The sequence below is a fragment of the Rhincodon typus genome, chromosome 18, assembly GCF_021869965.1.
Source record: "Rhincodon typus isolate 14 chromosome 18, sRhiTyp1.1, whole genome shotgun sequence".
NCBI classification, from domain to species: domain Eukaryota; kingdom Metazoa; phylum Chordata; class Chondrichthyes; order Orectolobiformes; family Rhincodontidae; genus Rhincodon; species Rhincodon typus.
Window position 1 is genome coordinate 13,368,005 of NC_063349.1, and position 72,089 is coordinate 13,440,093.

Genomic DNA, 72,089 nt, shown 5'->3' on the forward strand with positions numbered 1-72,089 from the left:
TAAGTGATCCCAACCGTGAGTGTGAGATACCAGAACGCAGTGGCTCAGTGGTTAGCACTGCTGCCTTACAGTCCCAGAGACCCAGGTTTGAGTCTAGACTTGGGTGACTGTCCGTGTGGAGTTTGCACATTGTCCCCATGTCTGCATGGGTTTCTTCTGGGGGCTCTGGTTTTCTCCCACAATCCAGAGGTGCGTAGGTTAAGTGGATCGGCCATGGGAAATGCAGGGTTAGAGTGTTGGGTGGGATGCTGTTTGGAGGGTTGGTGTAGATTTGATGAACCAAATGGCCTGTTTCTACTGTGTGGAGATTCTGTGATTCAACACAATCTGGTTTCTTTGTTTTGTCAGATGAGCAGCATAGTTGTATTGTGAAGAGCCTTTAAAATAGCCAATTTAACTAAACTAAACATCTAAAAGGCAGGTTTCCTTATGGTGGATGAAAGTTCAAAAATTAAGAAAATATGAAATGAGTAAGTGATCAGTGAACTGCGAGATTCAGTGTAACTCAAATCTATTATAGGGATTAATTTAAAATAGAATAGTTTAACAGCAAATGTTCATATATTTTTTGCTTTCTAACTTTTCCTCAGAGTGGATTACTTGTTACAGAACTTTGCCCAATTGAATCCAATTGATCGTGTCAATCTATTCCATCATTTATGTCTGGGCAGCAACATTGTGATTTACCCCCAGCCTGTTTACAGGATATCACAAGGTGCTGGGTCTTTCACTTTGTTAAATTATGTAATATAAACTCAGCATTGTAGATCTAGCACTGGATGTCATCAATGCTTTATTCTACCAGCATATTATGTCATGGATTCTTGTCAGAAAATAAATTTAGTTGAGCCAGTTCTTTTTGTCTCAGTTTTCTGGGAATATTGCCTCTGAGTTTCAAGCTTCTGGGTTCAAGACCCCTTCCAGAGTTTGAGTACAAAAATTAAATCTGACACACTGTGAGATGCTGCACTGTTAGAGGTGCATTCCATCACATTAGAGTTAAGGCCATCTGCCTGCTTGGGTGGATGTGCCACTGTGTATAAAGGGGAGAGGGATATGTGTTTGGTGGTACCATCCTGCTGGAGGTGGCCAAAATGGTGGTGGCTGATCCTTTGAATGTGGAGGTGGTGGGGTGGAATTTGAGAATAACGAGAACCCTCACGATCCTGAAAGGGAGGAAAGGCGTGAGCACAGAATGTGGGAAAATTTGTCCAACCTGGCTGAGGGTCCTGTCAGCCATAGTGTGCGGGATTCCTTGGCTGAGGATAAAGGAAGACACGTCAGAAGCATCCTGATTGTGGAAGGTGGCATCATTGGCACAGATATAATGGAGACGGAGAAAGTAGGAGAATTAATGGAGTCCTTACAGGAAGCATGGTGTGAGGAAGTGTGGTCACGGTAGATGTGAATATCAATGGGTATATTATTGGATATTAGAAGACAACTTATTCATGGAAAAAGAAATGAAGAAGTCCAGAAAAGAAGAGTCAGAAGTGGACCAAGTGAAGGTGAGGGATGAATGGAAATTCAAAGCAAAGTCTTTAATTATATATTTGTTTTAGAATGTAGTTAACTCTTGTGGTGGAAGAGAGGCTTTCCAGCTGTAACTCTGTCTGCCATTTGCACTGAGAAAGATGCTAATGATGCATTTTGAGAAACTCTGTATATGTCAGAATGTGCAATTACAAGAAGCTGCAGGTCAAAATTTCAACTTTGAGCACTGGCTTTTAGGAAAAGCTGGGGTCTGCATAAAACAATAATGAAGCCACTTGAAGATGCAAAATACAGCCTTTCGGATATATGTAATCATGATATTGTGGAATATCTAATTTTCATGTTAAAGTGTACTTGAAACTTTAGCTGATCTCTCCTGACTGAAGAAAGAAAACATCAACTTAAAAATATATGTTTTGCACAATTGTTTGGCTCAATATTTCCTTGTTGAACTATATTTAGATGAATGGATTACAAGAAATAAATTCCAATTCTAATTAAAGTATTTACAGAAACCCCATCAGAATTTTTTTTGTTTGGCTAGAATACTTTTGAATAGGAGTTAATCTATTGTTAGAACTAATTATTTTAAAGATATGATACTGAGGCATAATGAGAATTTCAATAAAACCATTCATCAGATGAATTGTGTTTACACAATAAGCACTGTAATATGTTTTGTGTCAAGAGTCTTTTTACTTGGTCTAGGCATTGCCCTTCATTATAGAAGCAAAACCATGTTTAAAATCAAAGACAACCTTGGTTTGGAGGCTGAAATTTGCAAACAATTTACTGATATGCAACACCTGAGAAATTAATGAACAGCTTTGTTAACCTTGATTCTCACAGCTTTGAAGAGGTACTTCAAGGGGGCAATTCAGGTCAACAAATAAATGTCATAACTGAGAACAGGTGTCAAACCAACTATGCACAGTAGCAAAGGGCTATGCTTGTATTTTACTCAGTATTTATTGTGCCTCAGTAGTCTATAATTGTTAGACTTGGGAGAAATGTTTTGTAATTCTGTGGTTGTATTTTACAGAAGGTGTGTTTGGATGTTGCCAACTATGTTAAAGAAGTCCTGAATCCTTATATTGTTAATGTGACATCTGCAGCAAGGCTTTGCAGTAGAATACTGTGCCAGAAGAAAGGACGGTGTGTGCGAAAGAACTGGGCCTCCCCTGATTATCTGCACTTGAACCCTGCGAGTTTCCGAATCAGCCGAAGTGACAATGGATACACAGTCATGGGACGAGCTTCCTTTGAAGATATTCTCTTTTTGGCAGAGGCGTTCACTTGTCAGTGTTATGCAGGGCAGAAATGTGAGCCTGCCAGTGGCATTGTGAACCATATCACTGAATTGGATGCCTGTGTTAATCCTTACAATTGTATCAATTTAAATCCTTATATAAAATCGTCCACCAAATCAAACATTATTGATCCAACTTCAATCCATCCAACTTCTGCTATTTTTTCCCAAAATTCTGCTTGTTCTAAGTATGTTTCTGTATATTCCCCTTTAGCTACCATAATTTTTAGCGTACTTTACAAAATTCATCAAATGTGATTTTGTTTTCAACTATGTGCTCAATTCTGTCCAACTTTAATTACTAAGCACCTAGAACTTGGATTCTCACCGGGAATGCTGGGCTGTGACCTGTTGAAATAGTTCATTTAATGTATAAATGTCAATGTTCTTGTCCTTGGATATTACAGGATATCCTGTCCTTCAAATGATTGGTCAACTTGATAACTCAGCCTTTTGAGTACATCACTTTGAAGTAAAGTGTTGCATGTTTGTTTCCTCATGAGCCGTGTCAGTCAAGCTCATTGTTTTAGCTGGGTGAGTTCTGTCAGCACACAAAGAGCACACTGAATAGATTCCTACCAAATGGATTATGATTCAAAAACATGATCAATCTCTGTGGACAACTGTTTATGAACTGTGCAATATATCACAGAGATTAAATTGCGCTTTTTGATGGCACATTTATAACATGACTCAACAAATTCTATAATTAGAAATCAACCTCTGAGGACCCTGTAATCCTAAATTCTTCTTGTACCCTCAGAGAGAGCTGCCATTCAGAGGTTGGGGGTTGCTTCAGCACAAGTTAGGAAGGAAATATCAGCTTGAGTATTAAAGAGGGAGAAAATGTACTAGACAGAAAACTCCTCTACTTCTCTCTACTGACAGTATGCCACTCCTTCCCCAAACTCCGTTTGTTACTGTGAAGTCAGTTTCTAATGAAAACAGTAGTCTGTGCTGTAAATATCAACTGGTTGAACCATAATGTACTTGTGCGTTGAAGTCCTACTCCAGAATTTAAACACATTATCTAAGCTGACTTTATTGAAAAATCACTGCCTTTTTTAGCTGTTGAAGATACTGTTTGAAGGACAAATGTTGTCCTGTCTCTTTGTGAAATTTTGAATAGTGCCAAAGGCCTACTTTGTCTCAAAATGATCTGTGTCATAGTCATAGAGATGCACGGCACAGAAATAGACCCTTCAGACCAACTCATCCACGCCGACCAGATATCCTAAACTGATCTGCTACCATTTGCCAGCATTTGGCCCATATCCCTCTCAACAGTTGCTATTTATATACTCATCCAGATGCCTTCTAAATGTTGTAATTGTACCAGCCTCAACCACTTCCTCTGGCAGTTCATTCCATACATGCAGCACCCTTTGAAAAAGATGCCCCTTAGTTCCCTTTTAAATCTTGCCCCTCTCATCTTAAATATACGCCCTCTCATTTTGGACTCCCCAACCAGGGGAAAAGACCTTGGCTATTCACCCTATCCATACCCCTAATAATTCATAAATTTCTACAAGGTCGCTGCCTCAGCCTCTGATGCTCCAGGAAAAATAGCCCCAGCCAATTCAGCCTCTCCTTATAGCTCAAACCCTCTAACCCTGGTAACATCCTTGTAAATCTTTTCTGAATCCTTTCAAGTAACGCACCATCTTTCCTACAGCAGGGAGACCAGAATTGCACACAGTATTCCAAAAGTGGCTGAATCAATGTCCTGTACAGCCTCAACATGACCTCCCAACTCCTATACTCAATGCACTGACCAATAAAAGCAAGCATACCAAATTCCTTCTTCACTATCCTATCTACCTGCGGCTCCACTTTCAAGGAACTATGAACCTGCACTCCAAGGTCTCTTTGTTCAGCAACACAACCCAGGACCTTAGCATTAAATGTGCAAGTCCTGCCCTGATTGGCCTTCCCAAAATGCAGCACCTCACATTTATCTAGATTAAACTCCATCTGCTATTCCATGGCTTATTGGTCCATCTGATCAAGGTCCTGTTGTATTCTGGGGTAAGCTGCTTCGCTGTCCACTACTCCTCCAATTTTGGTGTCATCTGCAAACTTACGAACCATACCTCCTATATTCACATTCAAATCATTTATATAAGTGACAAAACATAGTGGACCCAGCACTGATCCTTACAGCACGCAAGTCGCAGGCCTCCAATCTGAAAAACGATCCTCCACCACCTCCATCTGTCTTCCTCATTCGAGCCAATTTTGTATCTTTTTCTCCTAGATTCCATGCAATGTAGCCTCATTAATCAGTCTACCATGCGGAGCCTTGTAGCATGCCTTCCTGAAGGCCATGTAGTCCACCGCTCTGCCCTCTTCAATCTTCTTCATCACTTCCTCAAAAAACTCAATCCAGTTAGTGAGACACGATTTCCCATGCACAAAGCCATCTTGACTATCCCTAACCAGTCCTTGCCTTTCCAAATACATGTAAATCCTGTCTGTCAGAATCCCCTCCAATAACATGCCCACCACCAATGACAGGCTCACCAGTCTATAGTTCCCTGGCTTTTCCTGACCACCTTTCTTAAATAGTGGCACCACATTAGCCAACCTCCAGACTTCTGGCACCTCACTCATGGCTATTGATAATACAAATATTTCAGCAGGGGGCCCAACAATCACTTCTGTAGTTTCCCACAGAGTTCTAGGGTACACCTGATCCAATCCTGGGGATTTATCCACCTTTATGCATTTTAAGACATCTGGCACCGTCTCCTCTGTAATATGGACATTTTTCAAGATGTTGCTATTTCTTTCCCAAAGTTCTCTAGCTTCCATATCCTTTTCCACAGTAAACACTGATGCAAAATACTCATTTAGTACCTCGCCCATCTCCTGTGGTTCCACACATAGGCAGCCTTCCTGATGTATAAGGAGCCTTATTCTCTCCCTAGTTACTTTTTGTCCTTAATGTATTTGTAGAAACCCTTTGGATTCTCCTTAACCACAAGGTTATTTCATGTCCCCTTTTTGCCCTCCTGATTTCCCTCTTAAGTATCCCCTACTGTATTCTTCTAGGGATTCACTCAATCCCTGCTGTCTATACCTGACAATATGCTTCCTTCCTTTTCTTGAATAGGCTTCAGCATCTTGATCATGATTACTTACAGGAGATCTGGTGTAGGCAGCGGTTTAGTCCCTTGAACTCTTCTGCTTTCTATCAAGACTACTATAGCTGCTTCACAGTTGCTTCACATGTTTCTCTTATATGTCATTATCTTAATCTGCAAATGTTCAGTACATGCAAAATGTGTAAATTGTGCAGCTTATCCATTTGTTATTCCATTGAAGTAATTTAGCAAAGGAATACATCCATGGATGGATAATGCCAGTGTATGCTGGGTAGTGCTAATGGGTGGGGCTACAACAAATTTTCCTAGATTTCTTATCAATTCTACAGACTGCTAACAAAGCATGGCCGCAAGAAACCTAATCTTCAAGACCATGGAGATTGCTGTTGATCTTGAACAGTGGATTGCATTCATTGTTTAGGCAGTCAGCATATTTGTCATCTCCTAGGAAATAGGAGTAGGCCATAAAGCCCATTAGTCCTGCTCCACTCTCCAGTAAGCTCATGGCAGATCTAATTCTGGACATATTCCATTTCCCTCCTGTCCTGCTAATCCTTTATTCCTTTGTAGTTCAAAAATCTGATCAATTTAGTCTTGAATATATTCAATGATCCAGCTTTCACTTCTCTCTAGGGAATAGAATTTCAAAGATTAATGTCTCTCCACCAGAAGAAATTTCTCCTGGGTCTCAAACAGGACTTTAAAAATAAATAAATAAAACTGGCCCCAGTTCTAAATCCCCCCACAAGGAGAACCTTTCTCTTAGCATCCATCCTGTCAATGCCCCTTAGAAAATTCTCCATTTCAATAAGGTCATAGTCCATTCTTCTAAACTTCAATGACTCCTGACCCAACATGCTCAAACCTTTATCATACAGTGACACATTGATTAGCACTGCTGCCTCACAGCACTAGGGACCCAAGTTCGATTCCAGCCTTGGGTCACTGTCTATGTGGAGTTTGATCATTCTCCCCATGTCTGCATGGGTTTCTGCTGGATTCTCCAGTTTTCACCCACAGTCCAAAGATGTGCAGGTTAGGTTGATTGGCCATGATAAATTACCCTGTAGTGTCCATGCTGTGTTGATTAGCCATGGTAAATATGGGGATGGGGTGGGACTGGGTGGGATGTTCTTTGAGGGTCATAAGAACATGTAAGAAATAGGAGTAGGCCATCTGGCTCATCAAGCCTGCTCTGCCATTCAATAAGATCATAGCTGTTCTTTTCATGGACTCCACTCCACTTACCTGCCTGCTCACCATAACCCTTCATTCCTTTACTGTTCAAAAATCTATCTATCTTTGCCTTAAAAACATTCAACAAGGTAGCTTCAACTGCTTCCCTGGCAGGGAAGGGAATTCCACGGGTCAGTACAGACTTGGGCTGAATGGCCTCTTTCTGCACTGTAGGGTTTCTATTCTATGACTGAAGAATCAGCCTATTGCATCTCCTCTGGGCTGCTTCTGGTGCAGTTCTAAAGACAAAGTGCACACTTTAGGTGACATCTCACAAATCCATTGTACAGTTGGACAGGTGTCTCCCTGGTGAGTCTGCTGCTATTTCAGTGGAACTTTGAAATTATGTCTGGTTTCATGTTGCACAATTGCACGTGGATGCATCCTCTTCTTTATTGAGTCAGGTTTCACATTCCTTGTGCATGTGGAGTTATCCCAGTGTTTAGGGCTCTGATTGAAGTTCAGAATCGACTGCTGTGACATGCTGCTACATGGAATCTGAGGGGAGGTCACCGGACCCGAAATGTTAACTCTGATTTTCTCTTCACAGATGCTGCCAGACCTGTTGAGCTGTTTCAGCCACTTCCGTTTGTGTTCATGGAATCTACAGCCTTCAGTTTTAAAGGTGCTAACTAATGGAGACAATCTGAAGTAATATTTTCACACAGTGAGCTAAGGACTTGCTCTGCCACACGTACTGATTGATGGTGTATCGATCAGTCTTGTGTTTGCTGACACTGCAGCTGCAGAAGCACATGCCTTGCACCTGCAAATGCCGTGCCCGTGGAGACACTGATGGTGATGGCTGTTCATGTATAGAATCATAGAATTCCTACATTGAGGAAACAGGCCCTTCGGCCCAATAAGTCCACACTGACCCTCAGACCATCCCACCCAGACCCATCTCCCTATAACCCACCTAATCTACACATTATGGGCAATTTAGCATGGCCAATCCACCTAGCCTACACATCTTTGGATTGTGGGAGGAAACCGGAGCACCCGGAGGAAACGCACGCAGACACGGGGAGAATGTGCAAAACGTCACATAGACAGTCGCCTGGGGCTGAAATTGAACCCGGGTCCCTCGTGCTGTGAGGCAGCAGTGCTAACCACTGAGCCACTGTGGGCCCAAAACTCTGCTTCCCATCCACAAACGCTGCCAGACCTGCTGAGTTTCTCCAGCAATTTCTGTTTTTGTTTCAGATTTCCAGCATCTGCAATTGTTTGGTTTATTTTAGCAATGTCCAGCCAGCTGCCCTCAGCAAGGTGGATATAGGGGAAGCTGTGGCTGATGTGTGCTTCGATTTCCAAAAGGTAATCAATAAGTTGCCACATCAAAGGTTACTTCATAAAATAAGAGTTCATGGTGCAGACAGGAACCATTAGCATAAATAGAAGATTGATTAAGCCATAGGAAGCAGTGAGTAGGAATAAATGGGTGTTTTGCACTGGCAACCTATGACTTTTGAAACGCTACAGGGTTCAATGCTGGGGCTTCAACATTGTATGTTCTCTGTTAATCCCTTTTCTCTCTGTCAACACTAGCATTATTTTCTTTAAACAGACTATTTATTTCCTTTGATAATATATTTGCAACATCTCAGTCATTATACATTTCTATTAATTCAAATAAAAACAAGTGGGGGAAATAGATATTTGTGACTTAAACGGAGGGATCAAATGCATGGTAACTCAATTTGCTGAAGACTTCAGTGGCCGTAGTTATAGTGATCATGCAAAGACTACTGGATAACTACTTTAAGATGTTGCATGGAAAATGGGAAAATGGGACTTGCTAATAATGTCAGGATTCAAGAGGCACCCAAATGTATCATACACAACAAAAAAGGTGGTGAAGGTTTTCCACTCATGTTTATTGCTGCATCAAAATGGACCTAAGAACCAGATTTTTATTCTCAGTGTAAGATGAGAAAATGTTGAAAATATGTCACAGGGCAAACCCATCGGCATCTGTAAAGAAAAAATACTACTGAACATTAAAAAATAAATAACTGCAAATGCTGAAAATCTGAAACAAAAGCAGAAATACAGCAAACAGAACCTGCAGTTATGTAAATATACAAGATAGGCTAATGTGATGACCTGTTAATTTGCTTTCTTATGAAGCTGAGTTCTACCCATTTCTGGTTGTCAGATTTGGATGTTAATGACTTCTCTTTATATCAACACCAGGTTTGTTTTTATTTAAATAAATTGTCTATTCTATTTATATTACATTTGCACCTTCTCAGTTGCTGTAGATTTCTGTTAGTTCAGATAAATCAAATAGTGAAAATAGACTGCAGGTCTGTCAACTTTTATAAAGTTAAAATGATAGCAGTTTGGTGGTATTCATCATCAGAAATTGAAACTGGAAGAGAGCTCCGTTTGTATGACTGACCGAAAGAAGGAGTTGAGGAAAGAACAGATAAAGCCAGATATGGTAAATATTTTTACAAAATGTTGCTGACAGACATAATAATCTGTGACCTAAATTTTTGAAAACTTGGAAAGGAGGTGAATTGGGATAGTTTGAGGCTCCGTTCAAGGAAGAAGCAGAGAACTGTCATCTTTGTTAGGATAAAATCAGGTTTGCGTGCTGCATAGTTGAATAGATTTTGGGCATTGCTGTGATAATATACGTGAAGAAAAATTATTTGATAAAGGTGAAACTTGGGACTCAAATCCTAGTAAGGTTCAACATCACAAGAGAAAGACAACTGAATAAAGTAGAATAGAATTTAAAAATTTTCAAAGTATAAAATGTTGCAGAGACATGATAATTCAGTCATGTATGTTTTTATTTTCTACTGTGAATTTTAAAAAGACATTTAAATGGAGAGGTTATGGAATTGTACTGGGTTTGAGTTCCATTAAGAGGATGTGATGTATAAGGTAAGGGCTCAGAAAGGTTTAATTCTGAAATTGTATTAGCTCCACACAGTTTGAAGATTTCACAAAGCCTTTGAATGGAGGTAGTTGAATTCTACATTAAGCTTCAAAGGGAACATGTGTATTTTGTACAGCTCCTAAGAGTCCTTCATAATTATACTTGATTTGTAATGCAGTTATACTTATTGCCATTATGCAGTAAGCCACCTTGTTAACGAAGACAAGTGCCTGAGACAACACAGTGTGGAGCTGGAGGAACACAGTAGGCTAGGCAGCATCAAGGAAAGCTGACGTTTCAGGTCTAGGCCCGAAACGTCAGCCTTCTTGCTCCTCTGATGCTGCTTGGCCTGCTGTGTTCATCCAGCTCTACACCTTGTTTCAGGTCGGGACTGGTTGTTCACCGATTTGCAACTTCTCAGTCATTATGCATTTCTATTAATTCAAATAAAAACAAATGGTGAAAATAGATATTTGTGTTATCTCTCACTCCAGCATCTACACTTCTTACTATCTCTAAGACAGGTGCCTGTTTTGTTTAGACTCACCTAGACTGACCTATCCACAACTACACAATATAGACAAAAAGGCCCTGCCAAAGACTGTCCAACCCATTGAAATGCATGTCCTTTTAAGAGTAGACAAAAGAGGATTGGTGACAATGGACTATCTCAACCATGCCTAGCAACATATATTGCAACAGTGGCAAATAGCACAGGACAGATGAAGCAAAACAGCAATATACATGTGCGCACAATTCTTGTTTAAATGTCTTGTATGTCTGAATTTTGTGTGAATTGGGCCCAAGCTTCCGAAGAAAAACAAGGCCTCCATTTACAAGCACAATCTTAGATGTACCTTTGAAGTATTAAAATAGATGGGAAAGAATTTTATAGAAATGAACAATCAAATTGTGAAAAAAGAGAAAATAAAGAAATGGATCTGAAGAGAAACATGATAATTGGCATAGAGACAGATAGCAAATACTAAAAAATGGTTTCCAACTATTTTTAGACGCAAAGATCAAAATTTGCAGTGTAGCCTGGAAAAGCAGACAGTATGAAAATTTCATACTGCCCTCATAACTAGATCATTGCAGCATTCAGCCAAGTATAACTCACACAATTAGCTGAACACTCAGCAGGGGGCTGAAGAACATTCTTGGATAATATATGTTCCAGCTACCAACTCTTAAAGGCAACCTGCCACTATTAAAGGGATGGTTGCAGATCTAACATTCAGATGCTCCATCTCAACCTCACGGATCATATAAAATAGGCCAATCAGCCCATCGAATCTGTTGTGCCATTCAATAAGATTACGGCTGATCTGATAATCCTCCACTCCAATTTCCTGCCATTACCCCATAATCTTTGAATCCTTAATTGATTAAAAACCTGTCTATTTCAGCCTTGAATATACCTAATTACCCAGTCTTGACAGCCCTATGGGGTAGGGTTTAACAGATTCACTACCTCTAAGAGAAGAAATTCCACCTCATCTCTGTCCTTCCAATGATTTAAGCCATGTAACCACTTCTTGCAGCCTCCACATATACATCACCCATAGGCAATCCCTTGGCATTGAGGATGATTTCCTCTACTCCAAGGTGGCTGGTAAGTGTAATGCATGAGCTGCAGATTCTGGTGCTTGGAGATAGCTTCCTGTTTTATTTCCTTGGCTTTGCCTTTGAATATTTCCAACAAAGTCTCTTAAAGTGTTTAGCATTACCCAGAATGAACCTTTATTTGACTGATTATAGACTACAGATTCCATGAACCAGCATGGAGGTCTGATCTCCTCAGGGATGCTTTGAGGATATCTTCTGGGAATCTCCTTCTCTGATCAAGCTTTGAGTAGAACAGTTGTTTCAGAAGTCTGGTGTCAGGCATATGGCTGACATGCCTTGTCCAATGGAACCGGTTTTGAGTCTGTAACATCTCAATGCCAGGCAAGTTGGCGTGGGAGAAGCTGCCACTATTTTGCTGCCTTTCTTGTCACCAGATTTGGAGGATTTTGCAAAGGCAATGCTAATAGTACTTTTCCAGATGGGCATGAAGTCTACTGCTGCCTGCTAAACCATGACCCAATTCTCAGGTTTGAGGGCCTGATCATCAAATATTCTTTTGCTTAATTGGCCAAAGCCTACAAAGGCTTATTGGAGGTGATGACAAAATTGTTGTCAATGTTTGGCTTTGAGGGGAGTCTCTCAAGAAATGAAAAAAAAGGTTAATGTTTTCACCATTGATCTTAATCTATGGGGTGAGGTATTGACCCTTGGAATGAGAGCATAAAATGTTGGAGAAACCCAGCAGGTCTGGCAGCATCTGTTGAGAGAGAGAGTTAACATTTTTTGAATCCAATATGACTCTTCAGAATGAGTTAAGTTTCATTCTGAAGAAGTCATACTGGACTCAAAACATTAACCCTGTCTCTCTCTTCACAGATGCTGTCAGACCTGCTGAGATTGTCTATTGCCTTCTATCTTCCAGCATCTGTAGTATTTTAGTTTTATTGTCTTTTGGAAGCTAGTTTCAAGGGAATTTTAGTTTCAGAGTGTTTAGTGAAAGGCTTATTTTTAAACATGCTTTACAGAAGGGGTCCACAATCATCTGATCACAATGCAGCACAATCATCAACATTCTTACCTCTATCTTACAGGACTGGCATCTCTAAACCTTTTGATCTCTCTGGAGGAGATTGTGGACCATGTCCTGGGTTCAGCTATGAAAGTGCCTGTTGTAATCAGTGTCAGAAAGAACATTCTGGATGATGGTATATTCTTGCCTAACACCCCTTCACAATCACACCTCCCTGTCATCCTGTTTTTGGGCAGTAAATACAAGCTGTGAATGGCGTGATCGTGAATGACTCATTTTCTCTTCGTGGATGTTTCAATGGAGTCAAGCTGCCTGCAGCAGTGTCGGCGGTGACACAGGCTCATAGGCCTGATGAATGGACTCCTCAAATGGCAATGGTGCATCAGCTGCAGCGATGGCAGGGAAGTTCTGGAGCCATGTTTGGGACCCCAGCTAACTAAATAAACTCTATTTTAGTACTGGCGTTTTATTCTTTTGTCCCTCAAAATGGCGCCCGATTTGTGGCAACAGAACACTTTTCACTCTATCTCCCTGGATATATGTGATGATAAAGTCTTCATTTATTCATCTTTCCTCCTGTCCTACTTCTGTCTTGAATCTTCCCTTTCTATTCTCAGACCACCAATAGCTACCAGCCATAGCAGCCTCAGGAGGATGGGTGAGAGCAGCATCACACCACTGATGAAGAAGTTGCTGACACTTGAATCACCAGCTTAATAACTGGTACTGATTGTACCTCAGAAACTTACATAGAGCTGGGCTCTGTACGCAATGAGTCACTCGGTATTAGTGGGCAGCTGGGTCAGGGAAAAGAAATTAGTGTTTCAACTCATCAGACAGTGAGGTTAGGTGAGGTTGCACACAATTCTGCTACTGATAACTCAGGTGAGAAATTTCTTGGGGAGTATTCAGCCCAGCTTGGACACATGAAACCCTCATACTACAATGAAAGATTGAATGGGATCCAATGACATGTGCCTGACACACATTGAGCTGTGATGCTTCTTTTGTCGATAGTGAAACGGAAATACTGGCCAGCTGAACTGCAATAGTTGTTAACAACAGAATATGTGAATTCTGTGAACGGCTATGAATGTTCATATTTAATTCGGTCTTTGCTTGAGATTCAGCACTATTTGTAGCTCGGAATGTCAAAAGTCACATCGTTTGCAATGGATATTTAACAGTGTATAATTAAAGTTGTAAAGTATTGGCCGAAATATCATACTAAGCTGAAACATGACTACAGATTCTGTCTATTTCTCAACCACAGATATTAGGATGACTGGTCTACAATGCTTTTTGTTTCCCTCTGTCACAACTCTTACATAGTGGAGTGACATACACAATATTCCAACCTTTAGAAATAGTTCCTGCTTTGAAAGAACCATGAAAGATTATAGTTAGGGTGCCCACAGTGATTGCACCTACGTCTTTTAAAATCCTGGAATTAAAACCATCATCCTAAGTAGTTGTTGCTCTTCTGTACCGTTAATTCATTTCTCAATCACCAAGACCATGTTGATATTAATTTTATTGGGTTCTTGTTTCTGATTAACTGCTAGTTTCCCCAGGATGTGTAGTGTGCTGACCTCTTCCTCTGCAATAAATATTGTTGAAAAGTAATTGTTCGGTATGTTAACTATTTCTTGTTTTTTTGACAAGATCACAGTTTTCAAGAGGCTCACATGAGTTCTGACCAGCACTTCTTTCCTCATTTTTTTTTTTAACACTGACTTGATATCACTTGCAAGATTTTGTTTTCACACTCACCTGTGTTGTCCCCCTTTTCTGTTCTTTATAAATTTCCCATTCTCTGGGATCTTATTCTTTTAATTTTATGTTGTCTTTACCTTTTTCCCATCACTAACCTTTTCAGCAAGTAGAACTCTTGCCCATTAGTTGTATGAGTTTGTTCTCTATGACATTCAATTTTGTTTTGAAGACCTCCCACCAATTTTATTATTTTACCCATGAAAGATATATCTGATTTATTGTGGGAAGTCTCTATCACTTAACTTGGCCTAAAACTAAAATCTTAATGGTTGTTTCACATTTCTTCCTTTCAGATATTGAGTTTGATCACATTATTTGATGAAATGTTCATTCATTGTTGGGTTGTTGACTAAATCTGGCTTGTCAGTCATCATTAAATTGAATATGGGCTGCCCTCTTTATGTTGCTAGAATGTACTGCTTCAGTAAATTACCCAATATTCTTAATTCATTACGTTTCTGACATGCATGTTTATCAGAATCTGGCATTTAAACTCTAAATTAAAATCAGTTTGTGCGGTTCAGAATACTGGCAACAGTGGTGCAATGAAGCTTAATTTCATGCCCATAAACTTCCTTTCAAGCATCTTTGATGTAAGGTTTATTCTCCTAATTAAAACCAGCATGAATATTTATGTTCAATAAAACATTTCTAATTTAGATGATTCATAAACTATCGGTAAGGACTAAAGATAACATCTGCACAGGATAATATAGCAGAAGAAGACTAAATTGATTTTTAATGATATGCTTAACAATGAGCAGTTGAATTACACACATGCAGGGAACAATATAAATTAGGCATCATAAAATGCACACTGTTGCTCGGGTGAATGCCTTGTTCGATGTTTGAGGCCGAATCTCAATTGAAAGTCACCACCTCCACCTTCTCAAGAACAATTAGGAATGAAAAACTATAGCCAGTAATATCCATGTATCATAAAAGAATATAATAACACTTAAAAAGCTTTCAGCTCTACAGCTGACACTGTATTACTATCAACCAGCTTGCTGATTTCAGATTGTTACACAGTGAGTCTGTTCCTCTTCCTGTGACCAAAAAAACAACTATTTTCAAATAGACCTGTTCAGAGATGTTATTACACAACTCTGGAACAGGGGGGACTTGAACCCAGAGGCTCCTGGCTCAAATAAATACTTTTGTTGCAATTGAGTTGTGTCTTGATAAATTTTAAGATTTCTTTTAATAGTTTACAAAAGCCTCTCCCTCGAGGAGAAGAAACATTTCCTGCTCGGAAAAAGCTTATCCAACTGGTAATAATGTTGAAACGCTTTAAAACAGATAGAAACTAGGATCAGGAGTAGGCCATTCAGCCCTTCGAGCCTACTCTGTCGTTCAATATGATCATGGCTGATCCTCTTTCACAGTGACATATTCCCACATTCTCTCCATTCCTCTTAATGCTTTTAATATCTAAAATATTAAATCTCGTTGCCAATCATTTATTTTGAACTGGTTTCATTGAAAAGAATATTGTTTTGGCCCGAAAAATTTGTTAAAGTGTACAATTTAACTCTCTGTAATTATTCTGTTTCTATATTACATATATAAAAAAGCACCTTGTAATTTACTGAATACAGATTTCAACCACATGTCATGCTTGACGTTTCTAATTTTACAAAGTTAATTGGTTTGTGAGAATTTCTGGGGCCTGCAGTTTTCTGGAGAGCAGCACAATTTCCTTGGGGAGCTGGAGAGAACTTTCCCAGAATTTCCTCTGAATAGCCTGGAGGGTTTTTTGTCTCACGGATCCCATTGGTATCTCTGGTTAAGGAGAGGAATGGATTATACCTTAACCAGATGGTGTGGACTTGAACAACCTTCTTATCTTTTCCCTGCCTTTTAATTGTGATACAGGAAGACAATTAAAATGGGTGCAAAAATTGGAAACTACGTGACAACTATGCAATGTAGAGTGTCAATTTCTAGCTAGTTCTTAAATGTTTTATGAAAAACATATAGCAATAATTAAAAACAAAAATGCAAAATGGCAAAAAGAGATATTTTCATTCGAACAACTCCTTGATGCATCTGAGAAAAATGGAAGCATTATTATGTAAGCAAACATAACAAATAATTTAGATTTGTGAACTCTTGCTGTGTGTAGAGAAATCAATAACCAGTAAAACTTATTCTGATTATGGTGGATTAAGGAAAAATGCAGCCAGGGCACCTACTCTTTTTAAAAAGTATACTACTAGATCTTTTGTGTCAATTTGAACCAGTAGACATGGCCTGAATCTAATGTTTTACATTACAAAATTGACCAAATTCACATGCACTTGACCAGCTGTAAAATGCTTTGGGGGTTCCTGTAGTAATGTAAGACCCTGCTTACTTTTTTGTATTAATTCATGGGATGTGGGCATCAATGGTTAAGCCAGCAATTATTCCCATCCCTCGTTACCCAGAGGAAGTTGATAGTGTTGGCAGAAGCTCCCTTCTTAAATTGCCTCAGCCTGTGGTGTAAATTCCCCACATTGTCTTTAGCGAGGGAATTCCAGGATTTTGACTCAACTACAATAAAGGAATGGTAATGTTGTTCCAAACCAGGATGTGGGCAGCTTGAAGAGGTGCTCCCGTGTTTCTGCAGACCTTGTCTTTCTAGTGGGAGTACAGATCGCATGGTTGGAAGTTGTTGTCTAAGGAAGCTCAGTGAGTTACTGCACTGCATTTTGGAATGGTATGTACTGTGCGTCAGTGGGGGAGAAACTGAATGTGTAATGTATTAGATGTACATTAGAAAAGTGAAGAGGGATTATGAATGAAGACTGGGGCCCAATGTTAAAGGCAATTGCAAAGTCTTCTATAAGCATATAAATAGGAAAACGGTTTAGTAAAAGGACGAGTAGGAACCAAAAAGTGGATACAAAAGACATGGAGGATGCTGAAATATAAAATGAATACTTTTCATTGATTTTTACCAAGAAGTTAGATGTTACCCAAGAAACAGGTGATGAACATGCCTCATGGATGGCCACTTTTGAGTTGCTACATATGTTCAAATGCTGCCCTATTTAGAATGATGTTAGTGCCACATAACACAATAAACAGTATCCCTAATGTGAAGATAGGGCTTTGTCTCCACAGCACACAGTGGTCACTTCTACCAATAATGGCATGAACAGAAGCATCTGCAGCAGACAGACTGATGAGGAGATGGTCAAGTATATTTTTCTGTCTTGTTGTTTCCCTCACCACCCATTGCAGACCTGGTCAATACCCTCTGGGCAGCCAGCTAAACCAAAGATGGTTGGCACCAGCTGACTTTTAATGACAGACAATGAAGCCCCACGTACTATATGCCCATACCACCCTTCATAATTCTTCTAAGCGGTATTCAACAAGGAGAAACACTTATTCATCATCTTTCATAGGCTGTCATATCCTCCACTCTAGCATTATCATTGAGCTGGGAAATCAATCCTGGTTTAATGAGTACAGGAAGGAATCTACCTAGTTGTCGGAGTCATAACTAGCACAAAGGAAGATGATTGAGGTTGTTGGCAGTCTATTTGAATCTAAGATGTAGAAACAGTCATGAGTGATCCAGCACATCAGATACATTAGGGACATTTAAGCGACTCTTGGCTAGGCACATGTATGATCGTAAAAGGAAGGGTACGCAGATTGGTTGGATCTTAGAGTAGGATAATAGGTCGGCACAACATTGTGGGCCAAAGGGCCTGTACTGTGCTGTACTGTTCTATGTTCAATGTAACACCTGTCACTGAAAGGGTTTCAAAATCTGTAAGGAGGAAGAGTTGGACAGACAGTTGCTACTTAAATTTGACAAGGCACCAAGCCTGGAAGCATTGCATCCAAGGAAATATTAAAAGAAGTGAGAGTGGAAATTGGAGGGTTCAATGCATAATCTTTCAGTCTTTCCGAGAATCAGGGGAGGTGCCAGAGGACTCAAGAACTGCAAACATTATATCCTTGTCCAAACATGTTGTCAGGATTAGCTCAGCAATTACAGACCAGTCAGTTTAACTTCAGTAGTGAGAAAGTTTTGAAAAATTATTCAGAATATCATTAGCAGTTACATGGGGAAAAGAAAGGTTGATTTGGAAGAGTCAATATGGTTTTCTAATGGGAAAATTTATTTAAGATGCTGGAGTTATTTTAAAGAGGTAACAGAGTTGACAAGGGCAATGCTATTGATGTGGTATACATAGACTTTCAAAAGGCATTCAAAACGGTTCCATCCAAAGCACAAATGAGGGAAGTCATAGCATATGGAATAAAAGGAATAGTAGCAATGCAGATGCAAAATTGACAATGTGATAGGAGACACATTAATGGTGAATGAATTTTTTTTTCAGGCTGGAGAAAGGTTTGTAGTGGAGTTCTGAGCCATTGCATTTCAGTGATTCTGTGAACCATTTATATTTGCGCTTTGTATAACTTCAAAAAGTACTTTCCCCTGATTCCCATTGACTTCAGGGGCCCTCAAAGTCATACTTACCTAAATTCCTATGCAATGTGATGCTTCCTTCTAATTGTCTCCCTCACTGAATGTGTTGCATCCACTAGGTAATCTTGTAGTACTTACAAGACTGACTTTTTTTATCTTTCCCAGAGAAGAAAGCACAAAATGCCAAGAAGAACAACAGATCCAGAGGTAGCTGTCACAAATAGGCAACTCACAGATGCAAACAAAGATGTTGTGAAAATAAGTGGCACATTTGTGTCACTGAATCGAGTGGAGACATTAGGAATTTGCAAATAGCTTGTAACATCATCTGACACACACGTGCTGACTTTATTTCACCAGTGATCAAACTATACAAAGACCAGGTATATAATTTTGCCACAATTAATTCATATTGTTCTTGTCGTCTCCCGCAGCTTTTACATGCAGAGGAAAATTTGTTGGCGATTCATAAGGAAGATTTCTCAGTGTTGTTATGTTGCAGATAATCCCTGAACTCATTCAGTGGTAGTGCAACGTAGAGAGGTTAAATGGTTATTCCCATGTTCCCGGAACCTCATTCATTCAACAACCATGCACTAGCACAAATATTCACACTTGACTGGATCCATTCAGGTAGTTGGGTTTTTCAACTCGGAAACAGGCAGAAACTGATAGCAGTGACAGCTGTGGGAGAGTCTGCACCAGGAGGGACAGGGCTCTCCAAACTGGGATGATTGTAGAGGCACCCTGGCAACTTTGAGAGGTATTGGAAGGGTAGCCACATCCAATATGGAGAGAATGGAAGATCCAGGTCCAAATATTTTGAATTGGTGTCTCAAATAATTTATCCAAAGCCTGCCACGGAACTTCAAAACTGGCTCTTAAGTGAATCAATACAGATTATGACCATGCATAGATTGAATGCCAGTTTGAGGAAGAATAATGGTGGGAGTGGTGCGAACCTGGGGTGTGAATAGGAGCAGTGGAGCTTCTCAGTAAAAGACAGAGAAAAGGTTGAGCTCAGATAGAGCAGGAGTTTAACCCCAGTAGGAATTCTGCCAGGATTTGAAAAGGCTGATGAAGTGATGCCAGCTCAAAGCAAATAGCTGTTTGGTAGGCAATGGGTAGACTATTTCTTTTTCTCTTTAAAGATGCATTAAAGAAAGGTAACAGTTCTAGCTTCTGCATTTTTTTTTTGAAAAAGCAACTTAAATAATCTTCTACTCGACTTAAATTTTGTTCGGTGTATTGTGTGTTAAGCTATGGCAGGGCAACTCAGACCCATGTGTTGCATGGCCTGCAGTATGTAGGAAGTCTTCGACACACCTGGCGTCCTGGAGAAGTACATCTGCAGGAAGTGCCATTGATTCTACCAGCTTGAGTACCAGGCTTTGGAGTTTGAGCATAGGCTGGAGGCAGAGCAATGCATCCTTGAGGCTGTGGTCACCCTGCAACTTAAGGAGGTATTGCCAGGGATGGAATAGCTTTATCTATTTATCTATTTCAGAAATTAGTGAGTGACGGTTCCTCTGGGGATTGCAGCCAGAGTCCTGCGACATATGACGGGGGGAGAAAGAAACAAAGGTAGGTCTCTTAATAGTGAGAGCAGCTCAATATTCCAGGGTAAAGAAATTTCAGGTGAGATGGGAATAGAGGCATGTGAAAGAGAAGGTGGTGTCGCAATATTGATTAAGGAGGCAATTAAAGCAACAGGAGGAATGATATCTTAGAATATTTCTCAAATGAGTCCACATAGAGAGAACTTAAAACCAAAAATGGAGTAACCTTATTGTTGAGAGTGAACTACAGATGTTCTACCATTCAGAGAAGGCTGGAAGGACAGACATGTAGGCAATTCTCAGAAATGGATGATAATAATAGTAGAAGATTTCAGCTGGGATAGACAAATTGTGAAAAGCTCAGAGGCTGTGGAATTCTTAAAATAATCCAGAAAAGCATTTGAAGTTGGCATGTAGAAGGTCCCATGGGAGAAGGAGGGTCTGGTGCCAGACCTAACTTTAGGGAATGAAGCTAAGCGAGTGGTGAAAGTCAGTGGGGAAACATTTCAGTGACAGTAACCATAACTCACTAAAATTTAGGTAGTCCTGGAAAAAGGACTAAAATGGATCATAAGTAAAGGTTCTGAATTGGAGGAAGGCCAGTTTTAATTTGCTAAGATAAGATCTGAACAAAGTGGACTGAGAGCAGTGCTTGTAGGAATACCTACATCAGAGTAGTGCAAGTTATTCAACATAATTTATTGCACATCCCTAGATGGCCTTGAGAAAGTGGTCATGAGCTGCCTTTATGAACCACTGCAACTCATTTGCTGTTGTGTTGCCGTAATCTTACCACACCATGGGGCTGCTCTGTCATTGGAGAGCAATGACTAGTGGTGATTTAACCTGAAGGCCACCATGCCTCAGGCAAGTAAAGTCCTTCATGGTAACCTTAGCCAGCGACAGGAATTGCACCCACACTGTTGGTATCCTACTGCTTTGCAAACCGACTGTCCAGCCAACTGAGCCAAACCAATCCCCACATTTGGTATAGGTACACTGACAATGCCATAAGAGAGGTATTTCCAGGATTTTGATCTGGTGACACTGAAGGAATAGCAATATATTTCCAAGTCAAGATGGTGAATGGCTTGGAGGGGAACTTGCAGTTGGTGCTGCTCTCATGTATCTGTTGCCCTTGTCCTTCTAGATAGTAGTGCTTGTGAGTTTGCTGTGTGCTGTCTAAGGAGTCTTGGTGAATTTCTGCAGTGTATCTTTTAGATGGTACACACTACTACTGAGTGTCACTGGTAGAGTGAGTGAATGTTTATGGATATGATGCCAATCAAGTGGGTTGCAATGTTCTGGATAGTGCAAAGCTTCTTCGGTGTTGTTGGAGCTGTACTCATCCAGGCAAGTGGGGACTTGCCTAACTTGTGCCTTGTAGATAGTGGACAGGCTTTGGGGAGTCAGAATGTGACTTCTCACTACTGTATTCCCAGCCTCTGACCTATTCTTGTAGCTTCTGTGTTTATTTTGCAAGTCTCATTCAATTTCTGGTCACTGGTAACCCCAGGATATTGATGGTGGGGAGATGGTTAGATTTTCTGTTGTTGGGGATAGGAATTGACTAGCATTTGTCTCGCTTTTATGTTATTTGCCACTTGCTGCATTTGGATGCGTACTGCTTTAGTACCTGAGAAGTTGTGAATGGTGTTGAACGTTGTGCAATCATTGGTGAATATCCTCCACTTCTGGCCTTTTGATGGAGAGAAGGTCATTGAGGAAGTAGCTGAAGACGATTGGGCCTAGGACACTACGCTGAGGAACTCCTGCAGAGATGTCCTGGAGCTGAGATGACTGACTTCCTAGAAGATGGCCTCAATAAGCAGCCATCTTTCTATGTGCCAAGTATGACTCCCACTAGCAGAGTTTTCCAAGATGTGGCAGAGGAGGGCTCCCGAGCTGGAACTCGTCCGTTCTGATCGCTTTTCTTTCTACTTTTCTCGCTTTTTTCTTTGTTTTTATTTCTAGGATATTTCGCTTTTCTTTCCTCTGCTTACTTTCTGGACAGAGCTCGGTCGTGGAGGCAGCAGCAGAGGCAGCAGCGGCCAGGGACAGTCAGCCACATGGTGGCTAGTGTGTCCAGGCAGAACTCTGGCGGTTAGCAGCATTGCGGCTTCTTTGATCTTCAGAACGTGGAAGCAGCTGGGGACAGAGTGGTACCAAAGCAGGACTCAAGCTGGAGTGCAGGAGCAGGCAGCCCATGGCAGGGGCGGTGGCAGGAATAGGCTGCAAGGCGGTGAGAGCAGGCAGCCCCAGGGCAGTGGCGGGGTGAGGTTGAGTCCAAGTAGGGAGTGTGAGTCCAGTATGGCCAGGCACTTATAGACAGTGGTGTTAAACTTTTACCTGTGTTCCTTTGTTTTTCCACTTTTTAGTAAGAAGGACTGTGATGTTAACATTTTAACCTTGTTTTCCATATTCTTCTGCTTTGTACCTAAAATTCTGTACCTCGGTACTTTTTAGCCTCAGGTGGCACTGTAAGTGGCAACTCGTAAACTTTTCACAGTACTCAGGTGAGTACGCATGACAATAAAACCAATTCAAGTTTGCCCCCAATTCCCACTGACTCCAGTTTTACTGGAGTTCCTTAATGCCACACCTGGGCAAATCTTGTTGTTAAGAGCTGTCTCTCTCACCTCACCTCTGACTTGAACCAAGACTGAAATGAGGTCAAGACCTAAGTGCCCCTGTCTGAACCCAAACTGGGTGCCAGTGCACAGGTTATTACTGAGCACGTGCTGCCTTGTAGCATTGTTGATGACACCTTCCATCACTTTACTGATGATCAAGGGTAGACTGATAGAGCAGAAATTGGTGCTTATCCTAGACAAGATCTACTCGGGCAATTTTCCACCTTGTTGGGTAGATGCCATTGTTGCATCTATCTGGAAACAGTTGGGTTGCAGCGAAATAAGTTCTGAATGCAATTCATAAGCACTATTGTCATAATGTTATCAGGTCTCCAGAGCCTTCAGTTTCTTGATATCACATGGAGTGAATCAACCAGGCTGAAGGCTGATATCTGTGATGCTGGGGACCTCAGGAAGTGGCCAAAATGGATCATCCACTTGGCACTTTGGAATGAAGATTGTTATGATTCCTTTTGCACTGATGTGCTGAGGTCCCCCATTATTGAGGATTGGGATGCTTGTACAGTCTCCTCCTCCAGTGAATGATTTAGTTGTCTACCACCGTTCAGTTCTAGTTATAGCAGGACTTGGATCTGATCCATTGTTTGTAGAATTGCTCAGCTCTGTCTGTCACTTGCTGCTTCTCCAGTTTAGCATGCAAATAACCCTTTTTTGTAGCTCTACCAGCTTGACTCCTTATTTAAAGTATGCCTGGTACTGCACTTGGCATACCCTTCTGCACTCCTCATTGATCTCCTAGCTTTATGGTAATGGTAGAGTAGGGCATATGCCAGGCCATGAGTTTACAGATTGTGTTGGTATACTATTCGGCTGCTACTATTCTGATGAACCTCATGGATGCCCAGTCTTAAGTTGCTAGATCTGTTTGAAATCTATCCCATTTAGTGTGATGATGGTGCCACACAACACAATGGAGGGTATTTACAGAGTGAAGATGGGACTTTGCCTCCACAAAGATTGTATGGTGGTCACTCTTACCAACACTATCATGATGCATCTGCATCTGGCAGATTGGTAAGAATGAGGTCAAGTGTGTTTTTCCCTCTTGTTGGTTCCCTAACCATCTGCTGAAGGCCCAGTCTAGCAGCTATGTCCTTTAGACTCGATAGTTTGGTTAGTAATGATGCTGCCAAGCCACTCTTGGTGATGGATATTGAAGTGCCCAGAGTACATTTGGCACCCTTGCATCCTTAGTGTTTTCTCTACATTGTGTTCAATATGCAGGAGATGTGATTCAGCTAACGGGGTAGCTGTGTAAGGTAGTCAGTAGGAACTTCCCTTGCCCATCTATGATGCGATATCGTGGCATTTCATGGGGGCTGGATCAGTGTTCCCTCTAATTTTATGACTGGCTATGAGGGCATCCAAAGCTCATGTGCAGCATTGACTCACTCCTGACTGCATACCACTGTGCCTCTACCTCTGCTGGGTCTGTCCTGCCAATGGGAAAGGACATATCCAAGATAGTATTGGTGTTGTTTGGAACATTGTGTGTAAGGTATGATTCCATGAGTATGACTATGTGAGGATGTTGCTTGACTGGTCTGTGAGACAGCTATCCCAACTTTAACTCTCATCCCCAGATGTTAGTAAGGAGGACTTTGCATTCCAGAGAGGGTGATGCAGGTGGATAAAATAGCATTTTGACAGATACATGATTAGGCCGAGTACAGAAGGGCACGGCCTGTATGGAGGCAAATGTTTTTAGTTTAGAGAGGCGTCATGTGTCAGCACAGGCTTGATGGGCCAAAGGGCCTGTTCCTGTGCTGTCCTGTTGTTTGTCCTTCCTTTTCCTTTTTATAAGTCTGTGCCTAGAAAGAACTGAATTGAATTCTTACAGACAGAAGAATAATATTCCAGGTTTTGGTGTAAAATTAACAGTGAGGCAAATAACACTCTTTACAATAATATTAAAATACAGTTCCCTGTTGTTTGTCATTTATATAAATGATTTGGATGAGAATGTAGAAAGCATGGTTAGTCAGTTTGCGAATGACACCGAAATTGTTGGTATAGTGGACAGTGAGGAAGGTTATCATAAAATTACAAAGGGATCTTGATCACTTGGGCCAATGGGCTGAGGAGTGGCAAATGTTGTTTAATTTGGATAAATATGAGGTATTTCACTTTGGTAAGATGAACAAGGGCAAGACTTACACAGCTAATGGTAGGGCCCTGGGCAGTGTTGTAGAACAGAGAGACCCAGGGGTTCAGGTACATGGTTCATTGAATGTTGTGTCACAGATAGACAGGGTGGTAAAGAAGGCATTTGGCACACTTGCTTCCTTTGCTCAGACCATTGAGTATAGAAGATGTCATTTTACAATTATACATGATATAGATGAGAACACTTTTGGACTACTGTGGTACAGTTCTGGAAGGCTATTATTAAATTGGAGAGGGTGCAGAAAAGATTTACAAGAATGTAACCAGGACTGAAGGGTTTGTGTAAAAGGGAGAGGCTGGATAAGCTGGGATTTTCACTGGAGTGTAGGAGCTAGAGGTTTATAAAATCATGAGGGGCATAGATAAAGTGCATAGCAAAGGTCTTTTCCCTAAGGTTGGGGATTTCAAAACTAGCGGACATAATTTTAAGTTGAGAGGAGAAAGATTTTAAAAGGACCTGAGGGGCAACGTTTTTACACAAAAGGTGGTTGGTATATGAAATGAACTGCAAGAGAAAATGGTAGATGCATGTACAGTTACATCATTTAAAAGATGTTTGCTCAGGTACATCAATAGGAAAGGTTTAGAAGGATATAGGCCAAATACAAACAAATGGGACCAGTTTAGTTTGGGAAAACTGGTCAGCATAGACAAGTTGGACTGTGCCATATGACTCAATGGCTCTACTGTGGATGATGGAATTCTAAAATAAAAACAGAAAATGATAAGAATCTCAGCAGATGTGGCAGAATCTGTTGAGAGTGATACTGAATTAATGTTTCAAGTATGGTATGACTTCTTCAGAACTAAATTTGATTTGATTTGAATGGGGCTAGAAAATTGCTGGGTTTTTTTTTTGCTTTTGACACACTGGGTGGAGGAGGAGTGAGTGGAGCAGATTTTGAGGATGCCCAGAGCAAAAGACTAAGGCAGTACTGATGGTGGTAAAGGAGTGATGGAGATATAAAATAGTTGTAAATGATAGATGTGAAAAGGAGAAAGTGGGTCTATTCTGCTGACAGCAACGTCAACAAGAAACATACAAGACACAGCCAGGGGTGGGACTCAATCAAAATGGAGGACAGAGGTCATGCTCTGAGGTTGAACTCAATGTTGTGTCCTGGAGGCTGTAAAGTGCCTAAGAAAGTAAGGTGCAGTTCCTCCAACTTGCATTGCATTTTGTTAGAACATTGCAAAGTGCCCAGGATGGAATAATACTCCTTATTGTTTATATGTATATGGTTCGGTGGGATAGGAAGTGAGGTCCAACTTAAACAATTGCTGCTAGTCTTCTGAAACTCTGCAATAGTTTTGCAGATTGCCACTGTCTGCCTCTCCATCAATCTGTATTGAATGGTGTAAGTTGCTGTATTTACATAATAGATACAAACTAAATTCACACAGAATATTGGAGTTGGTCTGAAATAAGGGAAGAACCATTTTGTAACCATCCTAAAAATTAATCACTACAGATGTGGAGAGTCATTCCTTAAGTCTTCCCTGTCACTCTCTTAATCCAATTCTTCAATTCCTCTTTTAATTACATGTTAAGTATCTGATTGGTATTGAATTTTTATAGTTTAATTTGCACTTCCTTTTCTCTGTTCATTTCTCAAATCATCGATCTGATAAAGAAGATACAGTTGCTTTTTCTGTTAACTCAGGTTCTAAAGCCCAACTTTCCTTTCTGCAATTTTACCAGCTTACATTTCCAGCAACATCCCATGCAGAAAACTGTAGAAACCTACATGTGATGTTAGATGTCCTGACACAAAAACATTAACCCAACCTTAAGCCATAGAATATACTTACCTTTAAAAATCATTCAATCATTTAAAAATCAATCATTATTGAGTCTAGGAAGCACATTTAAGCCAAAAGTTTATAAGAACAAAAATGTAAAGTCATACAAAGCATGCCAAAATAATGACCAAAATGAATGTAAAATTGCATGAGTTGGATGGTTTTATTTTCAAGTTCTTGCTGTATATTAAACAATTAGAATTGAAATATTAGTGAATTCTGCCCCTACACTATTAAGGAATACCCGCACAAAGCTAGATTTGTGAAAAGCCTTCTGTCATAGTCAGTCTTAAAAAACATTATATTTCTTTAAAAACTTTTTAAAGTTTATTACACCCATTTGCTACATGGGTAGGAAAAGAAATAGTCCATGTTAATAAGAATTCATCCCAAATGTTCTCCCAAATACATTCTGGTTAAGCATATTTGCAATCTAAAGAGTACTTTAATTTATATCCTTGTGTCTCAAATACTAATGATATTTCGTGAACTACTTTACACATTATATTTTTGAAAACCTGTAATTTTTTTAGGATTTCTTCTCTCTCTTCCTAAGCATGTTGATTCTTTGTTGGATAGAAGTGATCAGCATGCAACTTTAAGTCCAGACAGTGAATGTGGACAAGTTACTTTACCATTTAAAAAACCAGCATCCAAGCAAGCACATCTCCAGCACAGCTTACAGGATCCATTCAGTGCAGTAAGCCAGGTCAGTAATCCCCTCACCCTCCTAAATCAGGACACTGAGGCCACTTTCAAAATCCCAACCACCGACTTGGCTGAGGTCAGTTAACTCACCAGAGATTGGGAACTGAGCCTTAGGTCTATTGTGACCCAGTTGCTCACATTTTAAACTCACTGAGCCACCACAAGGCCTCAGTCACATTGCTGATATCAAACTGTCCAGAATTACACACTGGAGTAGCAGTGATCAAGGAACATGGTCCCTGTTCACTCGTTCTATCAGAACATGGTGTGGAGAACTAATGAGGGAAGAAAACTTACATTGCAGAAACAAATCTTAAAAACTGATTCTCCCAAATTTCTTTCATCATTAGATAGGACTTTCAGGCAGATCCTGAATTATTCAGGAATCAACTGATTAATTGCTATATTGGTTGCTGAAAAGTGTGCTGGAGCAGAAGTGATAGTTACAATAGTGTCTTTGGGCATAAAAAGCACTCCTACAACCAAATCCCCCAGTTGGATCATAGTACACATTCATTTGTATACACCTGATAAATCATATCTTTATCATGTCATCTACTTGCCACACAAGCTTCTTCTAGTGTTGAAAATAAAGGGTTTGAAAAATCAGCTGGAAGACAACAGGAGTGGCCACTGAAAATGGTAACCGCAGTGCTGAATTTGTTCTAACCATTGTGTTCTGGAAATTTTTATCCACTGAAGGGATCTCAAGAACAGGTACCTCACAAGATATCCCAATCCAGCCTTCGTAACACTGACATGTGAACTTTTCTTCCATGACTTTGATGTCCCTCATATTCATTCTTCCTTTCACAGAAAATCTGGGATGCACTCCTTCAGGATTGGCTTGGATTTTGAAACGGTTTGGATCCAGGTGGAGGTATGTTTTGGAGTTAATGTTCTGCCTCACACACCTGCCGTGGTTCTTGCAAAGATGTTTGCTGCACAATTTTGCGGCAGATGTCACATTAACAATATAATGTCCCAGGAGTCCATCCACATATTGCTTCACTGATAAACAGTGATTCTGTAAAGGAAGGTTAAAGGACATTTCAATCCCAAAAGGACATACATGAATTTAAATGGCTGCCATTCATCAAAAACATCTTGTTTTCACAATTCCATGATTTTTTTGTTTATTCATTCACAGGGTGAGGGTGTCATTTATTGCTAATAAATGCTAGACCAGCATTTATTGCCCATCCCTAATTGCCCAGAGGGCAGTTAAAAGTCAACCACATTGTGGGTCTGCAGTCACATGTAGGCCAGACCAAGTAAGGATGGCAGTCTCCTTCCCTAAAGGACATTAGTGAACCAGATGGGTTTTTCCTGACAATCAACAATGGATTCATGATCATTGGTAGACTATTAATTCCAGATTTTCACTGGATTCTCAATCCACCATCTGCCATGGTGGGATTCAAACCCAGGTCATGAGAACATCATCTGGGTCTTTAGATTAACAGTGCAGCAATAATACCACTAGTCCCTTGCACTCCATGATGAGTGCAGAATATTAAGTTAACCAATAACAGATCAGCAAACTCAAATTTAGAAAGGCTATTTTAGTTGAGTAAAAAATGTCATGCAAATTCTTTGTACAATTATGATGCTCATACTCTGGACCAATCAATGCAGCTGTCTGATGATCCATCAGAATATTTTAGATTTCTCTGATATCAAAACAGAAATTGTTGGAGAAACTCAGCAGGTCTGGCAACATCTGTGGAGTGAAATTTGTTTTATTTTAAATTTCTCTATTGGTTTCCATCTGTGGATCTGAAGAATCCATGCACTTTTACAGAAAAATCTTTTAAGATGGTCTTAGGGAAAAGGAGAACAATAAATTTCTACTTGCAACGAGGGAATAGTCATCATTGTAGTACAAATTTAAGTGGGAATGTGTGTTGTGAGGAAAATGTAACGCAGATTCAGGAAGATTTGGACAGGTTCATGGCAAGAACATGACATAAGGAATATAATGTGAAAAAGATGTGAGGTTATTCACTTTGGTAGGAGAAACAGATGTGCAAAGTATTTCTTAAATGATAATAAGTTGGAAAATGTAGATGTACAAGGGGACCAAGGTGTCCTTGTCAGTAAGTCACTGATGGCTGCAAGGACATCAAGCTATCACAAATGCTAATGGAATGTTAACCTTTATCGTAAGAGGATTTGAGTAGTGAAGTGTTGCTTCTGTGGAGTAGAAGCTTGGTTAGACTGCATCTGGAGTACTGTGTGCAGTTTTGGTCTCCTTACCTCAGGAAAATGATTATTATTGCTATAGAAGTTCACCACACTTGACCCTGCGATGACAGGGCCCGTGGAGTTTTGAAGGATAAGAGGTGATCTCATTGAAACCCACAAAATACTTAAAGGGATAGAGTATCTGCAGGTAAGATATTTCCCTTGCCTGCAGAGACTAGAACCAGGCACTACTATTCAAAAATAAGACTGTGCTACTTAGGTCTGGGATTTTGTTTTTAACTGGAATTCTTTAACATAGGGGGCTGTGGAGGCTCAGTCTTTAAAAATTTTAAAGGTAGAGACTGATAGATTTTTGGTTACCAGTGACATACAGTGACATATGAAGATGGGGTGAATAAAAGACATTAGATTGTTCCATCATCCATGATTGTAATGAATGGCAGGGCAGGCTCAAGAGGTTGAATGGCCCATTCCTGCTCCTATGTTCCTTCCTATTACTGAAGGTGAACTTTTACACACTTATGAAAGTCTTGTATACTATGGGTAGAGACCCCTATTAGGTGATCAATCAATAGAGGACTTGAGCTTAATAGAAACTGTTGAACTGAAATTTGAATGTAAATGACTTGGATTTACAATGTGATAAGTATGTTGAACATCAAGTCGACAGTACATCTCAAATCTCTCAGCTAAATAAAGTAAATATGGAATTGGGCTGAGTAATTGGCAGATGGAGGAGAATATAATTAAAATAGTTATACCTTTGATCTTGCGTAATTGATGCTTCCCCAAAGAATGATCCCAGCAGTCCCCATGGCAGCACTCTCACCAATTGTATGAACCAAGTCAATCTGCAGGGTGAGAAATTATCACGTAACAGTTATACAAGCAGTAAAGGAAAATCATACTCTGTAGCGTCTTTAGATTTTGTATTTAGCTGTGTAATTGTGTAAGGCAATCTGCAGAATAACCTCCATCTGCCAGAAGGGGAAGTAAAACAGACTGGAGCTGGATTTGAGTTTGAGAAGTAATAATGAGTATAAGGAAGAGAGACTGTGCCATACCAATATTCTACGTTAGTTATTAGCTGGTAGATATACAAGAGTATTTGCACAACCATTTAGAAGTAATTAAATATCAGTCTGATGGGTTCCACTTTGTTTGGTCAAGTAACCATTTCTCAAGGGTGAATTTAAGGTCTCCTAAGATGGTTACAATCTAGCTCAATCCAGTCCTCAGCTGTCATCTACTTTCCAGCTCAGCACATTGTACTGAAAGAAAATTCCCAGCAATGGGACACTTAGTTAATTTTCATCACCCTTTGGCTCTGGTGCAATAGGATCAGTTGAGATACATCAAATTCTGCTCTGAGTTCGTTCAGTTGCCTTAGTGCAGAGCTGGATTTGGACTTTCTAGCTTATGGCAAAATGTTCCAGAGGAACTGGAGCACCACAGAATAGTCTCCAGTTTCACGCTTTTAAAATTGAGTCTTGCCTATTATAATGCATGGCAACAAATTATATGTACACAGTTCATGATTTTCTTTCCTTAATAGTTGCAAAACTATGAGCTGTGACCAATTCTTGCCAATCTGCTCAAACAGCAGCCTTCGTGCTAGGAGCAAGACATTGGGAATTACATATTTTTGGCTTTGATGTATAAATTTGTTTTCATTTAATGTTGTGCTGTGAGTTATTTTTGATTTTAGTGCTTGAGGTAGGATATGCAAGTAATCAAAATGCTAATGTTATCCAAGTCTCAAATCGATGTTAGCAAACCTGAAGTATTTTGATTGGAGTAACTGCATAGTTTAAGAATAAATGGTGAGCTTTAAGGTATGATTTGGAGCATAACATCACAATGGTCATGAGAAAGGTACCAGATTGCAACAGAAACACTACAGTATGTATTTTCTGCACTAAAGTAAGGATTATATATGAAATTTGTTGTAAACTTTACAGTAATAATCTATTGAGTACAACTTTAAATGGGGGTGAATGACTCCAGTCATAGAGAAAAATTGGGTTTCTTCTAAGGCATGTATGGTTATGGTAAAAACCTAATACAGGTATTCAAATTAATGAGGAATTTGATGAAGTAAAAAGTGGGAAACTTTCCTCTGATAAATGGGTTAGGAACAAGAAGACATCGATTGAAAATGATTGGAAAAATAATTAAAAGGAAATCAGGAAATTTTTCTTTCACAAGAGAGTTGCTCAGATCTGGAATGCACTGCCTGAAAATAAAGTAGAATTAGATTTCACGGAAAGTTTTAGAAGGTATATATTTGATCTAAGACTAAAAATTGGACAATTCTTTCAAAAGGTCAGCGCAGGTGTATCAGGCCAAAGAACTTCCTTCCGTTCTCTAAGATTCTATGAAAGTTTGGTAATATTTAATGAAACATTAATCCAATATTTATACAAGGCACCAGAATATGTTAAATCTTACTGTATACAAGTATTGTATCCTCATGTTTCCAAATGCATTCTCTATTATTAAAAATAGTACTCCTCAAAATCCATTAATGATCTCCTAATAGCAATTCCTAAACATGACAGTAAATGAACTGAAAATGACATGCCTGGGCTTTTTTGTGCCCAAAAGAATATCTTCTCTGGTGGGCATTACAGACACATGGCTGCAAAGGGATCAGGATTGGGAGCTGAATATCCAAGGACATACATCTTATCGAAAAGATAGGCAGGTGGGTAGAGGGTTGGTGTTGCCGCAAGAAATGAAATTAAACCAATAGTAAGAAATGAAGTAGGGTCAGACGGTGTAGAATCTGTATGGGTAGAGTTGAGGAACCACCGAGGTAAAACAACCATAGTTGGAATTATGTACAGGTCTCCATACAGTAGTTAGGAGCTGGGGCACAAGATACACCAGGAGATAGAAAAGGTATGTAAGAAAGGCAAAGTTACAGTGATCATGGGGGATTCCAATATGCAGGTGGACTAGGAAAATCAAGTTGGTAGTGGATTGCAAGAAAAGGAATTTGTGGAAAGTCTACAAGATGGCTTTTGGAGCAGCTTGTGGTGGAGCCCACAAGGGAACAGGCAATACTGGATTTAGTGAGATAACAAGGTGTAGAGCTGGATAACAAGGTGTGCTGTGTTCATTCAGCTCTACCCCTTGTTATCTCAGATTCTCCAGCATTGGCAGTTCCTACTATCTCGATACTGGATTTAGTGTTGTGCAATGAGTCAGACTTGATAAGGGAGCTTAAGGGGCAGGAATCCTTAAGAGGCAGTGATCATAATATGGTTGAATTTACCCTGCAATTTGAGAGGGAAAAGATAGAATCAGAGGGAACAGTATTATAGCTGAATAAATGCAACTACAGAGGCACGAGGGAGGAGCTGGGCAGAATTGACTGTGAGAGGAGCCTCGCAGGAAAGACAGTGGAACAGCAATGGCAGGAGTTTCTCGGAGTAATTCAGCAGACACAGCAAAAATTCATCCCTAGGAAAAAGATGCATGGTACAGGGACGCTAAGGCAACCATGGCTGACTAGGGGAATCAGGGATAGCAGAAAAGCAAATGAGAAAGCATATAATGTGGCGAAGGGCAGTGGGAAGCCAGAGGATTAGGAAGCTTACAAAGACCAAAAGAGGGCAACAAAAAAAGAAATAAGGAGGAAGAAGATTAAATATGAGGGTAAGCTAGCCAGTAATATAAAGGAGAACTGTAAGAGTTTCTTTGGATATATAAAGAGAAGAGAGGCAAGAGTGGACATTGGACCTCTGGAAAATGACGCTGGAGAGATAGTAATGGGGAACAAGGAAATGGCTGAGGAACTGTATAATTACTTTGAGTCAGTCTTCACAGTAGAAGACACGAGTAATGTCCAAAACTTCGAGAGAGTCAGGGGGCAGAACTAAGTATGGTGGCCATCACCAAGGAGAAGGTGCTGGAAAAACTGAATGGCCAGAAGGACTACACCCCAGAGTTCTAAACGAGATAGGTGAAGAGATAGTGGAAGTGTTAGTGGTGATCTTTCAGGAATTACTAGAGTCAGGGAGGGTCCCAGAGGACCAGAAAATCACTAACGTGACACCCCTGTTTAAAAGGGAGTAAGGCAAAAGACTGAAAATTACAGGCCGATTAGCCTAACCCTGGTCGTGGGGAAGATTTTGGAGTTCATTGTGAAGGATGAGATTTCTGAATACTTGGAAGTGTATAGTAAAATAGGGCAAAGCCAGCATGGTTTCATCATGGGGAGGTCATGCCTGACAAATCTGTTAGAATTCTTTGAGGAAGTAACAAGCAGGTTAGACGAAGGAGAGCAATGGATGTTATCTACCTGGACTTCCAGAAGGCCTTTGACAAGGTGTTGCACAGGAGGCTGCTGAGTAAGATAAGGGCCCATGGTGTTAGAGGCAAGGTGCTAGCATGGATAGAAGATTGGCTGTCTGGCAGAAGGCAGAGAGTGGGACTCCACAAGGATTAGGAGAGTGGGCAAAGAAGTGGCAGATGGAGTACAACGCGGGAAAGTGTGAGGTCATGCACTTTGTTAAGAAGAATAGAGGTATGGACTATTTTCTAAATGGGGAGGAAATGGGCAGTTTTGGGCCCCATATCTCAGGAAAGATGTACTGGCCCTGGAACAGGTTCAGAGGAGGTGCACAAGAATGGTCCCAGGAATGAAAAGTTTAACATATGACAAACGTTTGAGGATTCTGGGTCTATACTCGATGGAGTTTAGATGGATGAAGGAGGATCTACTTGAAACTTACAGAATACTGAATGACCTGGACAGAGTGGATGTTGGGAAGGTGTTTCCATTGGTAGGAGAGACTAGGACCCGAGGCCACAGCCTTAGAGTAAAGGAATGACCTTTTAGAACAGAGATAAGGAGAAACTTCTTCGGCCAGAGAGTGGTGAGTCGATGGAATTCACTGCCACAGAAAGCTGTGGAGGCCATGTCGTTGTGTACATTTAAGACTGAGATAGATAGGTTCTTGATTGTCAACAGGATCAAGGGTTAAGGGGAGAAAGTGGGAGAATTGAGTTGAGAAACTTATCAGCCATGATTAAATGGTGGAGCAGACTCGATGGGTTGAATGGCCTAATTTCTGTCCCTATGTCTTATGGTCTTATGCTCAATTTAACTTAAGTATGAATGCCAAGGCTAACAGAGAAATAGTTGAAGTATTATTAGGTAGTAACACTAGGACTGAAGAAACCTTGAAACCAAATCAGCATTAAAGGAAGAAACTCATTTACTGTGAGGGAGTTGTGATCAATTTGTAAATGTGACAGCATAAATAAACTGAATTTTGTATGATTACAGCAGCAAAGCAGATTTCAATGTAGCTGCTGTCTGAATGGAAGATCACCTAGGAATAGAATTCTCTACAAGTCTATTCAAGATAGCATTGCGCACTTAATAGCAACAAAATCCAGGCTACTGGTTCTGAAAGAAGCGGAAACCTTAAATCATTCACTCTTAAAGGGAAAGGAACATTCTGGGTCACTGCAGCAGATGAATAGAAGAGATTGTTTTTCACCTGCATTTCCAATCAAAAACACTTTTGAAGGCTCTCTACCTCTGTTGGAATCATGGTCACAAATTTGAACTTGCATGCTCCGAAGGCAACACCAATCCATCTTTTGTAAGTAAACTTTAGGCCCAGGAATGTCTTTTTAAAGTTTAACAAGTGACAGGAATCTAGCAAAGGGGTCAACGTTACAACATTAGGATAGCTGAGTTCTTGATGTTGCTGCTCCTGGTCCACTCATACCAGGGGCCAGTTAAATTCTGACTTTGTTGCTTGCAGAATTGGTTAAACAATACAGAACCTGCCAATAAAAACAGGCCTATCAGGTCATTCCAAAATATTCTCGCAGCCGGTTTTGTTTTTAGAAACTGTAAACAACATTTTTAGCCAAGACCTGCTAAATGCCAACTCACAATCTGTATGCTACTCATTTAGAGTCATAGAAATCTACAGCAGAGAAAGAGGCCCTTCTGGGTTGGTCTAAAACAAGCACCTAACAATTCTAATCCCATTTTCCAGTATTTGGCCCATAGCCTTTTATGTCTTGACATTGCAAGTGCACATCTAAATATTTCTTAGATATTATAAGGGTTTCTGCCTCTACACCATGACGGGCAGTGAGTTCCAGATTCCCACCAATCTCTCGGTGAAAAAGATTTTTCTCATATCTCTAAAGCCCCTGCCCCTTATCTTAAATCTATATTTCCAGTCATTGATCCCTTTATCAATTACCTCTCATAATTTTGCACATATCAACCATGTCCCCCCTCAACCTCCTCTGCCCTAAGGAAAACAACTCCAGTGAGTCCAATCTCTCTTCACAACTGAAGTTGTAACCCAGTCGTTGGTGCAGGCGAGTTAACATATATTGATGCCTGTCACCAGCCTACATAAATAACGAGGATTAGTGGCAGGGAAGGGTTCTGGCTGTAAACCCATTTGCCAGTTTCAAATGCTGCTTCATATAAATGGAAATGACACCCACGTTCAGGCTTACCCTGCAAGCAATGCACAGATGCAATGATGAAAGACTAAAACACGCAGGAATTGAAGAGGATTGGGTGACTACTAAGAGGAGTTGGAGAAGGGTAACCAACCAGCATTATGGTAGTATCAAGTAAAATGGGAAGACAAAGCAGGAAATCTTAGATGCGATTTAATAATAGTTTCCCTGTGTTTTAAAACCGCAAGATATGTGGAGCTGAAAAGAACAAAAGCATTTAAAATACGCAAAAAATCAGCGACCCAATAAATCAGTAAGGTTTGATCGAGGGATCTTCCTGGGAGTTTTTCAGCAGCAGCGTTTCTCTAACTTATTACAACTGATGATTTCAGGATTCCTACCCTTTGCCAAAGTGAACAATAATAAATCTGTTTTGGACCTAAGAGTGGTAAAGTAACATATAAATAATCTTACTAGATGTCAAGACAGGCTTAAGGAAATGAATGGCCTACTCCAGTTATTCATATGTTTGCATGCTCATAGACTGAAGACATAGATGTATCATATGAGGAGAAAATTAAGTTGCTGCCTTGCTAATTCAAAACTGAGCTTTGAGACGATCCCTAGCTGAAGCCTTTCCATTAACGTGTCTGTGTACAATACGTAATGATAATTGTGTGATTAACAAAATAAATCATGATTTTGTATTACTTTTGTTGTGTAAATATCTTTGAGTAATAGATTCGCAGGGGCATTATCACTATTACCACACCCATCAGCCACTTGCTGTTTGTATGGTTAAGCAATAATTGTGCTTCGGTTCAAGACCCATGTCCTCCAATCTCTGAACAGATTGTTTAGAAAATATGTAGACAATGATTGTCAGCAGACTATATAACTTTGGGAATATCATAACTGAGCCAATCCCATCAGCATTCCTGTATTCACTGGTATCTTTTTAGCACGGATGGCTGGCTTGCAATCAGGATTGTTAACCTTGCTGGAGTGGTCCAATGAAGATCAGCAAACTCATCACAAAGCAGATATAAAAGCTGGGTTTCTCTTATCCATTTTCAAACACAACATGTTTCTTTTACTACTTACCTTAGTCAGAGGCTCAAATTCATACGCGTAAAATGGACGTCCATATGCAAAGACCGGGAGAGTGTGATCCTTTACTGCTATGGAGGCTAATCTGATAGCTTCTTTCAGTCGGTAATGGACAAATTTCAGTGCATTTGGGCTTGACTTCAATTCAAGTGGCAGATAGATGGAAGGATAGAGAGCGCCACTTTCTTCCCATAACCAGAGTAACTTGTCATTACGTTTGTATTCAATTGCAGGGCACTTCCCAGTATATTTCTTTGGGTTTTTCTTATAGTTATGGTTGTAGCAATCTGGGAAGAGATAGAACCCCCAGAGGCCATGTGGTCTAATCTTCTCTGCTAACCCCAGTGTATTATTCATAAATTTCCATCCAGCATTTTCGTACTCTTCCCTGGCTTCTAACTTAATTTGTTTGTCTGGCCAGTCAGGGTGAAGCTTTTTCACAATTTGTATGGATTTTTTCCGATAGATATTTTTATGACCCCAGTTTCGGTCCCACAGAGGTCTCCAGTCTTCCCAGTCAATCACCCCAAGACCACTGAAGTCGTCAATTGGGATGATTTTCTTAATGTCAGCCTTGGCCTTCTTCAAGTGTTCCTTAAGACTAACGTTTTGGGGGATTCCTCCATTTACAGGAACTTTATTTTTGTTGAAATAAGGATATTTGCCTAGATGATTGTGATAAAATATGGTGATGGCTGACCCACTGAGTGTCTCATTGGAGTTGGAAAATATATCAAAAACACTGAGGTCCAGATCTACCTTATACCTGAGCCTGCACTGTTCTGTTGGGGCATTCCACACAGCAATAAAAGGGTTGCGTGGAAGTATTGGAGATTTTGCTTGCTTAAAGTACTGGCTACTTGTCATCTGTAATACAAATATAAACATCAGTTGTCTTGCAACCAGCTTCTTGGGAATCACTGCAACAAGCATAGCTCTCAGCTTCCAATCAGATGGCATTTAACCTCTCCCTGAAACAAGAAAGTGACATTGGGAATTTGTTTAGACTGCCAAACATTGACATATGCATTAATAAACATAGTCAGTAATATAATATCATTAGCTCATCGATATAAATGTTTATGGTCTGTTCATACGCACATATATAAAAATGAAAATATCACCACCTTGCATTCAATATACAAGGTTCCTATTTAGTTCAAAATCCATCACAACTTTCACAGATCAGACAGCGAAAAAAAAACATTGGCTAATCTTTCATAACTATCATTTTCAGCTAATGTTGCTGACATCCTTACCTGTTCTGGCCTACATGTGACACCAGACCCACAGCAATGTGTTTGACTCTTAACTGCCCTCTGGGCAATTAGGGATGGGCAATGAATGCTGCTAGGTCAGCAATGCCCTCATCCCATGAATGAATAAGAAAAATTAACTTCCTGCTTCAAATTTGAACATAGTATTCATTATAAATTTAAGCAGGAGATTGTTCATGTTAAATAGTCAGTCATTCCAAATATATTCAAACTTTAAAAACAATGTGTTTTGCTAGGTAATAACTGCTTTATTTATTTTATCATTTAAAGATTGTGGTCCCAAGGCTGAAAAGGGAGATTAGGTCATGTCAAACATTATTCTATGTTTTCTGAATATACAATCATATATAAAGAATGGGCAGAAAAAGGCCAGCAGCTTCATCAAATCTATAACCTGCTCCTGATTGCTGGAGAATGATCACAAATGCCAAAATGTGCTATTTCATTCCACCTCACAATCACCTTACCTCCACAGAAAGGCAACCAAGAGATGGATTAGATCCCAGGAAGGGAATAAAATTTCTGGGAAATTCCAGTGTAATCTTCTCAGGCAATATGAAAATAAATAGAACAAGTAAGGAAAAGTCAGGATAACTTTAAAAAATAGAACATAGAACAGTACAGCACAGGAACAGGCCTTTCAATCCATCATGTCTGCACCAACTATGATGCCATTCTAACCTAATCCCATCTGCCTGCACATGGTCTGTATTCCTCTAATCCCTGCCTATTCATGTGTCTGTTTAAATGCCTCTTAAATGTTGCACTTGTATTTACTTCTACCACCTCCCCTTGAAGCACATCCATGGTACTTAGCACTCCCTGTGTAAAAAATGTGCCTTGTGTATCTCCTTTAAACTTAATGCCGCTCACCTTAAACCTATGCCTCCAATATTCAACATTTCCACCCTGGGAAAAAGACCCCAACTATCCAGCCTATCCTTAATTCTTATAATTTTTTTTTAAACTTCTAATAGATCATCCCTCATCTTAGTGAAAAGAATCCAAGTTCGTCCAACCTCTCCTTATAGCTAATACACTCCAATCCAGGCAATATCCTGGTTGACGCCCTTTTGCAGCAAAGCTATGAAATGCTGAATTAGAGACATTTTCTATGGGCAAATTAGTAGGAAGATTATAAATACAATTTGGAAGCTGATAGAACAGCGAGGGAATTATAGAAATACTAGTAGCTCAATGCTTTGGGGATGGCTGGCAGCTCAATCCCAATATCTGTTTTCTCTGAGTAATCAGCTGTAATACTGTTATGAAGGTAATTCCATTGATAGAGCAGCAATAGTGATAAATTTCCAAATTAGAATGGCATGGGATTTCAAATGTGAGTAGTGGTGTTCCCGTACAGTTGCTGCCTTTGTTCACTTAGGTGGTAAAAGGTTGCAGGTTTTGAACAGTCTGTTGAGGAAGCCTTGGCAATGTTGTACGGGCATGCCCACTCACTATGCTGCATGCACTTCTGTCTATGGTGAAGCTGGTTGTAAGCATCCTCACAGGCTTAGAGAGATTTATAACACAGGAGACCATTCAGCTCTGATGTCCACACCAGTCAACAATTATCTGACTACACTAGTCCCACTTTCCAGACTTTAGCCCATTACCTTGGAGGCCATGGTAAAGCAAATGAATATCTAAATACTGCTTAAACGATGCACAAATTTCTGATCCAACCAACATTCAGGCAATAAGTTCCAGTCACTTCTGGCTGAAACATTTTTCCTCTTAACCTTCTACCTCATACCTTAAATATATGGTCCCTGTTGTTGGACCCTCTACTTATGGAACATCCACCCACACTATGCCCCTCATAATCTTACACGCCTCAGTCAGATCCCCTTTGAACCTTTGCTTCTCCAAAGAAAACAACTTCAGTGTGTGCCCCAACTGCTCCCCACTGCCTGTCAGCCCAAGCGTGATTGTTGTCCCAGTCTTGCTACAAAGGGACACAAACTGCTTCACTCCAAAAATTATGTTCGTCAACTATCTCCCATTTTGTCATGCTGGAGTAATTAAAACATAGCTACAACCTCAAATTTTATACCTTTCCTACCTGCCAACCGCTTCTTGGGCAGTGAGTAATGTTGTGAAATTCAATTGGAGGAAATTCCTGCACAAACAAACAGTCTGTTAATACAAACAGGAAAGGAGCTGTTTATCACACAACGCTCTTAGGGAGGGAATTCCAGGATTTTGACCCAGTGACAGTGAAGGAGTGGGGATATATTTCCAAGTCAGGATGGTGACAACATTCTAGCAATAGTACCAAAGACTTGTCCTCCAGAACTTGTTGCTCCCCTAGCCAAGCTCTTCCAGTACAGTTACAAGACTGGCATCTATCCAACAAAAAAAACAAAACTTTTCACTGCACACAGGTACATGTGACAACAATAAGTCAAATCAAATCAAAGATGGTGAGAAAGGTTGTGATGGATGCTGTCAGTGTAATATCGCCATGGATAAGCATGGAGATGAGAAATAAGAAGGAACAAAGCATAGATCATTAGGAACCTTCAGCGGTAACATAGTGAGAGTAGGAATTAAGAGAAATCTTCACAAGTGATACTATAGGTAAGGTTAGATTGAAATCAGTTGAGAGCAGTCCCACAGAGTTGGATGACAGTGGAGAGATGTTGGAGGAACTTGGTATTATTAACTTTTTTGATTTACTTGTTGGACGTGGGCATCACTGGCTGCCCATCCCAAGTAACTTTTGAGAAGGTGGTGGTGAGTTGCCTTCTTGAATCACTGGAGTCCACATGCTGTAGATTGACACACAATGCCCTTAGGGAGAGAATTCCATGATTTTGACCCAGCAACTGTGAAGGAATGGTGATATATTTCTAAGTCAGGATGGTGACAACATTCCAGCAATAGTACTGAAGACTTGTGCTCCAGAATTTGCCGTTCCCCTAGCCAGGCTCTTCCAGTACAGTTACAACACAGGCATCTACACGACAATGTGGAAAATTGCACAAGTATGTCCTATACTTGTAAAGCAGGACAAATCCAACCGGACCAATCACCGCCCCATCAGTCTACGCTCAATCATCAGTAAAGTGATGGAAGGTGTCATCAACAGTGCTATCAAGCAGCACCTGCTCAGCAATAACCTGGTGACATTTGTCCAGTTTGGGTTCTGCCAGGGCCACTCAGCTCCTGTCCTCATTACAGCCTTGGTTCAAACATGGCCAAAAGAGCTGAATTCTAGAGGTGAAGTAAGAGTGACAGTCCTTGACATAAGGCCACATGCAACTGAGTCTGGCATCAAGGAGCTTTGAACAGTCTCCAAGTTTTATTTCACACTCATATCAATCTACACAGAACTAAATTTATCTTCCAAAAGAAAACAAAGTGAATAATGGTTTTCAAAACAGTGGAACAAGAGAAATCATATACAAGTATCCAGATGCCTTTTCTCGGTACAGAGTTACAAGAAGTCCAACAGCAGTCCAGAAAAACTCTTTCACTTGTTCTTATTGTTAATATTAATATTTAATGATTAAAGCTTAAGTGCTAAAGTGAAAGAGAATTTGAGAATTAAATACTACTGGCACTTAAGCTATCTGCCACCTCTGCCTGTATGTAATTCAAAATCCAGGTAGTTTGAGGTAGGTCACTGCCATCAGTCACCCTTTGTCAAAACTTCATCTGGGGCCTGTTTAATGATCAGTGTTAAACAGTATGACACCATTGAGTCTTTCCAGAAGAGGCACCATTCTTCTTTAACAATTTATTCATTGCATGATTAAAAATAACTACAGCTACGTTACAAATCAGACAGATTTACAGCTGTAGAGAATACATCTATTCCTAGGTTAGTGCAGATTGTGTGTGATATGAACTGAATGGGTGCAGCTCAATGTAACAATGTCAGTTCCTTCAGAACCATTCCTTTAGTATCTTACACAACAAATATTTCCATATGTTAACCTACATTTTTCCAAAAATCAAAGATGCACAATGTATTATTGCGGCAAAGGTAGTACAAAGTTCTTGTGACTCCCTCTGTTCTGATACATAAAGCCTTATCAAACATTCTTTGCCCCTGAAGGAGAGCTTCTGTAAGACATTTTTTAAGCCCAAGCACACTCACAACAGCTGCAAGCAGCGAAGTTGATTTTGCTATTGATTGCCACATGTGGTAATTCAGAACTGGGGAGATAATTATCAGGTCATGTTTTGCACCATTTGTCACAGATTAGACGCTCAATAATATATCATTTGAAGCAAATTCATTTCTGCATCCACTGAAAGTTTGAGATTGATGGTAGAGGCACAGTTTTTACTGGAGGCATGTTTCTCACCTGAAGAAATAGGAAGCTGGCTGTTTGTAATTTGTAGTTAAGGGGTAGTAGAGAACCTCATTTGGTCCATTCATGCCCAAGGCTGGCTAATGCAATTTTCAGCTGAACCTGCCTATTCCAAGTGTAAAGCTGCTTAATTTTGTAAATCAGTGTTCAATGCTGATTACAAATTTCACATGGAATTGCACATCTATATGCTGCGTCTATTTCAACCAGATGTTGAGTGTCAAAACTGGATGGTATGTAAGTGGCTCTCTGGAGGCCGCGTGTAAAAAATTATCAATGAAACCTTTTCATTTTATCTTTGTGAAACTAGGAGGAGCATGACTACTTTTCATGGGCCCATCGGTAAATTTGGATCTCCTGTGCAACACTGGGATCATCTCCCTGCTAAGTCCAACTTGTTGCTGCTTCCTACAATCAGCAAGCTGTCTATACATGATATGAACTGATTTTCTGATGATATTTCCAGGTTGTGTGCATCTTGATGCTGGCTCTGGGCAGACAGGCAGAAGCTAGGAAATATCAGACAAGAATGAAGAATTAAACAGCTTAAAAATTGTACCTATAATTAAACTGAGGCAAAAGCACTGGAAGTTACAAGAAGCGTTCAATATACAAACCCGCCATTCCGTAAGTTAGAATTTCAACACAAACTTACAATGATCAAACTGGAGTTCATAATTCTGCAGAAAACACAGATTTATATTTGTTTAGCCTGTTTCCCAGAAATATAATTCTCTCTTTTGGCACTGTGTAAGAATATGCCTTCCTCTGTGCCACTGAAGATCAACCATTCCCACAATAAATAGTTGGATAAAGTACCTTTGGGAAATATGACTATGATTAAGTGATATACCGGGCAACCTGAACTCTTTTCCTGGGAACTTACATTTTGTAATAATCTCCAAAATGTCTTCAAGGAAGGTCTATCAATCAAAAAAAAATCAAACAGCAATAGAAGAGTGCAACAGGCTTGAAACCAGAGTCTGGTACAGCCACCCACCTCTCCCCATAGTTCTAGACTCAATCAGGCCACTCCTTGTATAATGCTATTCAAGCATTCACAGTTTTGTCTAAGATACTTCTGTCACATATCCTATGAATAAAACGTTACATGACTGAACATGAAGTTAAACAAGCTTGTTTTTAAAAGATTAAAATAAATGAAATGTATTTCTAGATTAACATCTGAATATGTAGCTGAATATTCCTTGTTGGCCACTCAGATATTTTAATAACCTTTAGAAAATCGGGTTCAATCACTCAAATAAATTAACTCCTCATTTTCATCTCAATCCCCGTTTCTGGCTTCTTTAAATTAGCCCTTTTTTATACCTCCGATCTTGATTCGTTCTATTTCTACATAGTTATATCATCTTATTATTTTATTCTGGCTCCCAGGAATGCTCATAGACCTTAAACATTAAATCTGTTTCTCTCTCCACAAGAACTGTTAGATCTGCTAGCTGTTTACAGCAACATCTGAAATTGCTCATTTGGCTTATCCACCCATCGATGACATAAATTCTATTTTAAATACTTCAAGGAATTCAAAATTATAATTTAAAATGAAACTAAACAGAATACCTGCTGACACTAATCCAAAGGAATCCAAGGAAAATAAATTTAAAAGGTAGAGTAACTGTATCAATGAGAAAGAGTCAAAGACATTTAAGTGGACTTTAACTTAATTAAACAAATTGATCCGCAATGTAAACGAAGCATATGTGTTGTGTTCAACCTGAAGACAGATCCTTGGTTCATTGCTTGCTGATCCTACATCCCAAGCTGGGGTATTTTTTGTCATTGTTGTTTTGCCACTGTCATTTGTTTCCAAGAATGATGAGCGAGCAGATCCAAAATCTACCTCAATTAAAATTGGAATCAAACCCATGTTGTTGATGTTATAGAAACACAGAAACATAGAACATAGGAGCAGTAGGAGGTCATTCGGCCCTTCAAGCCTGCTCCGTCATTCTTCACGATCATGGCTAATCATCCAACTCAATAGCCTAATCCTGCTTTCTCCCCATAACCTTTGATCCCATTCACTCCAGGTGCTATATCTAGTCACCATGTTGATTACATTCAATGTTATGTTAAACCAGATGCTAAATATATAGCCAATTAAGTTAGCTGGCCCCTAATCCTTTTAAATTAGAATGAGATACAATGAATAAATAACCTAAATTAAGGAAAAGTAATTGCTCCCCAATGTCTAAATGCTACAAATATAACATGCCTTAGTCACCTACCAGATACTCACCAAATAACCAGCATCATCTTCAGTAGGAGAGTAAGAATCAATTGCTGAGGCTAAAAATGTCTAGCAGAAGCTAGAATAACAGAACACTCCTTCTCCTTCCTCACCTTCATACCCTTAATCACTTAATATTGGCATTCTATTATAAGTTGTACACAAATCCTATATTGCACTAAGTTTGCTAGTTTTATATGCTCCTTAGACAAATGGGTTTACCTGTCTCACTTAATAAGAATCCATCTTCAGCAAGTCTTTAATTAAGTTGCTTTGTCACTGGAAGCATTGACAAAATCCTGCTTAAGCCTGGCAACCATAAAACTTAAACTGTAGAATTTGATTTAATAGCAATTACAAACTAAATTAGATTGGCACAAAATAAAAATGTAGACTTTCTTTACCAACAATGCACTCAGTAGCATTTTTAAAAATCTGCAGATGCTGGAAATCTGAAACAAAAACAGAAATTGCTGGAGAAACTCAGCAGGTCTGACAGCATCTGTGGAGAGAAAGCAGAGTTAATGTTTTGTGTCCAATGACTCTTCTTCCTGCTATCAGGATTGTAATACTGAAGCCTATATAATCAAGCCTATTATACTTAACTCTGAAGTCCTATTTGATATTTTATTTTATCTTTACACTTATTATGTATCCCCATTATTCTTTCATTTATTTTGCTTCTTTGCAAGTCAGCTTAATATTGTAAGATTATCGATGAGAAACTGGAAATGATAAGCAACTTCGCACTTCGAGCAAATGTAAGAAGCCTCCTCCTTGACAAATGCAGTGGATCTGCATCTTCACTGCTAACAACAAAGTCTTATTGACTCATTGATGCATAATTTCAAAGGCCATTGCTCCCTAAAAAGGGTGTGTGTGAAAGATTTTAATTCCAGGACATGTAAAAGAGTACTCCTTAATTTAAACCAGTCTTGAAGTATTTGTAAACACTAATATTTAACACATATGACAAGATGTTTCACCAAAGTTTAGACAAGTCACTGTGGAAGAAAACAAAAAGTAGCCGTGGGGAAATAACTTCACTAATTTCTAGTAGTGCAGGACTAATCAAGAGGAACAGCACCTAAACAAGACCCCAAAAAATAATACGCCAAAGTTGACTACGCCCGAGGTGTATCGTTACATCAGGATTCTGAAGAAGGGTCTAGGCCCGAAACGTCAGCCTCCCTGCTCCTCTGATGCTGCTTGGCCTGCTGTGTTCATCCAGCTCTACACCTTGTTATCTCAGATTCTCCAGCATCGGCAGTTCCTACTATCTCTGGTTCTGTGGAGTTGACATTTCATACTTTGGCTTCCTCCTAACATGTATTTACCTATCCAAAATTTTTGAATCAGATTTTAACAAATTTTCAGCCGGTGTATCAGTGAAGCACAAATCTGAGGAAAATTATTGATTATTTTCTCCACAAAATTCAGATTTGGACATATTCACATAATATGTTTGCTATTGCTGCTCTATTTGAAGGAGAATGTATTCTTCTTTGAGTATGGCATAAGTCACAGCTAATGCAAGTCATTATTTTCTAGTTGGGTATGGAGCAAGGTTTTTTTTGCACAAGACATATACATAAAATCCTTGCTGACATTGAAGCAGTATGAACTTTGCTTGTGGCTGCCAAATAGGAAGAAGATATTGCTGTTTGGAGACTTTCCCTTAAAGGAAGAATTCACGGCACACTGCATAAGACGTATGTGTATAAGTACAAGTTGTTGTTATGTTGGGGATAGTAAGAACTGCAGATGCTGGAGTCAGGGACAACACAGTATAGAGCTGGAAGAACACAGCAGGCCAAGCAGCATCAAAGGAGCAAGAAAGTTGACTTTTCGGATCGGGACCCTTCTTCAGAAAATTTTATGTTGCATCTTAACAAATGATACATTGTATCTTTCTTGCTAATCAACTATGAAGGCCAGACTGAAGTTGCATGATGTACGTCCCCAGAATCAAAAAGAGAACAAATTAGATTGATCAAGTATAGGTTGTAACTCTGTAATCTGGTAATCTCAGGAGCAGGCCTTTGCCAGACCAGAAAAATTGCCAGACCACAAGAGGTCATGTATCACAGTCAGCATGGGAGAATTTAAACACAACCAGAGCAATTTGTTTCTCTCTATGCTTGAAACATTTAATTTTTTATACTTCCCACGTCCAGTAGTCATCAACAAGATTTACCAAAGCGGTCAATAAGTATAATCTAAGTTATTCCAAACAGGAAAAGAAAATGCACTTCGCTAAAATAAATGTGAATGCAGGCTGGGCAAGTTTACCCCATAACCAAGTGACCTAAGCAGCAAGTCTATACAGGCCAAAACTGGAAGCAGAACCATACTGTAGGTGCAGGATCACAGAGGTTGCTGGAAGGGAGTGCTGGATTCAGGTGATTGTAATGATGAGTTGACTTCTGACCTGAGTTTTCTAACAGAATTTCAGATTCACCCTAAAACCAAGAAAGTCTGTCAATGGTGTTCCTTATCTCTGCAAAGGAAGAAAGACAAACATATCCAGAATTAAAGAAGAAATGTGAGAAGATATTACAACAGGACAAGCAAACTAGAAAAAAAAAGGATGATAAATGCAAAATCAAAATGGCAAAAGGTAAATTTAAATGGCCCAAATGTTAAAAATAATTATTTGCTAACAACTAATTGTTTCTCAATAGCATAAATTATTTCCTACATTTCTTTAATAAATATAGGTTAAAAAGGTAAGATTGAAAATCAAGAGCTGACTCAATGCTTGAGACAACAAGGTGCAGAGCTGGATGAACACAGCAGGCCAAGCAGCATCATAGGAGCAGTAAGGCTGACGTTTCAGGCCTAGACCCCTCTAGGCCCAAAACATCAGCTTTACTGCTCCTATGATGCTGCTTGGCCTGCTGCGTTCATCCAGCTCTGCACCTTGTTGTCTCAGATTTTCCAGTATCTGCAGTTCCTACTATCTCTGACTCAATGTTTTTTGGCTAAGTGCAAGTTGCATCGAGTGTTTTGGAAGGCTTGTTTGCCTCACGGCTTAGTAGGTTTTCTCACCATATCTTACCAAACTTGCCTCATTAATTATCTACACCACTGTGATGGCATCTGTTTGGTCCGATTCCAACCCGATTTTACCACACACCTTTCCCTGAAGAATTCACTAGTTACTGGGCATGCCAGAATTGATTGGAATCCCCGGCCTTGATGCCATCTTTTAAAGCTTGTGCACCCATCTGGGGATACCCTGCATCATGCTTGACATTTGCTCCAAACATGGCAAACAAGGCTGGGGGGGGGGAGGAGTTGGCACTAGGTGCCCGCTCTGAATTCTGTGTTGAGAATTCTCAATGGCCTGCTTATTTGGCACATTCCATTAGATAGGAAGGTAAATATTAATGAAACAAGTTGTGGCATTAGTAAGTTCTATGACCACCCCCAATTTAGATACTTTCAACTGCCTAGCAAGAAACTTGCCTCACCACTCTTTGAATGCACAAAAGATGCAGCAAGTTGCTCCCAGTGTTGAGATGGGCCTTGCTAGACTTCTCATGTGATTCTGCCACAAATCTCACCGTAGCCCACGTTGTTCAGACTCCTATAAGATTCCACCCCAAACTTTAAATTATAACTATGACTAACTGATGCTTGCTTATGTATTTGTGATTTATTGGTAACATTTTTGAAGAAGTAACGAAGAAGATTGATGAGGGCAGAGCGATGGACATGATCTGTATGAACTTCGGTAAGGCATTCGACAAGGTTCCTCATGGTAGACTGATTAGCAAGGTTAGATCACATGGAATGAGGGAGAATTAGCTACTTGGATACAGAACTTGCTCAAAGGTAGAAGATAGAAGGCAATAGTGGAGGACTGCCTTTCAGACTGGAGGCCTGTGATCAGTGGTGTGCCACAAGGATCAGTGTCGGGTCGACTGCTTTTCATCACTGATATAAATGATTTGGATGTGAACATAGGACGTCTGGTTAATAACTTTGCAGACGACACCAAAATTGAAGGTGCAGTGGACAGCGAAGAAAGTTACTTCAGGGTACAATGGGATCTTGATAAGTTTCTGGAGCAGCATGGATCTTGCCAGGATGTTGCCAGGGTTGGAGGGTTTGAGGTATTGGGAGAGGCTGATAGACTGGGGCTATTTTCCATGGAGCATCGGAGGCTGAGGGGTGACCTTGTAGAGGTATATAAAATCATGATGGGCATGGATAGGGTAATTAGACAACGCTTTTTCCCCAGGGTGGGGAAGTCCAAAACTAGAGGGCGTTGGTTTGAGGTGAGAAGGGAAAGATTTTAAAGGGATCTAAGAGACACAGAGAGTGGTGTATGTATGGAATGAGCTGCCAGAGGAAGTGGTGGAGGTTGGTACAATTATAACATTTAAAAGGGATCTGGATTGGTATATGAATAGTGAGGGTTTGCAGGGATATCTGGTCGGCATGGACAAGTGGGACCGAAGGGTCTGTTTCTGTGCTGTACATCTCTATGACTGTATTTGTTTCTCAAAGTGAGGAGATTATGGGATCAATCCCAGCCCAAGTTATAATGTAAACTTGGAGAGTGGAGAAGCTGTTTTTCAGATGAGATATTAAGCTAACATCCTGTTGTCCTTCTAAGATGTAAAAGATCACATTGTATTATTTTGTTGAAGAACATGGGCATTCTCCCACCTTTACTTATACCACAACAAATGCACAACAGATGCACTGCAGAAATTCGCCAAAGATCCTCAGACAGCACCTTCCATAACCACAACTGTTCCATCCAGAAGAACAAGGACAGCAAATACATGGGAACACCATCAGCTGCAAGTCCCCTTCCAAGCCACTTATCATCCTGACTTAGAAATCTATCACCATTCCTTCACAGTCATTGGGTCAAAATCCTGGAATTCCCTCCCTCAGGGCATAGGGACACACAATAAATGCTGGCTAGCCAGCGCTGCCCATGTCCCACGAATAAATGTTTAAAATTACTAAAAGTATACAACTTATCTGCTGATTAGAACTTAGTTTTTTTTATAAGAGTGTGCTTTGTCACATTTCCTACAATGCAGCATGGACTGCATTTCAAAATTAAATTAATTGACTGTGAAGTGCTTGAGGTTATTTTTCTTAAGCATAAGTGTCTATGCATAGCATTCTAAGAATGGTCACACTGGAGTTATCAAGGGGTAGGGTAAAAGGGGACAGTCTTGGTCACTGGAGCAATTCCTTTCATGGATGTTAATATACCTGTGCGTCTTGTTCATTGCTGACTTTCTTATACAGTTCAATTTACAGAAAACACTCATTAGCTACATTTTCTTTTTTTGTCTGGGGGAAATTTTCCAAAACAAGACTCAAACCACAAATTCCTGCCATTTTAAAGGCAGGCATTAACTTGACTTGTGATTGCCAAATAGTAGTTATGTATTGTCGGCTCAGAACCCAACACTTACCTGAATTTAGATAGAACACTGCTTGCAATTTTACATGAGAGACAACAAGGTGCAGAGCTGGATGAACACAGCAGGCCAAGCAGCATCATAGGAGTAGACATGTTCTGGAAGCAATGGGCTGAAAAATGTTCCAATTTTATGATTCATATGTTTTAGGAATATAGCTTTCAGAGTTGGAAATTTTAAATGGAGGACAAATGAGAAAAAATCTGATATGAGAAGGTAGCTTATTTATTTATGACGGCCCTAGTGTAAGGTATTGGAAACCAAACTAACTACCCCTCCGAGCATCTGCATGGAGACGGGATGTCTATAGACTGTCCTTAAAGATAGTAAATAGTTCACATTGTTTCACTGAAGAAAGGGAGGTTTAGGAGTTAAAGATAATAAAAGATTAATTTGTATCTTGAGTCTGCCATATTGTTATGTAAATAGGGTATGTAGGACAGTCAGCATTATCTCTGATTTTCTGTTCCATTGATGGTAGGAAGCTGCTGGTATCAGAAGGTAAAAGGTTACAAGCACTTGATGCTTTACACCAGCTTGAATGTGTAGCAAAGGGGTAGCAGAAACCAAGGGAGTTCCTGATTTGGGGTCACTAACCAAGAATGCAGTGAGGTGCATGCTTGAGCTCCACAATCAATAGTTCTTTGAAGGAGAGTTAGACGGTTCATCCAAGTCATTGCACATAATCACCATTTTACTAGCTGGATCTTAGTAGAATGACCCCAAGATGTCTCATATCTTGGAGAATAGCTGGAATACTAAAAAGAATCAAAGGGTGCAATCTTCCCAGTCCCTGACTGATGTGGACCATGGCAAGAAATTTGGGGAAAATCTGGTGAGATGTTGAGTGAGGCCCTTATCGATGCCAAGACCAAAAGTCAAATTTTTCCACAAAGTCCTGGACATCATTAGGAGATTCTTGCTAGTGGGCAGCATAAGGCCTACAATGGATTATTGCTCATTATACCATCATTATTACCTTTTCTCACCTCAGCAACAAGCAGGTTCCTACACTCCCAGTGGCGCGATATAAAAGCTGGATGCTGAGAATTTTCAACATGGAGGTCTGAGGGGGGGTATCTGGCAACTGGGTTTCCATCTTGGCCAGTCATCATCAACATCTCAGGGCACACTCCATGGCCATTGGCTACCTACATTCTACATCCGCAGACACTGACATAACAATCTCACCGTATCATCATAGCACAAATACAATCCATTTCTACTTCTACTGTACTTTAATGCTGCACTTTGGAGTGCACCTGCACCTTTCATTGTAATGCTGTTGCAAAGATACTATGTGTGCAGGGACAGGCACTACATGTACATCATCCAAATAGACATGTACCAAAATCAAACGAGTAGTTACCGGTCAACTCAAGGGGCTGCTGCCATCAGTTGTGGGAGCCCAACACAGTCATGCAAGGGCAGCGTGTTCACATAGTTCAGGGGCTTGGACATAGTTAGTTATCTGCTTGGGATGATCTTGGTTAGGGGCTTTGTCTCACTACATTTCAGAAAGTGGGCCATGATCAGTCCAACAGGTCCTGAACAGAGGGCAGTCAGGGTCCTGTTCAGTCAGCAGTTGGAGCTGTCAATCCAAGTCAGTCAAGAGGATTGATTATGATGGAAGTGCAGTTAGAGATGATGCAGGAGACATTGTGAGAGGTCTCCAGTGAGTGACTGAGGGCAGGAAGATTTTTTTTTATTCTTTCACAGGACGAGGGCATCACTGACCAAGCAGCATTCATTGCCCATCCCTAATTGCCCAGAAGGCAGTTCAGAGTCAACCACATTGCTGTGGGTCTAGAGTCACATGTAGGCCAGACTAGGTAAGGATGGCAGTTTCCTTCCCTAAAGGACATTAGTGAACCAGATGAGTTTTCCTGACAATCGACAATGGGTACATGGTCATCATTAGATTCCTAATTCCATTTTATTGAATTTAAATTCTACCATCTTCCATGGCGGGATTCGAACTCAGGTCCCCAGAACGTTACCAGGTCTCTGGATTAACAGCCCAGGGATAATACCACTAGGCCATTGCTTGAAGTGGCTGAGAGTTACTGAGTGGTCACATTGTGTGCAATAGTGAGAGTTGTAGTCCATGAGCCTTGGGAAAATGTACGTGTGGTGGCAGACTTAGAGGGAGTCATGACTCTGTAAGTATGAGCTCGCATAGAGAGGATGGTGGCACTTGACTTATGGAAATCAGAGATCATTAACCTTCTTTCTGCATTGCAGGGCATTCCTTTCAACTCAGCATATCACACTGACTCAGGCTTCAAATTGGGTTCAGGCTGGCTGTGTCCTAATTGGCACTGCTCTAGTCTCCACCACCTCATCCACCAGCATCTCCAGGCTCCTGTCCATGAAGTGGGGAGCAAGCTTTGCTTTCTGGTCTACGTCTTCACTAATAATGGTTAGGCCTCTTTTGGAATACTGCATACAATTCTGGTCTCCCTGCTACAGGAAGGATGTTATGAAACTTGAAAGGGCTCAGAAAAGATTTACAAGGTTGTTGCCAGGGTTGTAAGGGTTTGAGCTATAGGGAGAGGCTGAATAGGCTGGGGCTATTTTCCCTGGAGCTTTGGAGTCTGAGGGGTGACCTTTATAGAGGTTTATAAAGTCATGAGGGGTGTGGATAGGATGAATAGACAAGGCTTTTCCCCATGGTGGGGTGTCCAAAACTAGAGGGCATAGGTATAGGGTGAGAGGAGAAAGATTTAAAAGGGACCTGAGGGGCAAATTTTTCACGCAGAGGGTGGTGTGTGTATGTAATGAGCTGCCAGAGGAAGTGGTAGAGGCTGGTATAATTACAATATTTAAAAGGCATCTGGATGGGTATAAGAACAGGAAGGGTTTAGAGGGATATGGGCCAAATGCTGGCAAATGGGACTAGATTAATTTAGGATATCTGGTCGGCATGGACGAGTTGGACCGAAGGGCCTGTTTCCGTGCTGTACAGCTCTATGGCTCTGTAACACTATGTGACAGGTAGTTCTTGTTTTGCAGTGGCATCAAAATGTGTGTTAAATACGGTATCAGTGACTTGGATGTCACAAAGTCCCAGCAGTAGGCAACACTTCTACCCTTCCTATTGCATTTTTTTTTAAAAAGCACCAAAGAACCCACTTGGATAATTAATGAGGTGAAGAGAGAAGATTGCACACAAAAAATTGCTGCGAGCCATGGCAAACTGGGAGCTATGAAGCTCAGTGACAATTGGAAAATTTGACCCTTTTATTTCTTAGAATACCAAAGGATGCTGCAAATGGATACAATTAGATGCGGGGGGGAGGCAGTGGTGGGATAAAATGTGGGAGATGGAGATCAATGACAGTGTAATGTGATAGAATAAAATTACTGTTTTTTTTTACAAACTTTATTAAAATAAACTTGGTGTAGTGAAAGAGCAGTAGAGGGAGTATAGTAAGGTTTATTTTGGGGCCAGGTTTCATTAGCATGGTACATGCTTTAAGGATATAGAAATTAGAAGGAAGTCTTGTGATGTTTTCCTTACTGGGACAGGGTGCATGGAACTAGATTGGTTTCGGGGGTAGTTGAAGCGCCATGGGAAGAAGAATAAAAATAAGAGCTATAAAATAGAGATGAGAGAATTTCTTCACACAGAAAGTTGAGAGGCTGCGGAATTCAATTCCAATATGTGTCTAAAGCAAAAACAAATCCAATGATCAGGACTTTTTATTGTTTCATGGGACGTAAGCATCTCTGGTCAGGTTAGCATTTATTGTGCATTCCTAATTGCCCTTGAAAAGGTGCTGATGAGCGTGGAAAAATAATTAAAGCGTAAAAAGAGATTAGATGTAGAATGTAGCTAAAGCTTAGAATTACAGGTTAGAATGATGGGAAAATAGATCAGGTCGGATAAACGTGAGAAGTTGTTGCAAGACTGCAGAAATCTTGGCCTGCTGTGTTTATCCAGCTCCACACCTTGTTTTCTCAGATTCTCCAGCATCTGCAGTTCCTACTATCTCTGAAATCTTATCATGTTGTGCAATGTTGACCAGACGTTTAAGACACATTCTGCTTGAAAATAACAAATTAGCAACGACACGTTGTGAAATCGCGACATATGCCCTGTCTTAAGGGGATATGGTAAACTCTGTACGTGCTTGTTTGCATGCAATACCTGTGTCGCAATCTATAACAGTGTGTATAAGTATTGGAGACAACAAGGTGCAGAGCTGGATGAACACAGCAGGCCAAGCAGCATCATAGGAGCAGAAAGGCTGATGTTGCGGGCCTAGACTCTTCATCAGAAATGGGGGAGGGGAAGGGGGTTCTGAAATAAATAGGGAGAGAGGGGGAGGCGGATAGAAGAAGTATTGCCTTGTTTTTGTACTCATCGGAGACTACAGATCTGACCTTTTGTCAGCATTGGCTCCCCGTAATATCACAAATAAAGCCTCTTTGCCTCAAAGTCTGAACTTGTAATGTGTGATTAAGTTAGTTTCCTCAACAATGAGCCACCAAATTAAAAACAACAGCATGGCTTGTTAGGAAATTTCAGACAGCACATAACATTAAATCATGTTGCTGTGGATCTTCAAGATATAGTTGGATTAAATAACTCGAAGGGTTAATAGGATAAGTAAATGTCATTAGGAATATTTGCTTGCATGGAGAGCATGTACCAATATGGATTGATTGGGCTGAATGGCCTGTTTCTATGCTAACCTGAGGCAAATACACATACTTAAATGTGTGACAACTGGATTCTGTTTGACTATGATTTGCATCATGGCTAATTATTTGTTATCATCCACTGTGAAAGTATGAATAAAGTCTGCTTGCACTTGAAATTAATCTCAAAGAAACAGTTAAAACCTTCAGCAAGAGGAGGGATAATAACTGACAGAAGATATTGGTAAGTAAGGAAAAGACACTGAAAAGTCAAGGCTCCTGTTACAAAAGAATTAGAAATGATCTGACTTGACTTTTTCTAAAACAAAACATTTTTTACTGACTTTATAAAACAGTAATTTCAACAATTTGAACAAGTACACCAGTTATTTCTTATGTCCCCTTCCCCCGTCCTCCCAGAACAGTTTTATTTACTTGCACTATGGTCATATTACATTAATTACTTGAAAAGCACACGTGTCATGAGAATCATTTAAATTTCAACTTGATTTTTGATTCCTTCCATTCTTTTACAATTTATTTCCACGTAAGCAAATCTGTTTAATTAGCTTTCTGTTTTTGGTACATATCTCACTCTGCTAAAGCACTGGGTTGTAGACAAAGAGGGATATTCTTGCATATGTCTGCTGAGACATTTAGGAAAACCCTGCTTAAACACATGATTTAATAGTTACCAAAAAATCTATATTTTGGCTACTTCTGAGTACTGGAATCCACAACCACCACTATTACCTTTGCCTCTACACATATAGCATGAATGGGCATGGGGCATAAGATTACCTAGAGTTATAAATTGGAGTTTTGAAGACAAAGCCAACAATATTGCTCATCTCAACTGCTTTGGAGGAGACGTTTGAGCCATATTCTTGAGCTGTTGCAATGCATAAATGTATCTAAGGGTTCAGACATACCTGAATGCCCAAATAATAATGCCACTTTTTGAAACTGAACCTAAATCTTACAATTAGCAACATTTTAACTATTCAATAAACCTGAACAATTTTACTGGTCAAGATGTATGTGTCCAGTTTTAGTTCCTGAATATTACAGTTGCATTAAGAACTCAACCAATTATTAGTCAAATACTGATTTTTTAAAATTGTCAGTAATAGATAGCCACTTGTCTGTGTTTGTGGTATTACAATTATAAGGGCTGGTTTTGTGACGTTTGAAATTACCTTATAGTTAACACAAACTTCTACTAGTTGGTCTCACCACCAAAGCCAAATTTCAAACTCATGTCAATTCAAATACAGGTACAATGTACACTTTACAGAAAATGAAAACAAAATCAGTTGACAATGCAAAATTTGCTTTTCTGTATGATCTATTGAGCAACTCAAGATCACAGATTAAGTCTAAACCTACATTAATACAATTCAAAAGTTTTAACATCCTACCTTTGTTTTCAAACAACCAACATTGAAGGGTTCTTCTCTTAAAGGAGAGTTCCTGATGATCTACTCATAGACATTTCTGTTTTCCAGTTGACAAATTAATAAAAATTGCATTTAGATAAAATCCCAAGGACTGTAATTAAGCCAACCCAGTGAATCATTTACTTCACATAAAGCATTCGCATAACAACAGTATAAAATGATAGCCTCCTTAGGAAAGACAGAAAAGTCTATGAGTAGGTAACTATTTAACAGTGCATCCCATGACAATTTGACTATAGTTACACTGAATGTTTTGCAGTAATGAAAGCAAAATAAATTCATAGAAATTCAAAAGGTGCCCTCTATTCTACAAAGTCTTATATACTCTTCTGTTCAATCTGTTGAACAAAAGGATAGCAATAACAATCTAACACCATTGTCTAAAGTGAGTTTAATAGAAACAGTGCAAAGGTTTACAGATCTTACTTTTGCCTTCAGACAGCAGTCAGCGGCTCTTCTCTGATAGAAATGTTCCTGCAAGTCTGAGGCTGTTGCTTTAATATATTGTTACACTCCACCTTATTTATGGGAGTGTTTTACATTGAGTAAGTGAATGGCACAAAGGTCTACATAACTACATTCCCCAAAGCTGTTAAAAGTAAATGGAACTGTTTTGTCAACTGGAAGACATTGTAGTTAAAAATACAGCCAGTAGATGGTCATTTGTTTCAAAGCCCAGGGAATTTGGATTTATAGTTGGTAGTCCTGTAGTGAGAATGATATTTTACTGGAGAGGCAGCAAAAAACATAACAAAATAAACTCTACGTGGAGGGAGGGAAAATATCAGGAACCATTCCAATGTAATTGATGATTATCATCTGGTTGAAAGATATCATGCCTGAACTGGGCCATTTCACTGCCACTCAGTAGTGCGTGCTTCAAACATAATTAAAGAACTTGGAGTGGTGAAGTCAGTGCAAGTAAAATAGAGGAAATATAAACATCACATCTTAAAAAATGTCACAAACACAAGTGGAGCTTACAAAGGTAAATTGACAAAAATCAGCAAAATCACAAATCATTGTTATTTTTTGAAAAATGTTCATCAATAACCCCGTCACCTCTAAGCGTGAAGCATGCTTCATCTGATTTGAAAACGTCTCTACTGGTATCGGTCAACGAGAAAACAGGTATTAAAACCAGAAAGCCAAAATTTTCTTCCCTTCAGCTGCACAAACTAAATTGGTCTCCAAATTAGAATATATTGGATTTAAAATTTTAGAAATAAATAAATGTTAGAAAAGAACAAAACTGAAAATGCTGGAGAAACTCAGCAGATCTGGCAGCATCTGTGGAGGGAAAACGGTGTTAACTGTTCAGATCTGATGATCCTTTTTCAGAACTGAAGAAGTTCTTTGCTTTATTTAAATGTAAGAACATTTCAGTTCAATCAGCAACAAGAAAGAAAATTATTTGAGGTGAAGTCTCTTTTCTTAGCTGGTGCTGGCCTGTTTTTACAGTTTACAGTTTACAGTTCCAATACCATGTTTTTACTTTGTCAATGTTTTACTTTGTCAGTTCTGAGGAAGGGTCACTGGACCCAAAATATAAACTCTGATTTCTGTCTACAGATGCTGCCAGACCTGCTGAGCTTTACTGGCAATTTCTGTTGTTGTCCCTGTTTTTACTTCATTTTTTCAGGATTTGTTCTCTCCTATTTTTATTCTGTTTAAACATATTGTGCTTTTCTACATTTGAATCTTGCTGTCTGTCATTATACACCATATTAAGTTTCTTTTTTCAGTTGGCTTGTTGAATGTAGTGATTTTCACAAAGGTTTTACATTAATCTAAATTTTAAGAAACTAAAATTTTAATTCCATGCGCAGTATTCTGAATTAGGTACAATATAAAATAATGGCTACCACCAGCTATTTTCTCCTGCAGTTTTAGCAGTCTTACCATGTAAGAAAGACAGCAAACTGAAGACAAACACTTAAATCAGGGAAAGAGGAAAGAAAACTACTTCTTTTTATTTCAAAAATATATTTTATTCATTAAAAAACTAGCTATATATACACACATAGTCACAAACACAGTTTGATTTTGTACAGTAGCATTTCAACGAAACAAACAAACATTGGAGTTTGACTGTCCAAACAAACCAAAGGTATCTCTTACTTGTACAAGATTGTATTTACATGCATTTAAGGCACCAGGAAGGTCCAATAACTGAATGGACCCCAATTTAACTTTGGCAGAAAGACCTCAAACAGTGGTCTTTCCCCACTGCGCCTTGGCAGCAGCTGCCCCAAGCTTTAGTGTGTCCCTCAGGGACAACTACTCCCAACTGCACCATAAAGCAAGAAAGGACAAGTCCTTAAAAAGTGTTGCTTGCTCTCCCTGTCCCTTAAATGGAAAATATTGTACAAGTACATTGGATTATAAAATTGAAAACAGAGGAACAAAATAATAATTGTGATTTGACATCAATGCTGGGTCTTGCTTGGGTAAACTTACAAGTGCATAAAATAATAAATCAAACAGTATCCTAACTGTTGAGTGGGTTAATGATTTTGAGGGGGTTAATGCATATTACATTGGTTCCTCCCATATCACATACAGTTGAGTTGGAAACAAGGGGTTTTATCTGGCTTTGAGAGGGAACAGATATATCTGTACTCGCTTCCTAAGATCTACTAATTATACCATGCAGTTAACCTTCTTGTAATTTAAGAACATGGCTGTTCTGTAGATATTCTGCAGCAGTAGTCTCTAATCTGTCTAACTAAGCGCTTTTTGAATTTAGGTACCACTTAGATTCTGTACCTAAGGAAATGATAGAAGAACCAGTTTATTTTCAGTGTTATATAAATTTAAAATCAAGTATATATAAATATTGATTTTGTCCTCTACTTGCCTAGCCTCAATGAGATACCTGTAACTACACATTATCTGAAGTCTAAGTAGTAGTTTGAGATTGTTAGTCATATACAGTCCATCAAATAGGTATCTGTGAGGGTGGTGTGAAACCTGGACTTAATTATCTTAATTTGTTGGGAGAACGCTGTCTCAGAGAGGTATGAGGAGCCAAAGTAAGCTTTCACTTTAAAAGCAAAGGATGATAGAATTTTTGTCTTTGTTTATGAATCTCCAAAAATTACTACCCTTTGATGTGACTTTCGGCTAAATATCATCTTGCATAGTAATTATCTGCACATGACACCACCAGTTTGCAAATTAAATATCTAATGGTATTTGGTAGCAAACCCATCAATGACCTACTCTAATGGATTTGAGACAATCATGAAGATTTGTTCCATTGCATCTAATTCCTGATGTCGCCTGTTGAATTTCTTTGCTAACTTCCTTAGGTGTGCATAAATGTTTTCTAGGTGGAGCCATTTTCCTTTATCTTTGACTTTTTTCTAGTATTTTCTCCTGGTTTGAGAAATGCTGCAGCTTTTTTTAACTGGAAGGACCACAGACCCTGTTTCAATTGAATGCATTCACAGCACTTGTCATATCTTCTAAGGCTCTGTCCTTTCCCGGTAATTCACAGTTCAGCTCGTTCAGTTTTAACATTATGTCTGTAATGAACCTGAAATCAAGCCACAAGCCCTCTAAAAATCTCAATGCAACACCGACATAGCCAAAAATATGCAGGATTCAGCCCATAGACTGTGAGTGATCTGTCGATCACAATCTATGGGTTGGAGGCCTTGGTTCTACGGTGGTGTATCCTCTACCAGCAATCACTATATAGGGCCAAGGCACAGTACACACAATGGATCATTGACGGAAAAGAACTATCTAAGCAAAAAGAAAATAAAGACATTTTAATTTATGCATTCGGCGGATAAGAGGAGAAAATAAAAACTACCTAAATAATCCTTAACAAGTATATGCAGGGTAAAGTGGAAAATACCCCAAGGCACAGGAATGGACAACTGGGGAAATACTAATGTTAGTGAAAAAACATCTTACAGGTTGGAAGAAATATTTGCTGGGGGATAAACTGAAGTGTTGTTTTTAAGAATATAACTTGTTCAGGCAAGCTCTAGAAATAAGAGAATCAATAAAATAAACGAAGGCGAATGACAGCATGCTTTATGTTGGAAGCCCCTTTAAAGATGACACCTTTCACCTGGTTGTAAAAGAAGTACATTCCTGTGTTCAATTATTGCAGTAAAAAAGAGAATTGTGGAATGTTGGTTGAAAAGGCAGATGCTGGGTGCTTAGAGCTATTCTGACCAAATCTAGGAGCAAAACTTTGAAAGAAAGAAAGTGTCAATATAATATTTTGGATGGAGGTTAGAGTTCAACATTAAGGAATATACACAGCACTTTCTTTTTATTCTGTTTGACCTGCCACAGGTTGAAGGAAATGAATAGTGCAAAGAATTGTTTTGACTAGCAATAGTAAAGTCACCATCATCTTAGCAGACCATAGGGTTGCTCTCTCATTAGAGGGAGACAATTAGTAGTGGTTTAACCTGAGGATCACCACATTCAGGTGAAGGGAGAAATTGACAAAGAGGGACCCTCATAAGGCCACAAGATGCAGGAGCAGAATTAGGCCATTCAGCCCATCGAATCTGCTTCGCGATTCGATCATGGCTGATACATTTCTCCAGCCCATTTTTCTGCCTTCTCCCTACAACTTCTGATACCCTTACCAATCAATAACCTATCCACCTCTGCACCCAGTGTCAGGAATGAACCCACACTGTTGGTGTCAGTCTGCATTTGCAAACCACCCATCCAGCCAACTGAACAATCCATGTAAATGCTAAGCAAGGGAATGTTAAGAAAGCAAGCGAGCAGCCCATTCTTTGCTTTGTAGTCACAAAAGATCACAGTTCAATCTGTTTTGACTTGCATCTTTCCTTTTAAAGGATTTTGAAAGATTTGAAATTCGCTTTACACCTTTTCGTGTAACATTTTGTGGTTCTCTCTCTCACTTGCTCTCTCTCTTTCTCTTTCTCCAGAAAACGACTTAACTTACATCTGTAGCCACTTTTGCCTATATCAGCCTTCACTTAGAAAATACATTTTGGAATTACAAGTTAAAAACCTCTGGTCATGACACCAGAGTGATGACAAGCTGGATACAATTGTGAACAATTGAGAGACACAATTGATGAATGAAATTTCTTGCAAAATATTTTGGTTTTGCTGCTTTATGCATATAGTGTAGAAATAACATTAATAACAAGCACCTTGGGTTATTTCCCAACATTTAAAGTGCTATATCACTGTATGTTTTAGCGTAATAGAGTCATAAAGCATGGAAACAGACCCTTCGGTCCAACCAGTCCATGCCGACCATGTTCTCAAACTAAACTAGTTCCACCTACTTGTGCTTGGTGCATAAACCTCCAAACCTTTCCTGTTCATGAACTTATCCACATGTCTTTGAAACATTGTAACTGTTATCTGCATCCATCACTTCCTCCAAGCAGCTCATTCCAACATGAATCACTCTCTGGGTAAAAAAAAAGTTGCCCCTCAAGTCCTTTTTAAATCTTTCTCCTCTCAACTTAAAAATATGCTCCCTAGTTTTGAACTCCCCCACCCTCTTTTCCCGTATCTATGTCCCTCATGATTTTATAAACCTCAATAAGTTCACCCCTCAACCTCCTACGCTCCAGTGAAAAAAGTCCTGTCTATATTTCTATCTCAAACTCTCCATTCCTGACAACATCCTAGTAAATCTTTTCTGAACCCTCTCCAATTTAATAAGTTCCTTCCTATAACACAGCGACCAGAACTGGACATAGTACACCAGAAGAGGCCCCACCAAAGTCTTCAAAATGACATCCCAACTGCTATACTCAAATGTCTGAGCAATGAAGACAAGCGCGCTAAATAGCTTCTTAACCACCCTGTCTACATGTGGCGCAAATTTCAAAGAATTTTGTTCCTGAACCCCTAGGTTTCTCTGCTCTACACCATTACCCAGGGCCCTACCATTCATTGTAAAAGGCCTGTCCTTGTTTGTATTACCAAAAATGCAATACCTCACATTTATCCAAATTAAACTCCATCTGCCATTCCTCAGCCCATTGACCCAATTAATCAAGATCTCTTTGTAATCTTAGATGAGCTTCTTTACTGTCCACTATACCACCAATTTTGGTGTCATCTGCAAACTTATTAACCATGCTTCCCATATTCTCATCCAAATCCTTTATATTAATGGCAAACAAAAGTGGAACACTGCTGGTCACAGACCTACAGTCCAAAAAACAACCCTCCACCACCAGCCTCAGTCTCCTATCATAAAGTAAATTTTGTTATTTTAGACTTTTCAAATACTGAAAGATATGTTTCAGACTCGCCCTGTTCTGTGATTCACCTGCAAACTACTGTTTGCATACAAACTCCAAACTCCCTCAAACATCCTGGTGTCACCGATGAACTGGATCATTTGTCTTATGTCTTTATTCAGATTACCATTATAGATACTAAAGAGTGTTAATATAATACTCTGTGAGACTGAACTAATGACCATGCTCTCTTCAAGCCACTGCCGTAAGTGTGCCTGATGCATGGAAATGTAACCAATTCTCTATTCAACCCTAGATTTTTTACTTTGTTCACTTTAATCACTTTGATGGTATGAACATTTAACTTCAGTAATTCCCTCATCTAGCCAGGAAGGACATCACCGATCTGACATGTCACTGACTCTATCTGCACATGTGCAGAATGCTGCATCTAGTTTGTGTCAAAAGATGCAGACCGCGTGTTGAAGCAATGTCAGTGATTCAGTTGTTTGTGACAAATGTCTGGGAACATAAAACATCACTGTGAATCATCACTGCTCACTGCCTTGTAAATAAGCCTTCTTCCTTTCATCATGTTCTTTTTTTTTATCCAGGGTATCTGATCCCAATCAGACTTGAGGCTTCAAAAATTAATTGTTTTGAGACCCTCTTCAAGAGGGCATTGCAGTTCCTGTGGTGCATAACATCAGCCAACGTGAATTTTCAGAAATGTCCAAGCAGTGTGTCTGGCTTCCTGGGAGCTTTTAGAATTTAAAAGACACTCAGGCGTCATTCTCCTGACATTAAAAAGTAGTTGCTGGGATTTGTAGCATTTGAAGCATGCATGCAAGAGGCCCCAACCTCAAGGCACATTGATCAGTATATAAAATAACATGGATCTCTCGATTATGTACCGCAGACAGCAGATTAGTTTGCGAGTTACAATCTGCAATATACACAAATGTTCAAATGATACAGAGGTGTTGTAAATTCTGTTGTTTTTAGATTGAGATACACAGATGGGAATAAGAGCAAATATTGCACAAACTATGATTCACAAGTGTTCAGTGCTTCCATGGAGTATCTAAAATGGAAAGAATTCCACTTCACAGAAATTTAATGTGGCAATTCGCCCAAAAGTGCGAAAACCGAAATATTGTCTGACACTTTAATTTGAAGAACGGTAATCATTTGAGACATTAATTCCGTGCTTGAGTGAAAATAAAACGTTAGTGAAATCCTACAAAAGTAAATAAGGTTATAAAGAAACAATTAGTTTGTAAAATTAACAAAGAAAGAGATTATAATTCAGCATATCTGAGATGATTTTTGAAGTAATGAATGCTAAAATAATCCAAATGTTAATGCTGAAAAGCTTGAAGAGATCTCACTGTAAACCAAACGATGATTATATTTGTATTGGTTTCAAAGTACAACATTTTTCCACACCAGGACTACAATCATAAATAAACACTGTAATCTAATATGAGTTGCTGTAAACCTTGCTATGCTGACCAAAGATCATGTTTTAGTATGGACTAAAACAAACATTTTTCCCTACATAATAAAGCAAGACTCTGACGTAGGGAACCTGATAATTGGCTGAATAAAACCAATTTTCCACAGCAATGTTGGCAGGTTCCTTGTTTCCCACACAGTAGGGGAGATGACTATTTGGGAAAATAAAGAGATTGAGGTATGGCAGTTGATTCAGTTTGTCAACCCTAGGCCAGATGTAATATAGGCTTCCCTTCCCCCTCCCCATGTCTCCCAACAATACACTCGGATCATGAACGCAAATCTCTACTTGCAAAAATCATGTGTTCACAAAAAATATGAATAGCGCCTTGGGATATTGGGAGGAACTTTTCAATCCCGAACATGACAAGAAAAATGCTGGGTAGGAGAACTATGGGTGAGAGACAAAATATCAGATTCTCACCATTGAGATGAACATCAGTGCTCAAATTCTGACCCGACAAGGGGCAGGTTAAGTATGAATGAGCAGAGCATCTGTGACTCCATCAGCAAGTAATGCAAGTCAAAACTCATTATCGATGAAGCTGATCTGATACCTTTGGTCTGGAATACTCCCAGGTGATGGAACTTTCAAAGATGGTACCATTACAATGGCGATGCATTCTCAGCAAATGAGCTTCCATTCTATTTTGCACAAATGCTAACACTTCCCAATTATCACCAACTAAGGGATGGTAAAAGTTACCTGTCAGGTCTGCATTACCTGATATACTGAGCCACATATACTGAGACTGCCTGGCCATGGAAACCCCAGCCAGGGAAAAGGCTTTTGCCTCCTGCACCATGTAGGTGCCATCACTTCCATGAATTGCCTTTTTGGGACCCACTATGTAGCCTTCCAGGGCCAATAAGCTGCCATTGATGGGGCAAGGTATGTGTCCCTGAGTGCTAGCTATGTCTGCAACCTTGACTGGGCTTATGAGAGGGAGAACAGGCACATGCAATGCTGATGCAATGAGATATTCAAAGCTGTTCCAATGGAAGAGCACCACCTCATTGTAACGAGGAACGATGGTCCAGTGCTTTCACTTCAGACAATCATGTTATCCCATAGAGGGGCAAATACAGCAAATGCTAATACATGTAACTGATTATATATTTATATGCGCAAGTTTTTTATATCTTAATGAAATACACACAGTGTTGAGATGCCCTCAAAAAAGTTTATCTTTCCTTTGCATACCATTACGTTTAGGTACAGGTTCGACCTCCATGCGCTGGAGTCACTATAATAGGCAGAAAGTGGATGGATTCCTACATCTTTCCCTCATGCCAAGCGAGAAAGTGTTTGATATTCTCCTCCTTTCTTTCCAGTTTGGCCATGTCAGTTATGGCAAATAAACAGGCATGTCTTCTGCTTTGAGTTGAGCAGTTGCCTGGTATCTGGCAGTCCTTTGTTGGTGCAGATGTGGGAGGCACTAACATCACTGAGCTAGTAATCCAGAGTTCCAGACTAATGTTCTGCAGACACAGGTTCAAATTCGACCACAGCAGATGGTGAAATTTGAATTCACTGAAAAAACCTGGAATTCAAAGCAAATCTATCAGTGATCATGTAACCACTATCAATTGTCATAAATGTTCATTTGGTTCAATTGTGTTCTTTAAAGAATGAAATATGCCATCCTTATCCAGTCTGGTCTACATTTTTTTTCTTTATGTGTTAACAGGATGAGGGCATTGCTGGTTAGGCAGCATTTATTGCATATCCATAATTGCCCAAAGGGCAGCTGAGAGTCAACCACATTGTAGGTCATAGTCACATGTAGGCCAGACCAGGTAAGGATGGCAGTTTCCCTCCTTAAAGGACATTAATGAGCCAGATGGGTTTTTCCAACAATCGACAATGGATTCATGGTCATCCAGATAGTTTTTGAATTCAATTTCCACTATCTGCCATGGCAGGATTCAAACCCAGATCCCCAGAATGTTATCTGGGTCTCTGGATTAATGGTCTAGTGATAATACCACTAGGCCATCACCTCCCCGATACATGCATCTCTAACCACATCATTGTAGCTGACTCTTAATTGCCTTTTGAAATGGCCTAGCAAGCCAGTCAGTTCAAGAGCAATTAGGGATAGACAATAAATAAGTGTCCAGTAACACTCACTTCCCATCAATGAATAGAAAAAAAAACACAATGTAGAGAAATATGTGAAAGTGGCTGCACATCTGAAAGGAGCAGACTGTGATGTTCCTCACTGACTTCTGCTGTCGTGCCATTCTCTAATCATTGTAGAGGGCTATCTTAGTTCTTACCCATCAGCCTGGCTACATCTTCCTCAAAGGGGGTAAGGATGCAGAGATCAGGAACCCCTTCACCACTCTGGTCCTTCTTTTTCATTATGCACCACCATGCCCTGAAAGAAAAGAATCGAGTATGATAGAAGTGAATGGCACAAACACTTGATGTGCTTGCAAGCCAGTGGTGCCGCCCCCATCACCCCATCACCCAACCAAGTTAGGAAAAAGCACAGGAAATGCAAGAAGATTGGCAGCTTAGGATAGGTATGAACTGTTAAGCACACATCATCCACATGATGGTGAAGTGGGCATGCTTATGTGACATGCTTATGCAGTGGCAGAATTAGGCTGTAGGATGGCCCTATGAATGGTAGCTTGCAGTGAGCAAATGGGAGCACTTACTCTGACTATGCTCAATTTTAAAATATTCATTCTTGTTTTCAAATTTCTCCATGCTTTTCCACATCTGTTTATCTGTAACCTCTTCTAGCTCTATAACCTTCCAGTATCTCTGCTCCTTTTCAATTCTGGCCACTTGTGCATCCCCCACTTTAACTGCTGTCCATTGCAGTTGCCACAACTTCAGCTCCACAGGTCCTAAGCTCTGGAATTCCCTAAACCTCCCCAGCTCTCACTCTCCACCTTCCTTTCTTAAAAACTGTTGATCAAACTTTTAGTCAACTGCAATAATACCCAAAATGTGATTCAGTGTTAGATTTTGTTTGAAAATATTTCTGCAAAGTTATTTGGGATGTGTCACTACATTAAAACTGCCGTAAACATTCAAGTTTTTGAAGTGGACTTGTGGAATAGGTTTCTGGATCTTGTGTTGCATCTAATATCTTGTAATGCAAATCATGGTCAATGTGATTCTTGGGCTTCTTTCTTGCCTAATGTACTCTTAGAGGAAATGTCCAGTGTTATTTTCTTGATTGGCTTGGGTATTTATCACCTTTCTTCTGTCTGTGCTAGTTTACATGGCTCCAAGCTGATAGCTGCAATATCTTACACATTACAATAAACAATGTAAGAAAGTCTGTTCTGTTCCACAGGTCGGTTTCTGTCCATTGTTTTTAAACATATACTACTTCCTTCTGCGAATTCCTGTGAGTTCATGTTTCATCTGGAAAGAGTTAGGTTAAACTATAATTACACCCTGTCGATTCTTTTCTATTGTAAACTTTTCAACAATGGTCACATATTTAAATAAATATGTAACAGTTATGGTACAAATTTGGTTAAGAATTGGAATATTTGAATATTTACATGAAGAGGGCAGTTGTTACTAATCTCTATCAATCAGCAAAATGAAGGAGCTGATCATTGACTTCAGGAAAGTGACTGGAGGGCACACCCCTGACTGCATCAATGGTGCTGAGGTGGAGATGGTTGAGAGTGTCAAGTTCCTGGGAGTGATGATCACCAACAATCTGTCCTGGTCCTCCCATATCGACACAATGGTCAAGAAGACACAACAACGTCTCTACTTCCTCAGGAGGCTAAGGAAATTCAACATTTCCATAAGGACTCTTTCCAATTTTTATAGATGCACCATAAAGAGCGTCCTATACGGATGCATCACAATGTGATATGGCGACTGCTCTTCGCAAGATCGCAAGATACAACAGAAAGTTGTGAACACAGCTCAGTCCATCATACAAACCAGCCTTCCATTCATTGACTCCATCTATACGTCCCACTGCCTCAGAAAAGCAACCAACATAATCAAAGACCACCTGCACCTCCCCCCCCCACACCTCGTTATACTCTCTTCCACCCTCTTCCATTGGGCAGAAGATATAAAAGTTAGAACACACATACAAATAATTTCAAAAAAAGCTTCTTCCCTGCTGTTATCAAACTTTTGAACAGACCTCTCAAACATTAATTCTACTCCTTCTTTGCACCTTCTCAACAATGGTCACATATTTTATTCTGCACTTTATTCTGCTACCCTGATGTATGGTATAATCTGCTTGTATAGCACGCAAAACAACACTTTCCACTAGATCTCAGTGCATGTGACAACAATAAATCAATCAATCAATCAAAAGTGGGCAAACGGTCTACTATCTCAACTGATTATTTTAAAAAACAGTTATTTGGAAAACAGTTACTATCGTTACAAATATATATGGCAAAGAGTAGATGAGCAACCATATTAGAAACAGAAAATACTGAACTACTCAGCAAATTATACCAGCATCTGAGGAAAATTTCCAAGTCCCATTTACACTGATCTTCTCACAAAATTTTCATAGCTGATTAGGAGAATCTTCAAGGAAATTCATCCCCTTTATCTGTAAGTGTGTGCTTGCATGCTATTTACTCAATACAGTGCAGTACTAGATAGCAGAAGCAAGTGTACTCGGACATCAGTATTTAAGCCTTCCTTGCTTCTAATTTAAAGATAAAATTTGAACTCAGAAACTCTTGTCAAATTCACAGATGATATTGAACACTGGAGGGACAGTCGAACATGGGAATTAAAACTTATTAGACCAATTATGTAAATTTGTGGAAAAATGACAAAGGAAATTTTTTAAAAATCAAATACTGCATAAAAGAAAATAAATTGTTTCATTTAAGTTTATGATGAAAAGATCATAAAAGATTGAAACTATGTGTCAGAAACCAGAAAGATAAAGATAGCCAGAAGTATATTTGTGAACTTGAAAGCTAACAAACAGAAAACTGAAGCTCAGGCAGGGCAGTTGGGGAGCACTTTGGGGCTGGTGACCATAATTCTACTGTTTTAAAATAGTGACAGAAAAGGATAGATCGGATCTAAAAGTTAAAGTTTTAAATTGCAGGAAGCCCAATTTTGATGGAATTAGGCAAGAACTTTCAAACGTTAATTGACAGCGAATGTTCACAAGAGAAAAGAGACGGTTGGAAAATAAGAAGCCTTCCAAACTGAGATAACAAGAGTCCAGAGACAGTATGTTAAGGTGAAGTACAAGGCTGGTAGGTGCAGCAAATGCTGGATGACAAGAGAAGTTGCAATTTTGGTCAAGAATAAGAAGGAAGCATATGTCAGGTATAGACAGCAGAGATCGAATGAATCCCTGGAAAGGTTCAAATGCAGTAGGAGTATACTTAAAAGGGAAATCAGGAGGGCAAAAAGGGGACATGACATAGCTTTGGCAAATAGGATTAAGGATATTCCAAAGGGATTCTACAAATACATTAAGGGCAAAAGAATAACTAGGGAGAGAATAGGGCCCCTTAAAGATCAGTAAGGTCATCCATGTGTGGAACTGCAGGAGATGGGGGAGATACACATTGAGTATCTTGTATCAGTGTTTACTGTGGAGAAGGATATGGAAGATAGAGAACATAGGGAATAAAATAGCGACATCTTGAAAAATGTCCATATGACAGAGTAGGAGGAGCTGGATGTCTTAAAACGCATAAAGATGGAAAAATCCCCGGAACCTGACCAGGGTACCCTAGAACTCTGTGGGAAGCTGGGAAGTGATTGCTAGGCCCCTTGCTGAGATATTTGTATCATTGATAGCCACAGGTAAGATGCCAGAAGACTGGAGGTTGGCTAATGTAGTGCCACTATTTAAGAAAGACGGTAATGAAAAACTAGGGAACTACAGATCAGTGAACCTGATGTCAGTGGTGGGCAAGTTGTTGGACGGAATCCTGAGGAACAGGATTTACATGTATTTGGAAAGGCAAGGACTGATCAGGGATAGTAAATATGGCTTTGTGCGTGGGAAATCATCTCTCACTAAATTGATTGAGTTTTTTGAAGAAGTAACGAGGAGGATTAACGAGCCGTGGACACGATCTATGTGGGCTTCAGTAAGGTGATCGACAAGGTTCCCTGTCGAAGACTGGTTAGCAAGGTTAGATCACATGGAATAAAGGGAGAACTAGCCATTTGGATACAGAACTACCTCAAAGATAAAAGACAGAGGGTGATGGTGGAGGGTTGCTTTTCAGTCTGGAGGCCTGTGACTAGCAGTGTGCCACAAGGATCAGTGCTGGGTCAACTGCTTTTTGTCATTTATATAAATGATTTGGATGTGAACATAGGGTCTATGGTTAGTAAGTTTACAGATGACACCAAAATTGGAGGTGTAGTGGACAGTACAGAAGGTGATCTCAGAGTACAACAGGATCTTGATCAGTTTCTGGAGCAGCGTGGATCTTGCAGCTGTTCCTTGGTTTGCAGGCTTAGTTAGTTTTTTTACAGTTTTACAGTTATTTAAGTCATTATAGTTTACTAATATAAGACTATTTTTCCATTTTGTTTTATTAACATTCAAAAAAAAACAAACAAGAACCTCACAACTATTTTTCAAAGATAGTAAGAACTGCAGGTGCTAGAGCCAGAGATAACACAGCGTGGAGCTGGAGGAACACAGCAGGTCAGGCAGCATCAGAGGAGCAGGAAAGTTAACGTTTCGGGTCGGGACCTTTCTTCAGAATTCCTTTTAAACTTTTTTTTAAGGGTCTACAGTGAACAACTGAGGTTTTTTTTTAATTAATTCAGAAATTAAAACAATACATATGTGTTTTAGATCATTTTTTCAAACATTGCAAAGCTCTCTTTTGAAAAAAAACTGAAGAATATTTTTTACATAAGGAGTTGTTTTTTCGTTCTGGAGAGACCGACACGTGGTCAGCTCCGGAGAAGACTTTCTGTTCTTTGAGGAATTTATTGAAAAGGTCTTGTTTTTATTCAGTTAATCAGCTAAGGGATTGATTTTATTTAATTTTTATATGTTTGATATATATATTTAATTTTTTTCCGTTTTAACATTATTTTCTGTAGGTAATGAAAGGTAGTTTAATTTATATATAAGGTGTTATTAAAACATCCTTTTTTTCAGGCTTCATATTATTAAGGCCATATATAAGATACACAGTGAGATAGCTTGTAGATTTAGAAAAGTTATTACCCAGCAGGATCAGTCAGACAGATGGGTGACAGTCGGGAAAGGTGAGAAGGTAGTTCAAAAGTCTCCAAGCTATTCCTCTATCAAATAGCTATTCAGTTTTTGGAACAGTTGAAGGGGATAGTCTCTCCAGGGAAAATAGAAAGGTCAGTCAGTTATTGAACACTCAGATCGATTCTTATGTCAGGCAGTGGTTAACAAGCTTGAATAGAATGATTGTTATAGAGGACTCTCCTGTCAGGGCAA

General features: G+C 39.7%; 2 protein-coding genes across 9 annotated transcripts in view; one reads left to right on the top strand and one right to left on the bottom strand.

The window, feature by feature from the left end:
• Positions 1 to 3,853, top strand: part of LOC109927766 (hyaluronidase PH-20) — an 11,088-nt gene extending 7,235 nt beyond the window's left edge. For both annotated transcript variants that reach the window (XM_048607404.1, XM_020527772.2), the window contains one exon: positions 2,537 to 3,853. In XM_048607404.1, the coding sequence (XP_048463361.1) occupies positions 2,537 to 3,061 (525 nt within the window). In that variant the 3' untranslated portion in view covers positions 3,062 to 3,853. The remainder of the gene's footprint in view (positions 1 to 2,536) is intronic.
• Positions 3,854 to 27,183: 23,330 nt separating this feature from the next.
• Positions 27,184 to 57,404, bottom strand: hyal6 (hyaluronoglucosaminidase 6). 7 transcript variants are annotated; one of them, XM_048608065.1, is made up of 7 exons: positions 57,356 to 57,374; positions 56,891 to 56,966; positions 40,853 to 40,909; positions 39,255 to 39,329; positions 37,505 to 38,481; positions 30,712 to 30,801; positions 27,184 to 28,769 (listed from the first exon to the last, which is right to left on the bottom strand). In XM_048608065.1, exons 5-7 carry the CDS (start codon positions 38,468 to 38,470, stop codon positions 28,320 to 28,322), a joined length of 1,506 nt encoding a protein of 501 aa, XP_048464022.1. In that variant the 5' UTR covers positions 38,471 to 38,481; positions 39,255 to 39,329; positions 40,853 to 40,909; positions 56,891 to 56,966; positions 57,356 to 57,374; the 3' UTR covers positions 27,184 to 28,319. The 7 variants fall into 7 exon arrangements, with proteins under 7 accessions (XP_048464022.1, XP_048464021.1, XP_048464023.1 ...); XM_048608064.1 differs by having other exon boundaries at positions 40,844 to 40,909; XM_048608066.1 differs by lacking the exon at positions 56,891 to 56,966 and having other exon boundaries at positions 57,356 to 57,372.
• Positions 57,405 to 72,089: the final 14,685 nt, after the last annotated feature.

Bases quoted from the DNA above. Each gene is read 5' to 3' on its own strand.
- hyal6 (XM_048608063.1), bottom strand. From the start codon at position 38,470: ATGCCATCTGATTGGAAGCTGAGAGCTATGCTTGTTGCAGTGATTCCC. The intron at 30,802-37,504 runs GTAAGTAGTAAA...CTCACCCTGCAG, and splicing joins AATTTGAGCCTCTGACTAAG to ATTGACTTGGTTCATACAAT. The intron at 28,770-30,711 runs GTATAACTATTT...CTTCCTTTACAG, and splicing joins TCAATTACGCAAGATCAAAG to AATCACTGTTTATCAGTGAA.